The sequence below is a fragment of the Nicotiana tabacum genome, chromosome 20 (genome assembly GCF_000715075.1).
Source record: "Nicotiana tabacum cultivar K326 chromosome 20, ASM71507v2, whole genome shotgun sequence".
In the NCBI taxonomy this organism is placed as follows: Eukaryota; Viridiplantae; Streptophyta; class Magnoliopsida; order Solanales; family Solanaceae; genus Nicotiana; species Nicotiana tabacum.
The window spans coordinates 11,366,614-11,438,702 of record NC_134099.1 but is presented as its reverse complement, the minus strand read 5'-3'; the positions used below and the strand labels follow the sequence as shown (position 1 = coordinate 11,438,702).

The following is a 72,089-nucleotide window of genomic DNA, read 5'->3' as shown; positions in this document are numbered from 1 at the left end:
GGGAGTTGGGTACTTGGGTGACGATGAGCACAGCATTTCACCCCCAGACGGATGGACAGTCCGATCGCTATATTCAGATTCTTGAGGATATGCTCCATGCGTTTGTGATTGAGTTTGGAGGGTCTTGGGATCAGTTCTTTCCGCTGGCAGAGTTTGCCTACAACAACAGTTATCAGTCCAACATTCATATGGCGCCGTATGAGGCCTTATATGGTAGGAGATGCAGATCCCCGATAGGTTAGTTTGAGTCGGGTGAGGCCAGGCTATTGGGCACTGATTTGGTTCAGGATGCGGTAAAAAAGGTTAAGGTGATTCAGGACAGACTCTGTACAGCTCAGTCCAGACAGAAGAGTTACGCGGACCGGAAGGTTTGTGATATTTCCTATATGGTTGGTGAGTGGGTTCTGCTTTAGGTTTCGCCTATGAAAGGCATCATGAGGTTTGGGAAGAAAGGGAAGTTGAGTCAGAGATTTGTTGGCCCATTTGAGATCTTGAGTCGAGTTGGGGAGGTTGCTTATGAGCTTGCCTTACCTCCCAGTTTGGCCGAGGTTCATCCGGTATTTCATGTTTTGATGCTTCGGAAGTATCACGGTGATCCGTCACACGTGTTGGATTTCACTTCAGTCCAGTTGGACAAGGACTTATCTTATGTTGATGAGCAAGTGGCTATATTGGATAGGCAGATCAGAAAGTTGAGGTCAAAGAACATTGCTTCAGTAAAGGTTCAGTGGCGGGGTCAGCCGGCCGAGGAGGCGACTTGGGAGACCGAGCGGGATACGCAGTCGATACCCTCATCTTTTCACTACTTCAAGTATGTTCTCTATGCTCGTTCGAGGAAGAACGAATGTTTAAGTGTAGGAGGATGTAACAACCAGGCCGGTCATTTTTAGAATTTACACCCCGATCCCCCATTAATTGTTTCCCCTAAGTTCACTTCTGCTATTTTGGTTTGCCGGGATGTTCGGTATTGGGTTTCGGGGAGTTTTGGGACACTTAGTCCCTAAATAAGAGCTTAAGTGTTGGAAAGTGGTCCGTAGTCGGAATAGTATGAAAACAACCTCGAAATGGAAAATTTATGGTTCCGTTAGCACCGTTAGGTGATTTTTGGGTTGGGAGCATGTTCGGAATGTATTTTGGAAGTTCGTAGCTCATTTAGGCTTGAAATGCCGAAGTTTGAATTTTCGAAGTTTCTGGTCCGATAGTGAATTTTTGATCCGAGGGTTGGAATGGAATTCTGGAAGTTTCTATAGCACCGTCATGTCATTTGAGATGTGTGTGCAAAATTTCAGGTCAATCGGACGTGTTTTGGTTAGGTTTTTGATCGAAAGCAAGTTTGGTTGAAATTTGAAGTTCTTAGGTTCGAATCATCGATTAATTTAAGTTTTTGGCATTGTTTTAGGTGGTTTAAGGATTGCAACAAGTTTTAATAATGATATGGGATATGTCCATAGGTTTGGTTGAGGTCCCGAGGGCCTCAGTTGTGTTTCGGAAGCTCAACGGAGCATTTTAGAGTTTGCAAGATTGCAGAAAAATTCTCAACTGTTGCAGGTTGGATTGTCTTCTTCGCGTTCGCAGCACCTCGATCGTGTTCGCGCAGGTTTGTCTTACTCCTCCATTGCATTTGCGGCCCCTCTCACGCGTTCGCGTAGTGTAATCCTAGAGGGGGCCAGTTCCTCTATCGCGTTCGCATAATGCTTCCGCGTTCACGAAGCTTCACTTAATTCCTCTCTGCGTTCGCGTTCGCGTTCACTACGTCGCGTTCGCATAGCTCATGACCCCCAAACCTTCGTGTTCGCGGTCCTACCTTCGCGATTGCGAAGGGCATTTTTGGACACTTAATTTTTCCTTCTTTGCGAACGCGAGCTCCTCTCCACGTTCGCGATGCTTTATGGGTCTGAACAATACTTAACATTTCAAAATTCGAGGGTTTGCCATTTTCTTCAAAATACATGTTTGGGAGCTCGGATTTGGGAGTAATTTCGAAGGTTTTTCAAAGGCAACTATTGGGTAATGATTCTCTACTCCCTTAAGCTTAAGACCCACTAATCTAATCACAAATTCATCCTTAATTTCGGATTTTTTCATGAAAATTGGGGAAAATTTCTTAGACCAAACTATTGGGTTTTGAGTGGGCATTTGACCTCCGATTTGAGAGATTTTTATATTGTTAGTCTCATGAGAGTACGAGGGTTCTGAAAATATAAAAATTATTCGATTCTAAGACGTTGGCCTGAGGGGCGTTTTGGTCATTTTACCTATTTTCGCGCCCTAGCTTTGAATTTAATAGTGGAATTAATTGTTTGCAATATTATTTACGATATGTAATTGAATTAATAGATTTGGACCATTTGGAGTCGGATACCCGTGGCAAAGGCGTGGTTCCTAGTTGATTATTGAGCCGGTTCGAGGTAAGTAGCTTGTCTAACTTTGTGTGGGCGGCCTTCTCCCCTTAGGACTTGTTACTTGATGATTGAGTGCCTTGTACATGAGGTGACGAGCGCGTACTTGCACAAATTGTTGGACACCCGGTTTTTACTTAAATTATCATGTCGTTATTCCTTTCTTACTTGCTTTGTTACTTGTCATATAGCCTGTGATAGCCTAAAAAAGCATGTATAGCTGACTTAATTGGTTAAATTGCTTGATTTGCCTAGTTTCATTACGTGAAGCATGTTAGGCTAGACTCCCTGTTGCCTTGGTGCTTAATTTCGTTTCAGATTGTTCTTTGGATGTTGTTGCATATTTACATTGGGACTACGGATATGGGATTCCGGTAGCTCCCCCTTGTTTGTTTATTTTGGGACTACAGGTTAGATTCCTGGTAGATCTTGTCACACCTCCTTTTTGCGCGCCCCGCCCCGAAGGGTTAGATGCGCGGGTGGAGTTTTTTCCAATTTAAGTGACAATATTCGAAATGGGATTATTTATTTAATTCAGAGTCGCCACTTGGGAAAGGTTTGGCTTTTGGTGTCCCAAGTCACCGGTTTATCTTGAATCCCAAATCGAGGAAATTTTCAACTTTTCCAAATGAAGTCTGCGAACCAGAAATTCTAAGTAAGGAATTCTGTTGACCCGAGGGAAGGTGTTAGGCACCCTCGAATCCCGTGGTTCTAGCACGGTCGCTTAAATTGTTATAATGGCTAAATATCTGATTTAAATACATGTTGTGACTTATGTGCTTTTATTAAGTTTAAACCACTTTTATTATTATCACTTATTTTTTTTTATAGAATTGCAACGTCGTGAAAATGCATCTCGAACCACGTCACAATCAATGCACCCGTGATCGTCGACACATTTGGACTTCGTTGAGATTTGGATTTGGGTCACATCAATGTGCACCCGAATTTAAGAATGTGATTTAATTAAGCCGCGCCAACAGAGTCTAACGCGTTATTATCTTTGTAGAAGGCCATGAAATTTATTAAATGGCCTATCTTGAATTCTAAATAATTATCATTAGTTGTTGAGGGCCCCGCAATTGGTTTTTTTTTTATTTGGCGAGGCTCGTCTCATTATTTTTAGAAGGGTATCCTACAGTGACTACATTTCTATTATTTTTATTTCCAGAGATAGAAGAAAGGAAAGTGTGTGTGCTAATTGAAGTATATACTTCAGCTTAAACCAAGCTCCTGTCAGTTTTTGATTGATTCCTTTTAAAGTAAAAAAGACGTCATGCCTTTTACGAAAATGATTTGGTCGAATAAAAGATTACATATGAGATAGATGAAATGCAATACTTAATCCGAACATTTCTTAATTTGAACTTAACTGAACTTATTTGAACTAGGTTAAAGGATAACTGGCGAAGTAAAATGCTTTAATTTGACAAGGAATCATATACGAGTTAGCGAAATACAACGTTTAGTCTGAGCATTTCTTGTATTGAACTTAACTAAACTTATAAGGACTAGTCTTACTAAAAAAACTAAATGAAACAGAAAACAGTATTGTGTAAAGTCGAAATATGCATACTTATACGAACAGACAATTGTCGAGCTCAAATACAAAGGGGTGAAACTCAGTCGGCTATCAGTACACTCTTTTGATCTATTGAAACATAAACTAAATCAATTTCCACAAGGCCTGTTAATGTACTATGAACATCACAACGAATGCTTGAACATCTTCACCCTTTTTCATTTCATGCTTTCAAACTGTTTCAATTACATCAATATGGGACTTGAAATATGTACCTGGAAATGCTGAAAATGCAAAGGAGAAGAAGAGGAAGATGTGGAAATCAGCAGCCAAAAGAAACAGGACTAGCAAATAGCAGCAGGACAAGGCAGCAGCAAACAAAGCGAACAGCAGAAAAAGGCTCAAGTGCAGAAATGCAACTATGGCCAATAGAAAGAAATAGCCAAATGAGAGCAACACCCAGTGGAGTAGAATCAGAACTCCAAAGCAGACAAAACCAGTAGTAAATCAATGGAAAACACTTGACTAAATAGACACCACTGGAACTTCAAAGAATCAGAATCGATTTCAACAAGTTGAACAACTGAAAACCCAAATAACAAATAGGAAGAAACAATTTCTGATTGTTGGTTGTATAGTTTCTATCCCTTAACCTCTCTCTATCTGTGTTTGTGTTTTTTCCTTTTCAGCTCTTCCGGTTCCTCCTCCCTTTTCTTTCTGTATGTCTATCCCCCTTTTTATAAGCCTCTATCCTACTCTTTTTAACAGCCTCTTTTCAGAAATCACAGTACCCTTCCCATGTGCCTTCCATTTTCATTTCCAACTTTAGCTAATTAAGTATTAAACCCCATCAACATTCCCTGGCAGATTTCACTTTTAAAAGGTTTAAATACTTCTTTAAACTAAAGCCAAGTATGGGCAGTGGAATGTATCTGACAGCATATGCTGTCAAATTGTTTAAAACTTAACAAAAGCCTTTATGCAGGCCACAGGCTGTGCACAAAGCACATGAGGTGCACCAATGCACATGAGGTGCACCAGTGCAAATGCTGTGCAAGAGTGCACATGCCCTCCAATTCAGCATTTAAACCAAACATCCCTTTTACATTACTGATCCAAATCAACAGCTATAAGTAAACAAAATTGGTTCTTAATTGATTCAACAAATGTTCAACAGAAGCAAATCGATTTACTATGCTCAGACAGTTGAAACTAATTGACGACTCATGTCGACTCGACTATATTAGCATTAACATACACAATCGTAGCCAAAAATCAGACATTCAGAAGTATGGGACACATGACTCGACTTATACTGATTAAAACAGAATTGTACTTCGAGGAATGAGTTAGTTAGTACAAATTTGGAATACAACCAATACGCATGCCTTATCAGAATAGGAGGAGAGGGATTCAGACAAACACAGAGGTTCAAACAAAGTGGACAAACAAAAGTTGATAAAATTAAAACAAATATGAACAGTCTTTTAAAACAAATCACACGGACTAAAAACAAATAAAGTAAAAGAAAGCAGACTTACCTTAAAACTTGAAAAGTTTAACAGTTTGAACTCGGATTTGGACAAACTTTTCTTAAGGCTGAATGGACTTTAATCGAAGTGTTTCTCAGATGAGAAACACTTTGATTGAAGTCCATTAGACCTTAATCTCTTCGGTTGAACCGGTATGAACCAGTGACGAAGGACACAAAACCTTCAAACTTAGATCTGGGATTCAGGCTTCCCTGATCAGATTCAGACCAAACCAAGTATGGTTTGGTCACGAGGGGGGTCTAGGGAGTATCTGGTGTGAAGCTGTGGTTGAACCGTGTAGATCGAGTTTCGACTCGAATCTTCAAATGAAGATTCGAGAAGGTGGGGAGGGATTCGAACTACAGGGTTAATGGATTCATGTTCAGGGTGGCAAGGGGGTTCTAGGGTGTTAAGGGGAAGGTCACCGGCGTCCATGCCGCCGGCTTTCATGGTGGAGGATACAGGGGCGGCTCTAGGGTTTGATGGGGATGAGGTTGAAGACGGGAGCTGGGGTATCTGATGGGGGGGGTAGGGTAAGGTTATAGGCTTATATATGGAGTAGGCGGGCTGATCTCAACCATCGGATTAACTGGAATCAATGGCTTGGATCTAAAGGCCTCAGGGAAACGATGTCGTTTCAACTAGAGGGGGTTTGGGTTGGTCCGGGTGGAAACGGGTCGGGTTCTGTTCGTGGGTATAGGAAATGTGATCTTGGCCGCTGATCAATCTGAGATCAACGGCCCAGATCAAACTGTATCCATACGACGTCGTTTGGACTCGCTGGGCATCCTCTGGACTGGACCGGGCAGGCCTGGGTCTTGGGCTGTTTGTTTGGGCGAATTTTGTTAAAATTGGCCCAAGTCCGGGAGAATAAAGGGACCCTTTTTTCTCTTTTTTTTTTTATTTTTTTATTTTATTTATTTATTTCCTTTTTGTTTTAAAACAAAACTAAACCAAAAAATCAAATTAAAATTAAATACACACTCAATACAATTATTTGCACACTAAAATATTTCAAACAAGTAAAGTTAAACAAAATAAAATCACGGACGAAGATGCCTATTCATGATTTTCTATTTAACGACCGGATTACGGTTTGAATTATGCAGGACACATATATTTTTGAATTTTATTTTTTAATAAAGTAAATAAATAAAATGGGCCAAAGTCACAAATAAATCAACAAAGTGCCGCACAGAAATCCAAAATTGTACAGCAAGGCCAATTATTATTTTTTATTTCTTTTTGGAGCGATTGTCGTGCGAAACAAAAATCACGTGCTCACAGCTGCCCCTCTTTGTTCGGAAACACGAAGAGTTTTCGTGCAAAGATAAAGTGAGCGTGTATGAGCGATTTTTGCCTATGGACTACTCCGTATGAAGCATGTTTTTGAAAGATTTGACCGAATCTTGCTTTCAAAGATTTCCTACATATCCTGGGCTAAACAGGAATCAGGTCAATGTAGTTCGGGAAGTTTTGGTAGCTGGGGACTACCATGGGATTGCAATGCTTGCTGCTACTGCTGCTGCTGTTGTCACTGCTACGTTACTGACCGCCTTATTACAACCAAATGGAAATTGGAAACTGAGCTAACTACTTATGTGTATGTCAACTGCTAGTTACAAGATTCCTATCTATGATTCTTTTACGACTTGATCTTGGGTCTTAGCTGATTCTGTTTGGTAGACTCCGATCTGAATCTTGATGCTTGCGAGTTGTGGTGACCTGTTTAATCTCTGGGATACTGAGTGAGGCGCGACTGGCAGGGTTCAGGACCTTAATTAAATGCTGGAGTCAATCTGCCCTCCATTTAATCCGAATCTTGGGACACCTCTTTTTCTTCTTTGATTTTGAGTTGAGACTCATCTCGTGGGTCATTTCGATCCGTGTGGCTCGAGGTTAGACCTGCGGGAAAAAACAAACAAACGAACGAAATTTTCTGCCCCAGTTTCACTAGGAAAATTTCGTTAATTATTCACCAGGAAGTTCATAAAATTGATGAAAGAGGATATGCATGCTCAGTTCAGGGCTGGAGCCCTAACACCGGCTAGCTGGGGAGAGGTTCGGTTTGGGGTTTAAAACCCTAACGCCGAACAAAGGAAAATTCAGTTTAGGGTTTAAAACCCTAATGCTGATTGCATGGGAAAGCTCAATTTAGAGTTTAAAACTCTAATGCTGGCTGAAAGGAAAACGTTCAGTTTAGGGTTTAAAACCCTAATGCTGACTAAAAGGAAAATTCAGCTTAGGGTTTAAAACCCTAATGCTGATTGCATGGGAAAAGCTCAGTTTAGAGTTTAAAACTTTAATGCTGGCTGAAAGGAAAAAGTTCAGTTTAGGGTTTAAAACCCTAATGCTGACTAAAAGGAAAATTCAGCTTAGGGTTTAAAACCCTAATGCTGATTGCATGGGAAAAGCTCAGTTTAGAGTTTAAAACTCTAATGCTGGCTGAAAGGAAAAAGTTCAGTTTAGGGTTTAAAACCCTAATGCTGACTAAAAGGAAAATTCAGCTTAGGGTTTAAAACCCTAATGCTGATTGCATGGGAAAAGCTCAGTTTAGAGTTTAAAACTCTAATGCTGGCTGAAAGGAAAAAGTTCAGTTTAGGGTTTAAAACCCTAATGCTGACTAAAAGGAAAATTCAGTTTAGGGTTTTAAAACCCTAATGCTGATTGCATGGAAAAGCTCAGTTTAGAGTTTAAAACTCTAATGCTGGCTGAAAGGAAAAAGTTCAGTTTAGGGTTTAAAACCCTAATGCTGACTAAAAGGAAAATTCAGTTTAGGGTTTAAAACCCTAATGCTGATTGGCTGGGGATAAAGCTCGAGAATACTACACGATCTATTTTTGAGTTTTCTTGTTTTAATAGAAGATAAAAGGGGGTTTTGCGGGAAATTACCTTTTGAGTGAATTCCTTATTGCCAAAATATTTCTTGTATCCGCGTATCTTCTTCTTTGGGCGACACCTGCTTCTTGCACGGTTGTCTTAGATTAAAAACTTGTTTCAACTTCTCAGGCAAAGAACAATTGTTAGTTCGGAAATGACGGTCGGTTTGGTGACCTCGATTGTTCCCAATTGCTTTGTTGCGTCTCTATTTAGGTTGTGAAATTCCACCATTGATTTGATTCGAATGGCGAAACCTTTAGACTGCTCAAGCTTGTATTTCCGGATTCTGTGATGACTTGCTTCGTAAGGCTTTTTTTTTTTTTTTTTTTGTGTGTCCCGTTTCGCTTGGAGGTTCTCAACGGGGATTTTATTGGAGGTATTTTGTCGGAATTTGTACAACAAAGGAAGCTCTGTGGGGAATATTTACAAAGTGGATTCTTTGTGTGGATTTTTGTACAATGGGGCTGGGGATTTACCTCAAAAATGAGTTTCCCAGGGTTTGTTGGGGTAAGCTTGTTGGGGAATATTTACAAAAGGACTCGCTGGGGATGCGCCGATGAAATTCCAGCGGGGAGACTTTGTGGGAGATTGTACAAAAGAGAAACTCTGTGGGGTTTTGTACAGGGGGAAACTCTGTGGGGATTTGTCCGAAGGTAGACTTGCTGGGGAAGATTTCAAGATTTCTCTCTTTTTCCTTTACTTCGGAACACCATCAAACGTCATGATTCATCATGCTTGGGTAATCATATCAACGAGATGAGGCGCTTTCCTTCATGAGACGGGATTCCGTGCAAACAAACCTGCCACCTGTCCTTTCCGGTGTGTCCTGAACTCGGGGTTAAAATGCGAAAGGGATTCGAAAAGAAAAAAAGAAAGGAGAAAACAAATCAGAAAAGGAGCAACCTTTTCGGGATGAGAAAGACTTATCTGAGGAAGACAACGCTGGCTTTCAATGACATGACATGCTTTTTGGACTGGACGTCTGACCTTCTAAGAGCTTGCATTTTCCTGAACCAGAACAGATATGTGATTCCAAACTGGTGGCACTCTGCCGAAACTTTCTTGGGGTGGCGTCATTCTTTTTTGGCCAACAGCGCCCTTTGCGGGTTTTCGCTGGCTGACCTCTCTCATTTCTCTTCCTGTCATCGCTTGATAGCACTCTTTGCGAGTTTTTACTAAACAAGCTCTCTCATGTTGGTTTCTCTACTCCCGTCGCCTCGTGGTGCCCGAAGGTTTTCACCGCCGAGACTCTCTCATTTTATCTCTCTTAATTCAGAGTGTGATGGTCTTCGTTTGTGACACTTATTGATTCCCCACCATATTTGGTAATTGATTTGAAGGCTTGTGCTTGGTAAAGAGAGGTAGTGATACTAACTTCTCAACTGCTCGACGTGCCCCGGTTTTCAATTTCAGGGTGAATGGGATTTTATTGTTGGTGTGACTGAACCTCAGGGAGAGGCTGCCTACGTATCCTTTCGGAATCAAGTCAAACGTAGTTCAGGCCTCAATCAATGTTTTGTTTTGTTTTCTTTTTTTTTTTTTTTTTTTGTAAACGGCTCAGAAGTTGGTAGGGAGAATTGGGTAGTGTTTGGGGAGTAGTGGGGAATAAAACCTTCGCCATTTTCAATCGTGTCAGGACCACTTGGAGTATGATCACTGCATCTGCATTTACTGCTGTGTCGGGGTCATTTCCTTCGATATCACCCAAATACAATGCTCCTCTCGGCAATATCTTACTTACGATGTATGGGCCTCTCCAATTTGGGGCAAACTTTCCTTTTGCTTCTTCATGATGCGGCAAAATACGCCTTAGTACCAGCTGACCTACTTCGAAATTCCGGGGTCGAACTTTCTTGTTGTAAGCACGGGCCATCCTTCGTTGGTATAACTGTCCGTGACAAACTGCGGCCATCCGCTTTTCATCAATCAATGTCAATTGCTCCAGTCGAGCCTTGACCCACTCGCTGTCTTTTATTTCTGCTTCGACAATGATTCGAAGCGAAGGAATCTCTACCTCTGCCGGTATTACAGCCTCGGTCCCATAAACCAAAAGATAAGGAGTCGCTCCCACCGATGTGCGTACCGTAATGCGGTACCCTAACAGTGCAAGTGGTAACTGCTCATGCCACTGTCGGGAACTTTGGATAGTCTTCCTCAAAATCTTCTTGATGTTTTCGTTTGCTGCTTCTACGGCACCATTGGCCTTTGGCCGATAAGGCGTGGAATTCCTATGCGTTATCTTAAATTGTTCGCATACATCTCCCATCAAGTGACTGTTCAAGTTTGCTGCGTTATCTGTAATGATAGTCGCAGGAATACCGAAACGACAGATAAGATTTGAGTGTACAAAATCTACCACAGCTTTCTTAGTGACCGACTTGAGAGTGACGGCTTCTACCCATTTTGTGAAGTAATCGATGGCAACCAGTATAAACCTGTGTCCATTCGAAGCCTTTGGTTCAATTGGTCCAATGACGTCCATGCCCCAAGCGACAAATGGCCAAGGTGCGGACATGGGATGCAGTTCCGTGGGAGGTGCATGAATCAAATTACCGTGCACCTGACACTGATGACACTTCCGAACAAAGCTAAAGCAATCCTTTTCCATGGTCATCCAGTAATAACCTGCTCTAAGGATCTTCTTTGCTAAGACATACCCGTTCATGTGAGGTCCGCACACACCTGCGTGTACTTCGTGCATGATCTTTCTCGCTTCCTCGATATCGACACATCTTAGGAGATTGAGGTCCGGAGTCCTCTTATATAACAAATCACCGCTCAAAAAGAAACCACTTGCATGTCGCCTAATGGTCCTCTTTTGATCTCCAGTAACGTGCTCGGGGTATTCTTGTGTCTTCAGAAATTTCTTGATGTCATGGTACCAAGGCTGCGTATTTGATCCCGCCTCGATTACACTGCAGTAACCGTGTCTTTCCTTGATTTGGATTTCCAAAGGATCGACGTGGGCTTTGCCCGGGTAGGGTAGCATAGAAGCCAGAGTAGCAAGTGCATCTGCCAGTTCATTGTGACACCTTGGAATATACCTGAACTCTATTGAGGTAAAGCGCTTGCTGAGGTCCTCCACATGTTATCGGTACGGGATAAGTTTGACATCCCGAGTTTCCCATTCGCCTTGAACTTGTCGGATGATCAGGTCAGAATCTCCCATAATCAGTAAGTCTTCAACATCCTGATCGATTGCCATATGCATGCCCATAATGCAGGCTTCATACTCAGCTGTATTGTTTGTGCAAAAGAAACGCAGTCTAGCTGTGGCGGGATAATGCTGACCGGAAGGCGAGATCAAAATTGCTCCAATCCCTACACCCTTGGCATTCACGGCTCCGTCAAAGAACATCTTCCAAACATGAGCTTCCTCCGAGATCATTTCTACGGTGTTTACTTCTTCATCTGGGAAGTAGGTATCCAATGGCTGGTATTCCTCATCGACCGGATTTTCGGCCAAATGATCTGCTAACGCCTGGGCTTTCATTGCCGTGCGAGTGACATAAACTATGTCGAATTCCGTAAGCAAAATTTGCCATTTAACCAGTCTCCCAGCAGGCATTGGCTTCTGAAATATATACTTCAAAGGATCCAACCTGCTTATGAGGAATGTAGTGTGGGCTTGGAGATAATGTCTCAGCTTTTGTGCAACCCATGTGAGAGCGCAGCATGTCCTTTCCAGCAGAGTGTATTTGGCCTCGTAGCCGGTGAATTTCTTGCTCAAGTAGTAGATTGCTTGCTCCTTCTTTCCGGTTATGTCGTGTTGCCCGAGGACGCAGCCGAAAGAGTCCTCCAAGACTGTTAGATACAAGAAAAGTGGCCTTCCCGGTTCTGGAGGGACCAAGACCGGGGGATTTGAAAGGTACTCTTTAACTTTATCAAAGGCTTCTTGACATTCAGTTGTCCACTTAATCGCCGCATCTTTCCTTAACAGCTTAAATATGGGCTCACACGTGCTTGTCAGCTGGGCAATAAACCGACTGATGTAGTTCAACCTGCCCAAAAGACTCATCACGTCTTTCTTTGTTCTTGGAGGAGGCAAATCTCTGATGGATTTTATCTTAGTTGGATCTAGCTCGATACCTCTCCTGCTTACGATGAAACCCAAAAGTTTGCCCGACGGAACTCCGAAAGCGCATTTGGCTGGATTTAGCTTCAAGTCATACTTCCTTAGCCTCTCGAAGAATTTCCTCAAGTCTTGGATGTGGTTATCCTGCGTCCTGGACTTTACTATCACATCGTCCACGTACACCTCTATTTCCTGATGCATCATGTCATGGAAAATGGCGGTCATGGCCCTCATGTAAGTAGCCCCAGCATTCTTTAGACCAAATGGCATGACCCGATAACAGTAGGTGCCCCAAGGCGTGGTGAAAGCAGTTTTCTCGGCGTCCTCTTCATCCATCAGCACCTGATGATATCCAGCGTAACAATCTACGAAAAACTATATCTCGTGTTTGGCGCAATTATCAACGAGGATGTGGATGTTAGGCAGCGGGAAATTATCTTTAGGACTTGCTCTGTTCAGATCTCGGTAATCTACACATACCCGAGTTTTCCCGTCCTTTTTCGGTACTGGAACCACATTCGCCAACCATGTTGTATATTGGACTACCCGGATCACTCCCGTTTTCAGCTGCTTGGTGATCTCCTCTTTAATCTTGTCACTGACCTCAGTTTTGAACTTTCGTTGCTTTTGTTGAACTGGAGGACAATCAGGATGAATCGGCAATTTGTGAACCACTAGATCAACACCTAGTCCCGGCATGTCATCATATGACCAAGCGAACACGTCTTTGAATTCAAGAAGAAGTTGAATTATTGCCTCTCGCATTTTCTTGTCCGTGTTAATGCTTACCTTAGTCTCCCGGACTTCTTCCGGGGTTCCTAAGTTTACCGGTTCAGTGTCGTTCAGATTTGGCTTAGGTTTATTCTCAAAATATTCCAACTCTCGGTTTATCTCTCTAAAAGCCTCTTCCGCATCATATTCTGGTTCTGGGTTCATTAATTCGCAATTAAATAGCTCATTGTGGTCTGGGCGTGAAGTCCGCAAGCATGTCATATTCGAAGCCGCATTATTAGGACTGAAAAGGCAGATAAAAGGAAAACTAATAAAAAATCAAAGCAAAAGAAAGAATAGGAAAGCAATGATGATTTTTTTTTTGTATATTTTCTTTGGAAAGTTGGAAGACAACAATGTTTACAACTGGGAATTCAAAACAACAATTGAAAAGAAGAAAACGTTCAAGTTATGTCCCGGAGATGACTTGCGATACAGGAAAGGTGGCAGGGCAGATCTACCCGGACTTCCGTCTAGTCGGGAATGGCGTGGCCTCCCAGTTTTGAAGTTGGGCGTTCGGTCCCATGTACAGCATCTCAGCAGTGCTTGTGCCTTCACCTGGTTGAACCATGTGGACCTCGTAGAGCATTTCTCTCATCGCCCCACATATTTCCTCGATTTCCTCAGCTGTGAAGACCTCATCATCTTCTTCTTCAACGTACCTTGGCCTGACGAAAGTCGCATATAAATCTGGCAGTGGTTGAGGCAACTTCCAGCCCTCATTTCTCCTTTTCTTTGCCCATTTTTCGTCTGTTGGAGTAGGTTTGAAACCTAGTCCAAAAGGTTTCTTGATGACTGGCAAAGTAACAGGTTCTGTTATTCCCTGAAGGGTTCGTCCAAGTCCCTTCCCTGGCCTAAATCCGTGCCGGATCATCTCTTTGGCCACCATGACCGAGGCGTTAGACAAGAAAGGCTGGGGGCAAGGTACTCCCTCTTCGTGCTGCTCTGCCAGTACCACCTCGAAAGCTTGATAGACCGTATGTTCGCTCCCTTCTCTCGGTTCAAGATACGGGATGGATGGGTCCCGGTAAATGGCATGTTCGTCTTCCCCATGGACCACGATTTCTTGGTCTTCGTACTCGAATTTCACCATCTGGTGAAGAGTGGAAGGCACGGCCCCTGCCGCATGGATCCAAGGTCTGCCAAGGAGGAAATTGTAGGATGTGTCCATGTCGATCACCTGGAAAGTTACTCGAAATTCGACTGGTCCTATGACCAACAACAGGTCTATTTCTCCCATGGTATCTCTCTTGATGCCGTCGAAAGCTCTCACGCAGACATTGTTGGGTCGGATTCTTCCTGCCCCAATTTCCATTCTTTGTAGCGTGGAGAGCGGGCAAATGTCAACACCTGATCCCCCATCCAGCATTACCCGCTTGACATAGTAGTCCTCGCATTTCACTGTTAAGTGCAAGGCCTTGTTGTGTGCTGCTCCTTCCGGGGGTAAATCGTTCTTGTTGAAAGAGATTTGGTTGACGGCGAAGAATCTTTCTGTCATCCACTCTAGTTGCTCCACCGAGGTTTCGACCGGTACATATGCTTCATTCAGGGTTTTCAGCAGGATCTTTTGATGCTCGGTTGACCTCATTAATAATGACATCATGGATACTTGCTCAGGGTGCTTGCGCAGCTGATCTATCACTTCGTAATCCGGCATCTTCATCTGTTGGAAGAACACTTCCGCTTCTTCAACACTCACGGGCTCCTTTGGAGGGAAGCGCCTTTGTGTGGCGTTGTTCAGTTCTTGGGTATTTGAGTACCCTCCAACGAAAGTATTTTCTGGAAGTTCTTCCATGACCTCCTTACCTTTGTACGTTACCAAAGTCTTTTGATAATTCCACGGCACTGTGGACGGGTTGGTCATTGGCTTTTGTGGCACGCGTCCGATAACCACTGGCTCATTCAGCCGAGGTGGTTGAATCGTCCCCCGGACCACATAGGCCCCTTTTGGCACGTACATAGGTTTTGTCTTTTTGATCCCGAAGTTCTGCGTCTTCTTGGCTTGACCTCGCGGTATGTAAAGAACTCCACCCTTTGCTGGTACCACTTTCTTCTCCACCTTTTTTTCAGGCTTGCTTTCTGCAGCCTTGGCCTCCTCCCCCCTTTCTGATTTCTGGTCTATTTCAGGCCTCCTCCCCGTGTCGATAATGGCAATTATGGCTTTCAAGGCAGGGTCGAACTCTTTGTCTTCACAAATCATGCCGATCAGCGGCCCATTATTGTGAGCGGGCAATGGATTGTTAGTCACATTTGGGATCTCTTCGTCCCTTAGCACTATTTTCCCCTGCTCTATCAAATTTTCGACCACTCTTTTCAATGACCAGCAGTCGTTTGTATCATGTCCTTCGGCCCCTGAATGATAGGCGCATCTGACTCCGGCTTTGTAAGAAAGAGATGTCGGGTTTTGCCTCGTTTGGGGAATTGGTTGCAAGAAACCCAACTGGACTAGCTTAGGGAACAATGTAGAGTATTGTTCACCGATGGGCGTGAAAGTCCGCCGTCGAGGTGGCTCCTGGGGGAGGTAGTTATTCTGCGGGGGTTGTGGGTTATAGTGGTTGCGGTAAGGAGGCTGATTTCTGGGAGGTGGAGCTGGGCCTCGGTTGGCTTGTTGTGGTGGATGGTTATAAGGTTGGGCATTCATGACCATATAAGGTTGATGAGCATATGCCACATTTGAGTGGGGGTAGTAGTGTTGTGGGGCCCTTTTCGGAAAATGGGGCCTGGGATGACGATACTCCCTTGCTTCAGAGGCTGCCATAGCCGTTTCTTCCTTCTTCTTCCCCCTTGTCGTTCCTCCAGACCCGCTTTGGACGGCCTGGGAGGTTGCCCTTATGGCTGCTTGACTCAGAATCCGACCCGTTTTCAGCCCATTCTCTACCATCTCTCCTATCTTGATCGCTTCCGCGAATGGCTTACCCATGGCCGACATCATGTTTTGGAAATAGTCAGACTCTTGAGCCTGGAGAAAGGTAGTGACCATTTCCACTTCATCCATGGGAGGCTTCACTCTCGACGCCTGTTCACGCCACTTAATAGCATACTCTCTAAAGCTTTCCGAAGGCTTCTTCTTCAAATTCGACAGAGAGTTTCGGTCTGGCGCAATGTCGATGTTATATTGGAATTGCTTTACAAAATCTCTGACGAGATCATCCCATATATGCCATCGGGACATTTCCTGATCCATATACCATTCCGAAGCTATCCCTACTAAGCTTTCCCCAAAATATGCCATTAGCAGTTCTTCTTTTCCGCCGGCTCCCCGCAATTGGTTGCAGTATTTCTTAAGATGTGCAATGGGGTCACCGTGCCCATCGTATTTCTCGAATTTGGGGGTCTTGAAACCCGTTGGCAGGTGCACGTGAGGGAACATGCACAGGTCGGCGTAAGAGATGCTCTTTTGTCCGCTCAACCCTTGCATATTCTTCAAACTTTGTTCAAGGCTTCTCATTCTCTTAGCAATCTCATTTTGTTCTGCAACCCTGGGGTTCTGATCCTGTCCCGGTGCGAGTTCGCACTGAGGCGGTAGAGGATTATTGTTGGTAGCGAAACTGGTTGGTTCCATTGAGAACGATGGTGCTTGGAATGTAAAAGAGGATGAGTCAAAGCTTGGCTTGTATGTGGCAGGCTGTGCCGTAGCTGGGCAAGGCGATGCAGTAAAGATGTTCATGCTTGCATCAGTGGCCGACATTCGGGGATGAGGCTCAGAAGGTGATCCTGCGGAGAAGGCGGAGGTGGCTGGGTACCCAAATGGGGTAGCAGGGTGATTTATGGGGACATTAGAAGTCCCACTTGACCTGGAGAATAATTCAGGGAATCCGGGGACGACACTTGGCGGCTCTTTCCCATTGTTCCAGTCATCCAGCATTTCCAACATGCGGAGCCGTAGGATTCTATTTTCCTCCGCAGTTGCGGATTCAGGTGTGAGGACGGCTGAGATTGAGCTCTCCTCAGAGACGGGGACTGTTTGCAATGGAATTTCCGAAGACATTTCCCCACTTCCTTTTGACCTGGTGAAGTAAGTGTGAGTACTGCTTCTGGTCCTAACAACAGGTAGTTGAACACCTCTCCTTGACCTCGTGAAGTATGAGTGCGAGGCCAGACTTTCACCAAACCAACCGTCTTTTCAAAAACCTTGGAAAAATGCTCAATGACAAGCGCACGGTTAATTTGCAGCGAATAACAGATAGTTAATCTCACGTTGGGCATGATGCACCTATACAGTTAAGTGGATTACTATATGTCTGCTACGAGAGCATGCGTCATTCCGGTATTTTTCCTCTTATTTCCTTTTTTTTCTTTTCTTTTCTTTTTCTCTTTTGTTTTCCTTTTATTTTATTTATTTTTTTATTTTTTGTAGTAAAAGAAAATGCGACCGGATCCGATGAGGATTGCCTACGTATCACGATGCTTACGTGAATCAGATCATTACGTAGTTCGAAAAACACGAATGAGCGTAAAAGAAACAACCTCTTTATTGTTGAAACGTTCTATTACAAGCTACATTTGCAAAAGAAAGAGCAAACTTTGAAAATAAACCTAGACTCAAAATAGACTGAAAATCACCCTGATGGAAAAACAGGCAGAAGATGTTAAGATACAGATTTGACCTATGAATGCATTATGGTTTTAAAAATTGGTTTCCGCGGGGCATCGTTCGGCCTCGCCGCGGTCCTAGGCGTGAGATCCCTCTCAAGTTGCTCTAGCTCGTGCATAGTCTGCTTGATATAAACCATTACTGCCGAGAGGAAGGTAACACTGGACATGTTCTCACATCGTAGACATCGTCTGGTGATGGCGTGGGCAATGGCTTTGATCCTATCTCTGGTTTGCTTCTTCTCTACAAGCAGGTGCTTTATCTGATCGCTGCATATCTTGAAGACTTGAACATCTTGTACGTTGTTGATGCTTCAATCGCCGTACTTCCAACTTCATCTGGGCTATTGAGTCGTACCAGTATCTGCTCTCAATTTGGAAATCCTTGGCCTGACTAGCTGCTTTGATCTCAAGTGCTGCCATCTCTCTCTTTATTTTAGCAACAGTCTTCTCGTGGTCGCCTTCCAATTGATTCAGGTATCTGCGATGCTTATCTGCTCTTGTATCCCACTGTGCCTTGAACTCTGCTATGAAGTTTTCAGATTTCTCCAAGCCATCTCGCCATTCCCTGATTTCACCTTTTAGCCCTTTTATCAGCTGCTCGTCGGATCGACGCCTTGGTTGTCTATCTGCATCCAACCTTATTTGTTTGATCTGAGCTCTGAGCATCTCATTTTCTTGAGTTAACCTGTTCCGCTCTCCCAGATCGGTAGCAATTTGCACGCTGTGCTCGTATTTCATGCCTTCTACTTGTTGCTTTAATCTGCTGATTTCGGCACAATAACCTCTTTCCTTTGCTAACCAATCCCAATGCCTTTGCGATGACTCGGTGAAATCCCGGATGTGGGGTCTCTTAGCTGGCCTTTCATGCTCGAGTTCCCTTCTATACCATGTAAGGTAACCTGGCGCCATTTCTCCCTTGGCTCGATCCCGCACGCAAGTATCTGATTTCAAATATTGACCCTCATTCCAGATTTGGCGAATCTTCGCTTCTGGGAACTGTCCATTAGGACTTATCTCAACTGTTTGAGTGCTAAGATCTTCCTCATGAGGTACTGTCTGGCACCTTCCGAACTGTCTCAAAACTCGGCAGGGTGCGTAAGGTTGAATGCTCTTAAGCCCCATCAGTAAGAAATGAGTTTTAGCCGCCGACATATATAAGATCTCATCAACAGGTAACCATCCCAACGCCCATTGTATTTGGCTGGCAGTAAGAGCTTGCAAGAACGAGGTCCATGCCAGGACTCCTTTGGGCCAAATGATCTCTCTGGTTCTCGTGTAAGATTCTTCTATGCGGGTTTTTTCCGGGGAACCATGGCTCAATACCCCGGAATGATGGCAGAGGTGCTCGGTCATCCATATCTGTAGGAGCAAGTTACAACCTTCGAAGAAATTTCCCCAGCTTTACAAGCTGTGAGAGCTCGAAAGATGTCAGATACCACCATTGGCGCGAGAGTGCTGCCACTTTGCGTGAGTAAAGTGCTGACGACCCCAGATATCTTCAAATCAATGTTTCCATCTTTTCTCGGAAATACCAGAAGACCCAGAAACATTATCATGAACGCCACCCGTCTGTGCTCGTCCCACTTCTGACGAACTCCTTTGCTGCACAGTTTGTTGATTGGATTATTGAATCCCCCCTCGTGACCGTATCTATCATATATGAAGCATGGAGTACAGAATCCGGCTGCTAGATCCGGGTTGTGGACTGTTCTAGGTATTTTCAATGAATCCAGGAACCGATGTACCGTGACGACTCTTGGGGCGACCAAGTATTTTTCCCTCAATGGAAGTTCAGTATTCCCGATGTATCCGGCCATTTCTTCCAAAGTTGGGGTGAGCTCAAAATCAGAGAAATGGAAAACATTATGCGCCGGGTCCCAATAGGTAACCAAAGCTCTTATGATATCTCCCCGAGGCTGGATTTCCAACAGACCCACAAGACCTTTCAAATATTTCTTAACCTCATTTTGTCCTTCAACACCTAGATCATTCCACCATAGCCGTAACTTGACAGGGATTTTGGTCATTATTGAAAAATGTTCATTTTGCATCGTGCTCATCCTGCACATTTATTAAGGTGATTTTAACAAAATTGACTGACTCAAAAAATATATATTTTTTAGAGAGGATCAAGCTTTGACCACGGCCTTTAAACACTTCGGCGACAAAGATTTTAAGGCTGTGCGGGTCTAAAAAAAACAAGACCCAAAGGTGGCTGTTTATGCAAAGTCAGCCTTCCGGCGTCCCTTTCGGGAACATTCGGCTATTTATGATAAAACAATGTCACCTGACTTATTTACGACTCTATTAAAAATTTGACACATCTTTTATTTATTTATTTACCGATTTTTGGCTATTAAAAAAAATGGGGTTGAACCCGACGAGGGTTGCCTACGTATCTCACATCCGGTGAGAATTAAACCGGCGTAGTTCGGGATATCGTAAAATAGAAGAATCGAATAAACCTAGAAATCAAGAATACATTTTTATATATTTTTTTCTTTTTGAAAGAGATAAAGACTAAAGAAAATATTTATTATTATTTTTTTTTAGGAAATATTTGGACTATTAGTCTGAATTTACAAAAAAGGGGTACTACGAAAGAAACAACACATTTTTTTTGAATTATGAATTTTCCGATTTTTTTTTTACTTTTAAAATAAATACCTTTTTTTTTTATTTTGAAAGTGATAAAAGAAAATTTTTATATTTTTTTTTAATAACTCTCAATAAACAAGACAGTTTTTTTTAGAAAAATTCCGGCGAGGTTTTGACACTACTTGGACATTGGTTTTATTTTCCAAAAATAAGTAATTATCTCCCCTACGCTGCTATTTTCCCTTCTTTTTTTTTTAGGAACCGGTCGACATGCGGAATCGAAGCAAATAAATGCACAACACAGATAGGAATGCAGCATGATGGTCTTTTCCATTTCAGGTTGCCTGTCCTAGACGGACCCAACCCCTGTGTTGAGTCCCCTAAGTCAAATGCAATATGATGCAAATAAGCGTTCCTACTAGGGATCCGGCATGAAGTTTCGTTATACTAGGTTTAAACCTTGGTATTTGTTCTAGACTGTGTACCCGAGCGGACAACTCGAGTCGAGGAGGGGGCTACGTACCGGGGACCCGCGAGATCGTCCGGCTTTGTAACTTGTCCGACCTCTTTCTTATTTAAGGTATTGACACTAACAGAATAGGGAGTCTCGACCAGCGAGCTTCTCCCCGGAGGTAAGAAAAGAAGGGTTTCGGCACAGTTTATATACAGTTCAGATAATATCAAAAGGGGTAAAAGACAACATTTAGCACTTTTATGCAAAACATGTAATAAAGATCAGATAATAAAGCCAGATATAACAATTATTCTAAGCTCGAATTCTTGGACCCTGAACCAGTGGTTCTGGGTCATTTAATCCCCAGCGGAGTCGCCAGAGCTGTCACACCTCCTTTTTGCGCGCCCCGCCCCGAAGGGTTAGATGCGCGGGTGGAGTTTTTTCCAATTTAAGTGACAATATTCGAAATGGGATTATTTATTTAATTCAGAGTCGCCACTTGGGAAAGATTTGGCTTTTGGTGTCCCAAGTCACCGGTTTATCTTGAATCCCAAATCGAGGAAATTTTCGACTTTTCCAAATGAAGTCTGCGAACCAGAAATTCTAAGTAAGGAATTCTGTTGACTCGAGGGAAGGTGTTAGGCACCCTCGAATCCCGTGGTTCTAGCACGGTTGCTTAAATTGTTATAATGGCTAAATATCTGATTTAAATACATGTTGTGACTTATGTGCTTTTATTAAGTTTAAACCGTTTTTATTATTATCACTTATTTTTTTTTTATAGAATTGCAACGTCGGGAAAATGCATCTCGAACCACGTCACAATCAATGCACCCGTGATCATCGACACATTTGGACTTCGTTGAGATTTGGATTTGGGTCACATCAATGTGCACCCGAATTTAAGAATGTGATTTAATTAAGCCGCGCCAACAGAGTCTAACGCGTTATTATCTTTGTAGAAGGCCATGAAATTTATTAAATGGCCTATCTTGAATTCTAAATAATTATCATTAGTTGTTGAGGGCCCCGCAATTGGTTTTTTTTATTTGGCGAGGCTCGTCTCATTATTTTTAGAAGGGTATCCTACAGTGACTACATTTCTATTATTTTTATTTCCAGAGATAGAAGAAAGGAAAGTGTGTGTGCTAATTGAAGTATATACTTCAGCTTAAACCAAGCTCCTGTCAGTTTTTGATTGATTACTTTTAAAGTAAAAAAGACGTCATGCCTTTTACGAAAATGATTTGGTCGAATAAAAGATTACATATGAGATAGATGAAATGCAATACTTAATCCGAACATTTCTTAATTTGAACTTAACTGAACTTATTTGAACTAGGTTAAAGGATAACTGGCGAAGTAAAATGCTTTAATTTGACAAGGAATCATATACGAGTTAGCGAAATACAACGTTTAGTCTGAGCATTTCTTGTATTGAACTTAACTAAACTTATATGGACTAGTCTTACTAAAAAAAACTAAATGAAACAGAAAACAGTATTGTGTAAAGTCGAAATATGCATACTTATACTAACAGACAATTGTCGAGCTCAAATACAAAGGGGTGAAACTCAGTCGGCTATCAGTACACTCTTTTAAACTATTGAAACATAAACTAAATCAATTTCCACAAGGCCTGTTAATGTACTATGAACATCACAACGAATGCTTGAACATCTTCACCCTTTTTCATTTCATGCTTTCAAACTGTTTCAATTACATCAATATGGGACTTGAAATATGTACCTGGAAATGCTGAAAATGCAAAGGAGAAGAAGAGGAAGATGTGGAAATCAGCAGCCAAAAGAAACAGGACTAGCAAATAGCAGCAGGACAAGGCAGCAGCAAACAAAGCGAACAGCAGAAAAAGGCTCAAGTGCAGAAATGCAACTATGGCCAATAGAAAGAAATAGCCAAATGAGAGCAACACCCAGTGGAGTAGAATCAGAACTCCAAAGCAGACAAAACCAGTAGTAAATCAATGGAAAACACTTGACTAAATAGACACCACTGGAACTTCAAAGAATCAGAATCGATTTCAACAAGTTGAACAACTGAAAACCCAAATAACAAATAGGAAGAAACAATTTCTGATTGTTGGTTGTATAGTTTCTATCCCTTAACCTCTCTCTATCTGTGTTTGTGTTTTTTCCTTTTCAGCTCTTCCGGTTCCTCCTCCCTTTTCTTTCTGTATGTCTATCCCCCTTTTTATAAGCCTCTATCCTACTCTTTTTAACAGCCTCTTTTCAGAAATCACAGTACCCTTCCCATGTGCCTTCCATTTTCAATTCCAACTTTAGCTAATTAAGTATTAAACCCCATCAACATTCCCTGGCAGATTTCACTTTTAAAAGGTTTAAATACTTCTTTAAACTAAAGCCAAGTATGGGCAGTGGAATGTATCTGACAGCATATGCTGTCAAATTGTTTAAAACTTAACAAAAGCCTTTATGCAGGCCACAGGCTGTGCACAAAGCACATGAGGTGCACCAATGCACATGAGGTGCACCAGTGCAAATGCTGTGCAAGAGTGCACATGCCCTCCAATTCAGCATTTAAACCAAACATCCCTTTTACATTACTGATCCAAATCAACAGCTATAAGTAAACAAAATTGGTTCTTAATTGATTCAACAAATGTTCAACAGAAGCAAATCGATTTACTATGCTCAGACAGTTGAAACTAATTGACGACTCATGTCGACTCGACTATATTAGCATTAACATACACAATCGCAGCCAAAAATCAGACATTCAGAAGTATGGGACACATGACTCGACTTATACTGATTAAAACAGAATTGTACTTCGAGGAATCAGTTAGTTAGTACAAATTTGGAATACAACCAATACGCATGCCTTATCAGAATAGGAGGAGAGGGATTCAGACAAACACAGAGGTTCAAACAAAGTGGACAAACAAAAGTTGAGAAAATTAAAACAAATATGAACAGTCTTTTAAAACAAATCACACGGACTAAAAACAAATAAAGGAAAAGAAAGCAGACTTACCTTAAAACTTGAAAAGTTTAACAGTTTGAACTCGGATTTGGACAAACTTTTCTTAAGGCTGAATGGACTTTAATCGAAGTGTTTCTCAGATGAGAAACACTTTGATTGAAGTCCATTAGACCTTAATCTCTTCGGTTGAACCGGTATGAACCAGTGACGAAGGACACAAAACCTTCAAACTTAGATCTGGGGTTCAGGCTTCCCTGATCAGATTCGGACCAAACCAAGTATGGTTTGGTCACGAGGGGGGTCTGGGGAGTATCTGGTGTGAAGCTGGGGTTGAACCGTGTAGATCGAGTTTCGACTCGAATCTTCAAATGAAGATTCGAGAAGGTGGGGAGGGATTCGAACTACAGGGTTAATGGATTCATGTTCAGGGTGGCAAGGGGGTTCTAGGGTGTTAAGGGGAAGGTCACCGGCGTCCATGCCGCCGGCTTTCATGGTGGAGGATACAGGGGCGGCTCTAGGGTTTGATGGGGATGAGGTTGAAGACGGGAGCTGGGGTATCTGATGGGGGGGCAGGGTAAGGTTATAGGCTTATATATGGAGTAGGCGGACTGATCTCAACCATCGGATTAACTGGAATCAATGGCTTGGATCTAAAGGCCTCAGGGAAACGATGTCGTTTCAACTAGAGGGGGTTTGGGTTGGTCCGGGTGGAAACGGGTCGGGTTCTGTTCGTGGGTATAGGAAATGTGATCTTGGCCGCTGATCAATCTGAGATCAACGGCCCAGATCAAACTGTATACATACGACGTCGTTTGGACTCGCTGGGCATCCTCTGGACTGGACCGGGCAGGCCTGGGTCTTGGGCTGTTTGTTTGGGCGAATTTTGTTAAAATTGGCCCAAGTCCGGGAGAATAAAGGGACCCTTTTTTCTCTTTTTTTTTTTATTTTTTTATTTTATTTATTTATTTCCTTTTTGTTTTAAAACAAAACTAAACCAAAAAATCAAATTAAAATTAAATACACACTCAATACAATTATTTACACACTAAAATATTTCAAACAAGTAAAGTTAAACAAAATAAAATCACGGACGAAGATGCCTATTCATGATTTTCTATTTAACGACCGGATTACGGTTTGAATTATGCAGGACACATATATTTTTGAATTTTATTTTTTAATAAAGTAAATAAATAAAATGGGCCAAAATCACAAATAAATCAACAAAGTGCCGCACAGAAATCCAAAATTGTACAGCAAGGCCAATTATTATTTTTTATTTCTTTTTGGAGCGATTGTCGTGCGAAACAAAAATCACGTGCTCACAGATCTCCCTGCACATTTACTTTGGGATTACGAGTTAGATTCTCGGTAGATCTCCCTGCACATTTACTTTGGGACTACGGGTTAGATTCTCGGTAGATCCCCCAGCATATTGATAGTTGGACTACGGGACGGTATCCCGGGAGATCCTTCAGGCATACATATATGATGAACTACGGGACGGTATCCCAGGAGATCCACTGGACAGTTGAGAAAGGACTATATGAAGGTATATTGGGAGATCCTCATGACATCATTTGAGTTTTGAGTTGTACCTTTCCGTGTTTATTCTTATCTCGGTTATTTGTTGTTGACTTGTAGTTTCTGTCTTATTTCGCTGATTTATCCATTATTCTACATGTTTTCATACTGTACATTATTATTTATTATGTTTTATCTCAGTAGGGCCCTAACCTTCCTCGTCATTACCTGACCGAGGTTAGGCTTGACACTTACTGAGTACCGTTGTGGTGCACTCACGCCTCTTCTTCTCATATTTTTCATGTGCAGATCTAGGTACTTCCTTCCAGGCGTATCATCCTCGTGGTGGAGAGATCTAGTAGAGACTTGAGGTATATCTGCTACGTCCGCAGACCAGGAGTCTCTATTCTATTCCGGCTTTAGAAGATAGTTCCTTTCTTTCCTTTCATGTTGTTTAGACATTCTGGTATAGAGCAGAGGATTACATTCTATTAGCCTGTGTTGCCTGTGAGTTTCCGGGTTTTGGGATTTGTTTTAGACTCGTGATGTTGAGTTGTATTTGCCGAGCGACATTTAGTACAATTTTCTTTCTAGATATTAAATTTGGTTTTCTCTATTTTCCGCAGTTATTTTATTTACGCAAATGTTAGGCTTACCTAGTTGTGGGGACTAGATGCCGTCATGACATGTTCACGGTTGGTAAACTAGGGTCGTTATATCTGGTTCTTCAAAACACAAACCACTCTACTTGAACATACTCCGACGCACCTCGCCACTCACCCTGTGGCATTTTCGGCATAGCCCATAGCGCAATAATCCAAAATAACCCAACACTGAGAAAAACCAGTCTAAACACCAATATCATATCCGGAATCTAACATACCAAGCAGAGAGAGATCTACTCGGGCCTCCAAACCTCGGTAGTCCCTAAACAGTGTCGATACACACCATCCACAACCACAATATGGCCTGAACATAAGAACTCCCAGTCTCCAACTCCATATAGCACACGAATCATAGTACCTAATCCCAATTTCACCGTCCGAAAGCATACCACACCTTAATACCCAATAATTCCATGATAGATACTCTAAAATTTCCCTGTGCCACCAAGCCAACCCGAATATCACCAGTCGATCTAACAAGAAAGTGCCGCAATACCACCGAAGTGCCATCCATTTAATCACATTGCCCTTTTTCTGAAACATATACTCTTGTCAAATCACTTTCAAATAGCAGTACCATTTTTCTTGATTATCTGAGGCTACCCACTGCCTAAGTGTTTTATGAACTTCCTTTCTGAACTGAACTGTAACCTAACACACGCAAGTCTCGATCATCCACAACATACCGCATATAACATACCATCCTAGGGTCATGACAACCTTACCTCCCTTCCGAGCCACAGACATCTATGCACTCAACTAGTCAAGAGCTTTCCATTGGTTCCATCCAGAACAAAAACCACTATACATCCCATGCTCTGCATGACCATAGAAAATATACATCTCCAAACCACGGTAAAACCCAACAAGAACTCTTTCCAGTTCCATTTGCACCAACTAAACTGCCAGGACTGAATCCTTCTAACTAGACCAAGCTAAGCAAGCCGTCGAAACCCAAGAGCATTGCTGCAAAATACTTGTACGAACTCATTACCTCAAACACATACAAAGAATTAATCATATCCTTACCATGCCGATCTAGTCTACTATCAAGCTACTCCATCTATCTAAATTTCCTTCTGGTTCATTTTCAATTGATATTCCCTCTTGCTGTAGCACCGCAATTCCTCGACCCAGGCTTACCATACGAGACCCAAGCATAAAACCACATTGTCTAAGACCCATAAGTCGCTGAATACTCTCTCAATTATTCCCAAAAATACCACATTCCAGAATACTTTATTCTGAAGAACTTCCTGCGAATCTAAATCTGTTACCTTTACTTTCCTGAAACTAATATTTAGAATCTCATAATTAACATAGAAATACCACAAATCTGGACCTCTTCCAATGAAAACACAGTTTCTAACCACCCATATAATTATGAAATACCCGATTATTCCCTATAGAATCTTTAACACATTAGAGCCATCCTCGCAAGTCATTTTCTCTTATTCATTGCAATTTACCTGACCCAACGAACAGAACCACCCTTGCCTCATTGGCACTCTGATACCGCAGAATGAAATCCTCATCCAAATACAACCAAGCAACTTCCTACTCTATGCACCGAACATTCTTTGCCAACAACAGCTCTAGATATTCCGTGATTCTCATACCCTATAAAGCATAATATAACCCTTGTCAAAATTTTCCTTTACTCTAACCATAGCTAATTCACTTGCACGCCCCAACTGGAGCCAATATAGCACCCAACTATGCAATTTAACTGCTCGCGGTAGACTCCCCCACTTGGCTAGAAGGCATAGATCAATATACACTCAATAACTCATAACACTTTACTTTATTGATGCCACAATACCATAGTGAGATTAAACACAAATCATTTATAAGTTTGTGAAACTCAGATCGTCTAGTACTGTAAACCTTCTGCAAATCTCGCATTCATTCTTGTAACGGCTAAGCCCACTCTCTTACACGACCCGAAATTCCAAATTAAAACACATACTTTTCACTTACACTTGAGGTCTTCCAACATACACATAAGGATAACACCACTTCAGAATACTCCGCAGGAGATAACCCACCTGCTTCGCCTCAATATAATATTCCTGTATACTTTCCACCGTCATACACATTACACAGTCACTTAGTCTTACTGAGTCTGAACTCATTCCTCAACATGCAATTTACTTCACTCCCCACTAGGAGACTTGAAAAGATTCCTCACAGGCCCATAACTCGGAGCTACACTTCCACTCACAATGGAAATCATACACTTAGTAGTCCACCTATCTTCCAGCAGATCTTCCTCGACACTTCCAAGTCATATAGAATCATCACGCAGTGCTAACATACTCATCACAAAGCTATCCAGCCGTCATTCCTACCATTAGGGACAATACTGAACATATAAGTTCAAAACACTTGCTCACACAATCAGCACCTCGATGCTCAAGCCATAGGCAAAGATCCGGCCTCAAGTCCTTTAGACTGGCCCAACATCAACTCACAGAGATCGCGTCTCACCCCTCGATCGGGGAATCATAAGCCATCAAGGCACATCTGATACTGAGCGCTCATGCGCGCATGCGACCGCGTGGAAGGAATTTCAAGAGTTACCTTTCAAGGTGAATCAAGGACGCATGATAAGAATTCAAGAATGCGCAATTTTCTGAAAGGTTCTGCAACCTCTTGAGGATAAATACAGACGTCTCTGTACCGATCCGCGAGATTCTACTAAACTTGCTCATGACTCGTGAGACTATGTTACCTAGGCTCTAATACCAACTTGTCATGACCCAAACACTGATCCGGTCGTGATGGCGCCTCTCGTGAAGACAAGGCCAGTCAACCAACCCTTTTTACCATTTCAGATTAATTAAAAGTAATACTCAAATTTAATATGATTAAATAACCACAATTTAAACAGAAGAGTTCTCATTTAAGTGCGGAAAAACCCCAAAATACAGCCTAATCTGGGTGTCACAAGTCACGAGAATCTAGAAGAGTCTAAATATGACTACAATGCCAGTAATATACAGAATAGAATTTAGAATCAAAAGGAAGAAATCCGGTGCCGCGCAACGCTGGCGGTCACCTTGCTCAGCTACGATCACAAAATCTCCAATCAGCTCAAAATCTGCTATCGGGTGATCAAATACCTGCATTTGCACACGAGGTGCAGGGAGTAAAGTGAGTACTCCAACTCAGTGAGTAATAAAAGTAAATAACAACTGAGCAGTAAGAAATCATGTATAACAGATCATCATGTTGTATAGAAGCAGAGAAAACCCCTTTTGAGTGAAACAGTGAAACTGTGAAATCTTTAGAAAATTTCTTAACTCAGTTTAAGACTCTTTTGAAAATACCTTTTTCAACAGTTACGCAAATGAATGCAAAATAAATAGTGCAAATAAGCACCGAATTCCGGCCCTCGGGCCCAACACTCAGTGATCAGATAATACCAGAATAGCAGGTAAAGATTTCAAGAAATAGCACAAACAACAGATATTGGCAGACAAATGAGATAAAGCAAACACATAAAACAGTACTAATATCGCTGCGGCGTGCAGCCCGATACATTTAACGTCGACGGCGCTCACTAGGTGTCACGGCCCAAAAATCCCTCCAAAGGAGCCGTGATGGCACCTAGTCTCTAAACTAGGTAAGCCTAACAATAACTGGAATAACATCGATATTTATCAACTTCAAATAAAATTTTCTCTAAACCATTTACAATTCTCAAAACTGGTAGTACAAGTCACAAGACTTTCTATACCACATATATACAGCTCAAGCCAAAACTAATATAACACATGACCCCACAATTTGATCGTTGATAGTGGACTCCCCCTCACTTGGTGCGAAATCATAAGACACATTTTCGATGATCCACAGTACTAATCTTCATCGCTCGTATGACACCGTATATAAGACGCCTCAAGCCATTTATTTGGCGCATGTCATTCCAGTGTCTTGGCTGCTAGTATGCACTCTTCGCTAATTAGAAAACCCACATAGCGTCTAATACCACCAACTATCTTTAGATTTACATCCACTTTTAATGATCAAATTGCGGGGTCATGTGTTATATTAGTTTTGGCTTGAGCTGTATATATGTGGTATAGAAAGATTTGTGACTTGTACTACCGGTTTTGGAAATTGTAAATGGTTTAGAGAAAATTTTATTTGAAGTTGATAAATATCAATGTTATTCCAGTTAATGTTAGGCTTACCTAGTTTAGATACTAGGTGCCATCACGACTCCTTTGGAGGGATTTTTGGGTCGTGACAAGTTGGTATCAGAGCAGTAAAGGGACCTAACTAGTTATAACCAAACTTATGAAATTTCTACTTAACACAATTGATACAATTACTCAGTCATAACAATTACTTTCTCAACTTCAAAGATCTTCAACCAAGTTATCATAAGCATCAAATAAGAATACAACAACTTAGCTATAAAGCAAATGATGAGGAACCCTTACGAATATCACCATGATCTTGGAATTTTGAATTGGTTGCAAAGCGAGGTAAGTGTTTGGTTATGATAAAGCAATGCTGGTAATGCGGAGATTAGTGTTTCTGATATATACATTGTGGTATTTTGCTGAGTTCGGGATATGTTATTATGAATTGTTGGGTGTTACTCTGACAGATGGATAGTCCCAATTACAGGGGAGACTCTGTCGAAATTTCTGAAAAATGTGGGAGTTAGAAAAATTTGGGATATTGAGATGTGCGAAGAAAAAGAAAAGTTACATTATGTGTTTGAGAGCTATGATACCAACTTGTCACGACCCAAAAATCCCTCCAAAGAAGTCGTGATGGCACCTAGTCTCTAAACTAGGTAAGTCTAACATTAACTGAAATAACATTGATACTTATTAACTCAGAAAGAAATTTCTCAAAAATATTTGTCATTCCCAAAACCGGTAGTACAAGTCATAAGCTTATCTAATAGTAGTTATACAAAATAAATACATCACTGTTCCGAATAAAAGGAACATATGGAAAATAAGTACAATTGAAGGTGACTACGAGGACCCCGAACGCTGCTGAAGGTTTACCTTGAGTCTCCACCGCAACGAATAACTATCGATCAAATACCTGGATCTGTACACAAAAATGTATAGAAGTGTAGTATCAGCACAACCGACCTCATATGCTGGTAAGTGTCTAGCCTACCACGGCGAAGTAGTGACGAGGCTAGGACCAGACACTCACATAAACCTGTGCAGTTTAGAGCATACAAAATAATAGGAAGCAAATAACAGTAATGGCAACAATGATCAACCAATGATATAAATAGCAGGCAACAAGAACACCATAATTGCTTCTCAACAAATAATAAATACAAGTGCAATCAATTAATCGAGTCCTTCAAATATAAATCTTTCGCCTATAAATCCTTCAAGTAATAATCTCTAAGATAATATGTTTTTCAATAAATATATTTCGAATATATTTCCTTCAAATAAGTATCTTCCAAGTAAGCATCTTTTGAATATAATTTATGTCAAATAAAATCACACATATATGAACCCTCATATCGGTAGGGAATAAAATTCGCAATTTAAATTAATTTTTCCTGAAATCACATCACAACTATTTTTAGTGACTAACACATAGTGATAGACATAGCTATCTCCATATAATCTCCCGGGAGGAGTATTCACATAAGTAAATTTAAGATTACAAAGCTCACTCATGATTGGAACATATTAGGAAGACTTGCCTCGACACTCAGAACCGAATCAAGTTACGGAAATTGTTACTTTTTTTTTAGAAATCATTTGATAAAGAAAATACCCCTTTCAATTGAAGTACAATATCAAATGAATTATTACCTTTAATACGGAAACTCAATAAATAAAAATATAGAAGAAATTCCTTTTCAAGTAAAGTACAACCTCAAACGGTTTAAGGAAAATTTAGCTGAAAAATCAATTGAGTTAAAAATATAACAATTGTTGAAATCTAAAGTATTGAATATATATAAAACAGTAAGGTGAGGTATTCTCAACACTATGAATTCCTACACAAAGGATCACAGTCGTAAAGCAAATCTATTCCATCAGAGTACACATGTCTCGTACTCCATTCCAATTACTACTCTACTTACACTGCCGGATAGGGATGGAGGACAAGCGGGCAGATGGAGCCTAAGATGTGGAGACCCGACCACTTATATATTATGAAATGGGATCGTGTGGCACGCTGACCACTTATATATTATAAAATGGGATCATGTGGCGCGCCGACCACTTATATATTATAAAATGGGATCGTGTGGCACGCCGACCACTTATATATTATGAAATGGGATCGTGTGGCACGTCGACCACGTATTTGTGTTGTTATCAATTCAAGTGTTTTAATGGTTTAGATTTGCTTTACGACTGTGATCCTTTGTGTAGGAATTCATAGTGTTGAGAATACCTCGCCTTACTGTTTTATATATATTCAATACTTTAGATTTCAACAATTGTTATATTTTTAACTCAATTGATTTTTTAGCTAAATTTTCCTTAAACCGTTTGAGGTTGTACTTTACTTGAAAAGGAATTTCTTCTATATTTTTATTTATTGAGTTTCCGTATTAAAGGTAATAATTCATTTGATATTGTACTTCAATTGAAAGGGGTATTTTCTTTATCAAATGATTTCTAAAAAAAGTAACAATTTCCGTAACTTGATTCGGTTCTGAGTGTCGAGGCAAGTCTTCCTAATATGCTCCAATCATGAGTGAGCTTCGTAATCTTAAATTTACTTATGTGAATACTCCTCTCGGGAGATTATATGGAGATAGTTATGTCTATCACTATGTGTTAGTCACTAAAAATAGTTGTGATGTGATCTCAGGAAAAATTGATTTAAATTGCGAATTTTATTCCCTACCGGTATGAGGGTTCATATATGTGTGATTTTATTTGACATAAATTATATTCGAAAGATGCTTACTTGGAAGATACTTATTTGAAGGAAATATATTCGAAATATATTTATTGAAAAGTATATTATCTTAGAGATTATTACTTGAAGGATTTATAGGCGAAAGATTTATATTTGAAGGACTCGATTAATTGATTGCACTTGTATTTATTATTTGTTGAGAAGCAATTATGGTGTTCTTGTTGCCTGCTATTTATATCATTGGTTGATCATTGTTGCCATTACTGTTATTTGCTTCCTATTATTTTGTACGCTATAAACTGCACAGGTTTATGTGAGTTTCTGGTCCTAGCCTCGTCACTACTTCGCCGGGGTAGGCTAGACACTTACCAGCACATGGGGTCGGTTGTGCTGATAATACACTTCTATACATTTTTGTGTACAGATCCAGGTATTTGATCGATAGTAGTTATTCATTGCGGTGGAGACTCAAGGTAAACCTGCAGCAGCGTTCGGGGTCCTCGTAGTCACCTTCAATTGTACTTATTTCCATATGTTCCTTTTATTCGGAACAGTGATGTATTTAATTTGTATAACTACTCTTAGATAAGCTTACGACTTGTACTACCGGTTTTGGGAATGGCAAATTTTTTTGAGAAATTTCTTTCTGAGTTAATAAGTATCAATGTTATTTCAGTTAATGTTAGGCTTACCTAGTTTGGAGACTAGGTGCCAACACGACTTCTTTGGAGGGATTTTTGGGTCGTGACACTAGGGGTGTGTACAGACACCGAAAGGGCTCCTACAGCCCAAGGGCAATATCAAGCCATCCTGTTGCATCAACCAGGCTCTCGGCCTTAATATAGATATAATACTGCTACGGCGCGCAATATTAAAATAATAATTCTAAGTTCAAAACATCGATAAAATATTGTTTAAGTGTTCAAATCTTAGAAAAGATGGCTGCGTTTGCAAAACAGTATCAAAAATCAGGACTGAGATCAAATAACATGTTAGATAATGTGAAAACAGTGATAACAATCCCTGAAGGATTCAAATAATTGGCACGAAGCCCAAATATAACAATTAAATCTAAGTAAGGATGATCTCAAATGAGTTCTAATCGATTACACGGTGAAAACATCACTCGGGACGGACCAAGTTACAATCCGCAATAGTAAACGACCCCGCACTCGTCATAGAGCGTGTGTGTCGCCACAATATAGCGTTACGATGTGAAATTCTAGAGTTTCAAACCCTCAAGATATTATTTAATATCATTACTCACATCGAATCGGCGAAATCTCTAGCTCGCAATGCCTTTGCCCTTCAAATCGGCCTCCACGCGCGTCGAATCTAACCAAAACCACAACGGATACATCATAATCTGCCAAAGGAACAATACCCAATCGAAAATAATCGAAAAATATCAAAAATCCCAAAATTGGTAAAACCCAGGACCCGAGCCCACTTCTCGAAACTCAGAAACTTTCACACCAACGGGTTACTTATCTCGTCACGATTCTATACATATCAAAATCACAAGAATCGGAGTCTATTTGATCCCTCAAATCCCTAGTTTAAGCTCTCTTAGGTTCAAGCCCTAAACCACAATTTTTGACTTTTAATTTCTTAAGTTTTCAGCTCTATTCCATGTATTTACACCATAGAATCATGTTTTTAAGTCCAAGAGTTCATACCTGATCAAAGCCCTTGAAACCCTCTTCAAAATCGCCCAAAAACCCTCCAAGTCCGAAGTGAAATATGTTACTCTTTCAAAATTTCGCGAAGATGAATTAAATATCTCTGCCCAGCAAAAATCGCTTCTGCGGTCCAAATGTCACTTCTGCGACTTCTGCTTCTGCGGAAATTCCCAAAATCCAAAGACCCGCTTCTGCGACTTAAATCCCGCAACTGCGACTTCGCAGATGCGGCTTCCCAACCGCTTCTGCGGAAACGGCGCCCAGACCAAAACTTGCTTCTGCGATCCTCCCTTCGCTTCTGCGTGATCGCACTTGCGGTCCCAGAACAGCAGGTGCAAAAATACCAGATACCAGCAGACCTTTATCATGCAAACATTACAAAACTACCAGTTTAACCATCTGAACTCACCCCGAGGCCCCCGGGACCTCAACCAAAAATACCAATGCATCCAACAACGTTATTCAAAATTGTTACAGTCACAAAAAGACATCCAACAATACTAAAATCATTAATTCTCATCGAATTCAAGCCTAAGTTCTTCTAAAACTTCCGAAACACGCATTCGATCAAAAATCCGACCAAATCACCTCCGAATGATACGAAATTTTGCGCACACATCTCAAATTACATAACAAAGCTACAACAACTCTCGGAATTCCATTCAAACCCTCGGATCAAAATCTCACCTATCAACCGGAAATCGCCAAAATACTAGTTTCGCCAATTCAAGCCAAATTCCACACCGGACCTCCAAAACCAATTCTGATTGCGCTCCTAAGTCATAAATCATCCGACGAAGCTAACCAAATCATAAAAACTCCGATCTGAGCTCGTATACACACAAATCAACTCTTGGTCAAACACTTCAAATTCAAAGCTTCCAACTGAGACTATTCTTTCAAATTCATTCCGATTTTTCCTGAAAACCAAAACCAACGATCCACATCAGTCATAATGCATAACACGGGGCAAGTCATGCCCGAGGACTGGCGATCAAAGTGCAAAAGCTCAAAACGACCGGTCGGGTCGTTACAAAAAACTAGGTGTTTTTACTAGAAAATTCCCATAAATGACGCCAAATTATTTAACTCAAAAAATTTTAACCCTTATTGAGCAAATCAACCAAAGATGAAGGGGTAATTCATAGTCAATCTTAATTAATACCGAATTGAAAGACAAAGTAGTTGCAATTACATATTAGACAAACAAAATATCAAAAGATCTTATTTATGATAGAGTTCTGCCTTCCCTCTCCTTGGAGGGGGAAGGAGAATTACAATTGTTTTGCCCTCCTTTTAGATACAAAGATGGAGCTCCCCATTTTTCTTCGATAGGCGAAGAACTATATTTCTTCTTTTCTTAGAAAGTGGATTTCTGTTCATTCTCTCGACCTGTCAGAGTGCTGGAGAGGAAGAGCCCCTTACGGGTTCTCTTGTGATGGTATATATAGTCGAAAACCTTCTTGCCTTGGCCACGACTTGGCATGACTGGGTTGGAGAAGCTTCCTAGTCGTGGATAGGCCTTGCTCTCGTCGCTATGTCGAATGTCTTAATGATGGGATAAAGTCGACTTCATCGACTTCTTTTGTAAGATGATGAAGACGGGGTCGTGACCACCCCGGTCGAGGTGGTCAGATTTTTGACCAATAAAAGATCATTTTAGATAAATTATGCCATTTAGGTAGAATTTGTGAACAATTTAATAGATAGGCCGAATATAGATAACACAAAGTGACGCCAATATGATAAAGTTTTGCTGAATGATTGAACAAGTTGTCGTTCTAATCAAGTAGAGTTTGCGAGTTATCCAAGAAGAAAGCAAGGGCGGTTACTGAGAAAAGTTATGCTAATATGGTACGTAGAGTTTGGTGAACAAATGAACAATCATAAAGTCATGCAAATCGAATAAAATTTGTAAATAATTTAACAATATAGATCGAATTAATATAGCATAAAAACCAATCTGGTAGAAAGACCGTCGCTCATATTATGCGTAAGGGTGTGTGAGTTCGAAGATCATTTCTTAACACATTAAGAAACAGGACTATTATTTAAGGACCAGCCCTTATAGAGTCGTTCTTGTAAATCACCGCTAAAGAATTAACCCAAATAACCACCTATCCATTCGTTTAAACTAGAAATAGTTTATGAAGGTATAATTTATGCATAATTTAAATATTATTTATGTATAATTGTGTTTAACCAATGTATAACAGAATATATGACTAGAAAAAGTAAATAATGAATATGATCGGCTATTTATGTAAGGATCCTAATATGAGCTCGTTGTATACTTGTATTGCATCATTTTGAGTTGGAGGGTTCAAAGCCTAATACGGTAGCATTTTTATTTTCTTTTCCCTTCCCCGATGTAATAATTTTTTTAAAAAATGTTGAATTTGCCCTTACCAATAATTTGGTGGGCAACAAGAGATTATGTGAATTTGCCACTAGAATTCGGTGAAAGTGAAACCCAATATATAGCTAATCGTGTTATATATGCACAAAAGAAATCAATTCTTGACTATTAACCAAGATGAAAAAGGTTATCTAACCTTGAAGAATTGTACTGCATCAATATTAGTAAGTCATGGAATCATGTCTATTTTTGTTATACTTTTGACTTATTCATGTAATCTTACCAATAAAATATTATCTTATATTTGTCCTTTGATACTAATAACGCCAATCTGAAGTAAATAAGTTTTTTTTTTTTTGCGGGGTTATAAAAAATATTTTGTAAATTTGAACTTTACATATAAAACCCACTCGATTAAATAATAGTAACCAAGTTGTATCTTACGGTATTACAAGTTTTTAAAATAGATCTGAATTAGACCATAATCTTTTGAAGATGTGAATTGAGTGATAACTCAATGTTAAAACTTCAACCTTGCATTCTAGCTAGAGACGCCAAATGTGCCACTCCGATGAAATATAATAACAATATTCATAAAACACAACGAAACAATATATTCATAAAACACACTTAAGATCTAAAATAGCAAATAAATAAGATTCCCGGTAATGCAAATTTTTATTGCCATTTATTTCTTCAAGTAAACATCATCGAATTGAACACAATATTCATCCACCAATAAAACAACGAGATTTTGTCTTGAGTTAATTACTACAAATGCATTTCTGGTTAACACATTTTGGAGACCCAACGTTACATTTCATAAAACGTTCACAATCTAATGTACCAAAACATATGATCGTTCCTGGCGGCGGATCTGAAAATTAGAAAACTCGTTAGCACCTTGCCAAGACATATATAAAAATTTAGTTATAATAATATGGGGCAAGTAAAAAGTTGCGTGTCGCCTAAAGACTAGTTATGAGAAAGATAAAGAGAGTGAGAGAAAGGATGCATGTGAGAGAAGGAAGGAGAGACCTTTACATATGCAGTTCCCACCGATACAACTTACCCAGTTAGGATAACAAGACAGAAAACGACAATCTGTTATAGACTGACATGATGTACATGTCACCCCATCTGAAAATTACAAAATTGTTAGTCATTATACAGATTACGAATATGTGACAAGTAAAATATGTTTCATGCAAAAATTAAACAACCATATATTTATCACATGTAATGTAAGTTTATAAGTGATTGAAAATGATTGAGATAAAGATAAACTTGCCTCTTGAAACAATCAATAAGGTGACTACCACAAAAAGAGTCAGCAAAGTCTTGGCCATCTTATGTAGAAGAATGTTCTTTTTTTTAATTTACTTTACAGTGCTTCTGATCACCATATTATATAGTAGTAATATTTGGTTCATTAAGAACCTGCTAAATACTTTTTGAAGATAAAGTTACCATAATGCTATTTCCAATTAGGAAATGTTTTTAATTTCAATTCTTAAAATTTGGTTAGCTGGTCAAAGAAATTATTTGGTTTATGGAAGGTTAGTTAAAGAACATACAACATTACCATATATCAAAGATTTTATGCATCTTCTCGTGACTCTCCTAAGATTAAATTATTTAATTTGATTTGAAAAGTATATGTATTGACTAATAAGTACTTTTGCTTAGTAGCATGGTTAATTAACTAATAAGTACGTTTATTTAACTTCTAAGATTTAAATTGTTTAATTTGATTTGAAAAGTATGTTCCCTCACCTTAGGCCCTCTCCAAACCCTACAATATCCAAAGAGCAAGAATGTTAGCATTTTCATTTTACGACACAATTCAATAAACAAGGCATTAGGGCGGACTCACGTGCAGAGGTAAGGGATCACTGGCACTCTATAGGCTCGGGAAAAACCATATATATATATTACTATATATAAATCTAGGGCCCTTATAATAATTCCACCCCACCCACCCACCCAATGAGAAAAACGACCCATGGTTGCACTAGCTCAATGGGCTGTTTAAGTTCCTTTTCCTCACTGCTAGATTAAGGTCGAGACCCAACACCAGCATTACTTCACTTTTTCTTTCTTTTTTCCTTTTTTAATTGAACGACAATTTAGTACTCCATATTTAGTAGTCAACTTGGTTTATTTCTTTTTAAATTCAAATATTAATTTAGCACTAGTACATAAAAGTCACTTGGTTTAATTTTTTCTTTTAAAAGCTCTCCATCTAACTCTCCAAAACTCAACTTCTCTTCATGATCTTCTACCCAAAATAGCAAAAACTCTATTGGAGATACAACTTTCTAGACTTAGAAAAGTTAATAAAGAGACATAAAAATAGTGATTAAAGACAATAGGAAGGGGAATAAAATATTTTATTAACTAGTTCCATTAGTCAATAATCTTTATCTCTAACCAAATTTTTATTATTATTTCATTTAGAAAAAACAAAGACAACTAAAACCCTTCTCCCTTCAACGTTTACTTCGGTAAAGTAGCAGGTATCCATTGACTCTGCGATGTCGATTGAGACTTTTTTGACTATTTACAGACTTTTATTAGTCTTGATTTTGTTTAAGTTTTTTATATTTTTGAACATACTTTCTACCATGGACTCGTAATCACTAAATTTTTAAAGGGTTGCACACCAAACTTTATTGCAACTAATATTAAAGATGATGGTGATCCCGCAGTGTTTAAATCTTGGGTCCGCCTCTGATTTCACTCTATCCTCAACCACGTTAGACGATATCACTATTTATATATTTAGGAAAGCCAATACTCCAACACCTTAATTGAATATGCAAAGTAGCTATAAGAAACTAATAGTATGGAGGAAGCGGACACATAAAGCGCAAACCAAAAAATAATATAATTAAGCATTCAATTTTGATTGGTTGGTTCACTTACTAACGAAAATTCTTTCTAAAGTGATAATAAACAACATCATTGTTGGCGAGTATTTGTTGATATAACGTAGAGTCGTCAATATAGGCTTGGCCTGCTGGGCCCGTCCAACCTATCCGTGAATTGATAGGGTTAGCCAAGATTTCTGGAGCCCATATAACAGCGATGCTTTTTATCCCAACCCATGTGAGCCCATTGTACGCAAGGCTTGAATGATGTTGGGTGCCTACTACACGCCCATTGTCCGCATCTGCCCGTCTTGTCGCAGTGCCTACTACACGTCCATCATAGAGGCTGCATCGGGCGAATCTGCGGCCTTGGTCACTCCGGCCCAGGCCACCTCTCAGGAATAGGCCCGTTCTAGTGCCATCCGCCCTAAGAATGAATCACCATCAACTGGGGAGGAGGAAGGACCGTCGAAGAGACGACGGGTGGAGTTCGAGATGGTGCCTCTGACAGTGATTAACCTAGATTCTCCCCCGGCGGGCCCAGAGGAAGGTGTTGTTGCAGCGTCCACTACAAAGGTGGAACGAGTTGTCGAAGTTGGCGCTGGTAGTCAGAGCCCGAAAAATTTGGTTGTTACAGCAACTCAGCCTGGAATTCCCGTTGCTGGTGACGCAACACGCCCTGCCGGAGCAGAGAGCCAAACCCCTAGTGTCGCCGTTGTGACCTCGAGCGTGCCTTTTTCATCTGCGGCGGGTCGCGTCCCCTCCGGTGTTAGAAAGGGGAAATAGTGTAATGGTCGACGAGTATGAGTCCGACTCTGACTTGAATCCCGATGATATCTGGATGTTCGAGGAAGGCCTTGCTCACTCGGTAGTCCACGTGGGGGGTCGGCTCATGTTCTCGAGATTCCCTCCGACGTGAACCTTTTGGCGTAGGGGGATAACTTGGTGTTGCATTTTAGCTTGTTGTGTTCGGAGGCTGAGAATGAGTCCATGCGGAATATCCGTGATGCCGAATTGAGGGACGAAGTGGCTGTTATGGGCTTGTGGGTATGTTATCACTTACACCTATTTCAGCCTTTCTCTTTGTGCGAACGAGTATTAGTTTAATTGCTTTCTTATTTTTAAGACGTATCTGGTGGAGGTGGAAAGCATCTGTAGGGCCAACACCCGGTTGAGGATTTTCTTGCAGATGTTGGGGAAGTACCGTCGCTATCGCAACAGGTGTTGTGAGTTGCACGAACGGCTGAGGACGGACCCCCGTAACCGGCTCTGGGTGAGGGATTAGAGAGAAGGGATCAAGAGCTGCTGCAGACGATCCGTAGCAAGAGCGAGCTCTAAGAGCAACTCCACCTCAAGGACGAGGAGCTTGAATTGGGTAAAGGGGTCGCTGCTGCATGCGAGTACCTGCAGGGCAAGTTGAGATCGATGCAGTTGGAGATGGATTAAAGTTGTGTTTGAGTTGAGGAGATGAGCGCCGAGTGGAGGGGGATATTAACTGTAATGGAGAGTAAGGTTGCCAGTTTAGAGCGCATTTAGAGAGCTTGGTCTGAGGCTTTGGCAAAAGAGGCGTCTCTAGAGGATACCATTCGCGTGCTCCAGTCCCAGCAAGAATCAGAGAGGGCGACTGCGACCCTTATGGAGGAAAGGCTCGAGGAGAGGATTGGCACGATTGATCGGGAGGCTTCAGTTCTCAGATCGAGTCGCGGCCTTGGAGGCGGAGAATCAGTGGCTGAGGGCCCAGGCTGGATCGTCCTATGCTGTCGTTCCCCGTCAAACTCATCAGCTTTGGGTCTACGCCGAAGCCCAGCGGGACATATTCAAGAACTTGTGGGAAGCCGCAACGTTACTGAGGCTGCCTATGAGGAAGCGCGAGCGAAGGCTCTCGAGGCTCGTGCCAACTATGGATATGATGTTGCGACACCCAAAGCTGATGGGGGTGCAGATGGTGATGACGATGGACTTTATGGAGAGGATGATGATGACGGTGGTGATGACGCCGAGTGAAAAAAGAGCTACTTTGTTTTTCTTTTCATTTCGTTCGTCGGTTGGTGTTGGTTTGTTTCTTGTTTACTTTTTTTACATTAATTGACTGGCCCGTCACACCTCCTTTTTCACTACACCCTGCAAGAGCATAAAGGAGTTTTTCGAATTAAAGGACAATCAGAACGGAATAATTAATAAGAATTCAGAGTCGCCACTTGGGAGTTTAATGGTGTCCCAAGTCACCGGTTGAATCCCGAACCGAGGAAATTTATGACTCTGCTAACAGTCTGCGAACCAGAAATTCGAGTAAGGAATTCTGTTAACCCGGAGAAGGTGTTAGGCATTCCCGGGTTCCGTGGTTCTAGCACGGTTGCTTAACTATTGTATTTGATTTTATCTGATTTCAAAAACATGTTTTAGCTTATGTGCCTTTATAATTTCGAACCGCTTTTATTATTATTTTTTAACGAGAATTGCAACGTCATGAAAACGTGTCTTGAGCCATGTCACATCAATGCACCCGTAGTTGTTGACACATTTCGACTTCGTTGAGATTTGGATTTGGGTCACATAAATGTGCACCCCAGTTTAGGAATGTAATTTTATTAAAAGCGCGTCCAAAGTGTCTAACGCGTTATTATCTTTAGGGAAGGCCGTGAAATTCGCTAAACGCTCATCCCGAATTCTAAGTATTTCATTATAACCATTTATTGAGGGCCCCGCAATTTGTATTTTATTTGGCGAGGCCCGTCTCAACATTTTTATTTAAAGGCCAATCCTGAAGTGACTACGATTTTTCTATTTATTTTGTCTCTAAAAAAAACAACAGGAAAAAGTCCTAAATAATTTGTTATTAGATCGAGGTAAAATAGGCATTAGCCCAAATCTTGGGCCTTCGTAACAGTTGATTTGAGGCCCAGACGGAAATGTACGTTGAAAGGCATACACGTGCCATTCTTCACAAAGGGCTTGGGTTCGAACCCTTGCGCCTGCAATTGAGTGTCAGGCCTTATTTGGGCCAAAGTTCACGGCCCAAGTACATTTGGAGGCTGCAGACATCAAAGCCAAATGTGGGATTCCACTTTCACTAATCTACCCAAGGCAACACAACTTTAGAAATCGTTCTTACAGGAATCAAGTCAAAGTGCTAATAATTGAGAGACAATCAGTAACATTTATACAGTGGGCCCTTAATTTGTGATGAACTAAGCTTAAAGACCCTTTGCTATTCAAATAAACCAAAAAATGATTACCAAATCTTAATGAAGTATTCCGTTACTGACTTAATGATATATTAAACTAAGCCAAACTTCAAATTAAAGACAGACCTGCTGATTACTTAACCATATTGAACTAACATACTGATTCTCGTTTGAACTATTCGAACCTATTGAACTTATTAACCAAATTGAAATTAAACCATCATTCTCAAGCACATTGAACTTGTTATCATTAGATGGCTGAGAACAAAACAGTCTATACAATCTAGAATAAATCTAATCTCAGTAACAACGAAATCTGATTGAGTATAACACTACACTAGCCCATAATACTACCGAATGAATTCTACGAATTAGTAGTTCCAACAGTCCCAATCATACAGTCAAATTCATGTGTATAAACATCAAAGTTCAAATTACACTAAACAAGTAAACTAAACAGCACAGATCGACAGGCATAACTTTCAGGAGCAAATGAGAGATCCATTTTATTGCATGTCCACGTCAAATCAGCACCAACACAATCAGGATAGGAATGAGTACCTGGTTTTTTGAATAACAACAGAGGAAGAGAAGGTCAGCAGCAAGTAATGAGAGCTCACAACAGCCAGAACCAGTCCAATTGTTCAGGGAGTTTTTAAAACCAAACAAAATCCAAGCAACCAACCACAAATTGTCACACCTCCTTTTTACACACCTACCCCGGAGGATAATGTATAAGGGAGTTTTTTCATTTAAAGTGACATTATTCGGAGCGGAATTATTTATTTATTTAGAGTCGCCACTTGGGAAAGGTTTGACTTTTGGTGTCCCAAGTCACCGGTTTATCTTGAATCCCGAACCGAGGAAAATTGTCGACTTCCAATTGGAGTCTGCGAACCAGAAATTCTAAGCAAGGAATTTTGTTGACCCGAGGGAAGGTGTTAGGCACCCCCGGATCCCGTAGTTCTAGCACGGTCGCTTAAATTGTTGTAAATGGTTAAGAGTTCGATTTTAATACATGTCAACTTTATGTGCTTTTATTAACTTTAAACCGCTTTTATCACTATTTTTTAAAAGAATTGCAACGTCGTGAAAACGCGTCTCGAACCACATCACATCAATGCACCCGTGGTTATTGACACATTTCGACATCCGTTGAGATTTGGATTTGGGTCACATAAATGTGCACCCGAGTTTAGGAATGTAATTTGATTAAAATCGCGCTTAAAGAGTCTAACACGTTATTGTCTTTGGGGAAGGCCGTGAAATTCACTAAACGGCCTATCCCGAATTCTACTTATCTATTATAACCAATTACCGAGGGCCCCGCAATTTCTTTATTTTATTAGGCGAGGCTCGTCTCATGGCTTATTTAAAGGTACACTCTAAAGTAAACTATGATTTTTCTAAATTATTTGTCTCTAATAAAATAAAAATCCTAATTAATCATTATTATTTAGGAGTTACTTCATTTCCAAATAAGGATTAAAATTAAGTCTATGACTTCATTGAAGCTTCAGCATTTGGGCTTTAATACCGGCCCTATGCCATTTTGCTTGTGATTGCGTAGAGAGAAAATAAACCCAGACATGGGCCATGTTCAACGGAAACAGGCCCAAACTTATTGTATTGGTGGCCTGCCCAGTTCAGCTTATTACATGAGCAGCTACTTTGTTTTTGTTTGTTTCATTTCAATTAACCAATTGAATCTACCTCATGCATTTTTAATAGTGACAATGTGAAGTAGAATCCATTGACAGAAACCAGATATACTAAAAGAGTTCTAACTAAACCTGTTTATAGCTAATTTCATGAAGATCATAAGGCGACACTGAATCCAAACCGGCTAAGAGATTCACATGCTCATTTGTGACTTGTTTTTAGCTAATACTCAAATTAGCACATAAGTATTTATTCATATTTACAGTAGAGCATACTTCTAAATTGATTGCAAACTCAACCTCATTCTGATTCCATATGCTTACCCAGTATTACCATGAAAACCAAACATTAGACCACGCTGTGTCCACGAATAACAAACATCAATTAACAGCCCTAAGAGATCTGATTTGAGTACAAATTTCAACAGTCCATGGCAGGAGAAGTAATCTTAATCAGACAGTCCTAATTGATATACACATTATAAAATTTCACATGAACACAAATATGAAACTGTATGCAAACTGAAACAAATAGACAACTGGCACTTCAATTTCTTTTCAATTGGCTATATTAAGCTTGAGATCACAAACGTCATTCATAGTCGAGCCAAGTACCTGGGAATTAGAATGCAACAAGAAGAGGAGAAGTTAGCAGCAGCAGCAACGATTGAGAATTTCCAGCAACAACACAACAATTTTAACCCAGAAAGCAGAGCAGTAGTCCAAATATCAAATAGGACAGAGGGATTGACCAAAACAGCACCACAGCAAACCAGTAAACTCAAAAGGCATCCAGAAATACTCAGCAAACACCAAACTCAAACAAAACCCAGTTTACTTAAACCAAAACTGCTCAATACCAAACCAGCATGATCCAGAAACTCCAATAATCAAAAGAGAAGAAAATCGAACAAAACTAAATCAAAAACCAATGTAATAGTGCATTTCTTTTTGCAATTTTCTCATATTTTCTGTTTTTGTTTTTGTTTCTTTTTTGAGATTTTGGAAATTTGAAATCTAAAAGAGAGTTTGAACTATTAGAAATCAGATCTAGGTTGAAATTTGAATTCTGCTTAGACTTGTTGAGAGGGCCCTTTTGGGGGGAAATTTTTGAGCTTCCAAACTTTTGGGAATTTTCAGGGGTGTGTAAACTTGTAAATGAAGGCATTGGGGCTGCCTTTTATAGGCAATAAAAGGGCAGAATGTTCTGGAAACTCTCAAACATTTTCCCCCCTTTTTATTTTCAGAATTGGTGATTAATCCCTGAATTTGTGGCTTGTTGCCCAAGTTACTGCTCTGAAAATGCAGAAACTTACACTAAGGCCCCTTTCTACAAGGCCCTAGGGTGTTCTTCTACCTATGGAATACCTATACTACCCTTATTTGGGTTCTAAAATTACTAATTCTTAACAAACCAGCCCTTTCCCATGCCCAAACTACCCTTGACCACTCTCTGAAATTACTAAACAACCCAAACCCCTTTTGCCTTAGTTAAAAATCAACCAAGGTTAATTGAAGGCTAAATTATTCAGCTATATCCAAACCTTAAGCCTAATTGAATTGCAAATGAGCACTAAATTGAATGAACAAGTAAAACTAAACTAAATAAACTAACAGAAGTATTAATTCATTCAAACAAAATCAAACAACACCCAAAACAGATTTGAAACACCAAATAGACTAACTGAGAAATAAAAGCTAATAGGAAATTCAACCAATGTTTAACCAATCAAAATCAAAACTAAACCTAAACAAAATCAAATCAAGACTAGAATAAAATCTATCAAAACAAAAATATTGAACTTACTGAAATTCAGAAACAATTTACAATCAAAACTAAATCGAAAACCTTAATCATCACAATTACTAAAGAAAACAGAACAAGAACAAATCAAAATTAGACTAACATGGAACAATTACTGAAATTCAAATCAAAATTGGAACAAAACAAATGATTATATAAGAAAAGGAAGAAAGAAATCGAGAAACTTACTAATTTCGGCCATAATGCATTAAATTGAAACTGACCTTAGACGACTTGGCTTGAAGTTGCTTGACCAATATTAGTGTTTAACCGTGTGTTTTCCACGAGAAAATACACGGCTAAACCTTATAATGGTCAAGCCATCGACAGAAACCCCGATTCACGAAACTAGAGTTTTGGGGCGGCCTTTAATCCAATATTCGCGAACTTCCCAGATGATTCGAGGGTCAAGGGCTACGGATTCGTAAAGAGGAGAGTGAGGAGAACAAACAGTGTTAATTTGGTTGAGATTGGATTATTTTGCGTTTTTGGCCGGACTTTCGATATGAAATTCGAGAGTTTTGGTTAGGATTTGGAAAAAACTAAGGCCAGATATGGGGAGAGGGGGCGGAGGAGCACCTGTGATGTAATTTTGGGTGGATTTGGGGCATCGCCGCCGGCGGAGACGATTTCCGGCCGGCGGAGGACGGCGAGGCTGCAGAGGTACGAGGAAGAAGCAAAATGTCTCTACAATTAAAATATATTTCAGACATTTTTATTTAATTACCACAATTGAATCACAATCGTTGGATTGGAGAAGATGAAGGGCTCGATTGAAAGGCGTCAAAACGACGTCGTTTTGAAGGTCTGGGAGGTGTGTTATTTGGACCGGGTAAGGGCTGACAAGTTGGGCCATTTTGGACAATTTTTTTTTTATTTTGGTTTGGGCTGCACGAAATTGGCCCAAATATTTGTCACCCTTGCTTTTATTTCATTTTATTTTTTCTCCTTTTCTTTTCCTTTGTATTTTAGTGTTTGTGCTTGCTTATTATTATTATTATTATTATTATTATTATTATTTCTGATTTTATCGAATATAAGATCAAGAACTAAAACACCCAAATTAAATCGAAAATTATACTAATTAATATTCCAAAATTAACTAACTCCTAACTTAAAGAAAACTTAAGGTGAATTTTAAAAAATTAAAAGTAGAAATGCAAGGAACTATTTTTGGTATTTTCTTTGTTTTTTTGTAATATTGAAATGCACACTAATTTTGTATTATTTATGAATTATGGCACCTAAAAATGCACACAAAAAATATGAACAAGATACGAAATCATGCAATTATTTCCTGAAAAATTCAAATAATAAAGAAAAATTCTAATTCTAAGGTATTTATAGTAGTAATTTAAGCGTGACAAAAATCACGTGCTCACAGCTGCCCCTCTTTGCTCGAAGACACGAAGGGTTTTCGGGCAAAGATAGATAAGCAACCATGAGATTTTTGCATGCTTAGTATTCCATGAGAAGTATTTTGAAAACCGTCTGACCGAACCTTGCTTCAAAGGTTGCCTACATATCCTTGGCTATAAAGGAATCATGTCAGTGTAGTTCTGGAGTGTCGGTAGCTGGGACTACCAAGAGCTGTGATTTCATTGTTGTTTCTGCTGCTACTGCTTGCTGAACTCCTTATTACACCAAAAAAGGAAAATCAAAGCTAAGCTAGCTATGCCTATCAACTATGAGTTACAAGATTCCTATCTATAATTCAATTGAAACTTGATCTTGAGTTTTAGCTGATTTTGTTGTAGACTTCGATCTGAATCTTGATGCTCGCAAGTTGTAGGTGCTTGTTTATTTCTGCAGCATTGAGTCAAAATAGGATCATCGGAGCTTGTGACTTCAATCAGATTTTGAGCAATCCGCACCTTTATTTGCATCAGTATTTGAGCTCATTTCTTTTTGTTCTTCTTCTTCTTTTCTTTATTTTGGATTGAGACTCATTCCGTGGATTATCTCGAGTCATGTACCTCGGGGTCAAACCTGCTTAAGGTATCAAAACAAACAAGGTCAAACCTTTCTATCTTTGATGGCAAACGCCCTTGGCCTTAAGGGTGTTATTCCAAACTTATCGAAATAACATCCCGTTTGAGTTCGAACGAGGTCGAACCTATCTTTCTTTGCTGGCGAAGGCCCTTGGCCATAAGGGTGTTATTTCGAACTTCTCAAAATTACAGCCCGTCTGAGTTCGAACGAGGTCAAACCTTTCTATCTTTGATGGCGAAGGCCCTTGTCCATAAGGGTGTTATTACGAACTTATCAAAATAACAGTCCGTCTTAGTTCGAACGAGGTCGAACCATTCTATCTTTGATGGTGAAGGCCCTTGGCCTTAAGGGTCTTATTCCGAACTTATCGAAATAACAGCCTATCTAAGTTCGAACGAGATCAAACCTATCTTTCATTGATTGCGAAGGCCCTTGGCCATAAGGGTGTTATTTTGAACTTATCGAAATAACAGCCCGTCTGAGTTCGAACGAGGTCAAACCTTTCTATCTTTGATGGCGAAGGCCCTTTGGCCATAAGGGTATTATTTCGAACTTATCGAAATAATAGCCTATCTGAGTTTGAACGAGGTCGAACCTTTCTATTTTTGATGGCAAAGTCCCTTGGCCTTAAGGGTGTTATTTCGATCATTTCGAAATAACAGCCCGTCTGAGTTCAAATGAGGTCGAACCTTTCTATCTTTGATAGCGAAGGACCTTGGCCTTAAGGGTGTTATTTCGAACTTATCGAAATAACATCTCGCCTGAGTTCTAACGAGGTCTAACCTTTCTATCTTTGATGGAGAAGGCTCTTGGCCTTAAGGGTTTTATTTTGACCTTATTGAAATAACAGCCCATCTGAGTTCGAACGAGGTCGAACCTCTCTTTCTTTGATGGCGAAGACCCTTGGCCTTAAGGTTGTTATTTCGAACTTATCAAAATAACATCCCGTTTGAGTTCGAACAAGGTCGAACATTTCTATCTTTGATGGCGAAGGCCCGTGTCCTTAAGAGTGTTATTACGAACCTATCGAAATAACAGCCCATCTAAGTTTGAACGAGGTCGAACCAATCTTTCTTTGATGGCGAAGGCCCTTGGCCTTATGGGTCTTATTTCAAATTTATCGAAATAACAGCTCGTCTGAGTTTGAACGAGGTCGAACCTTTCTATATTTGATGGCGAAGGCCTTTGGCCTTAAGGGTGTTATTTTGAACTTATCGAAATAACATCCCGTCTGAGTTCGAACGAGGTCAAACCTTTCTATATTTGATGGCGAAGGCACTTGGCCTTAAGGGTTTTATTTCGAACTTATTGAAATAACAACCCGCCTGAGTTCGAACGAGGTCGAACCTATCTTTCTTTGATGGGGAAGGCCTTTGGCCTTAAGGGTGTTATTTCGAACGTATAAAAATAACAGCCCGTCTGAGTTCGAATGAGTTCAAACCTTTCTATATTTGATGGCGAACGCCCTTGGCCTTAAGGGTGTTATTTCGAACTTATTGAAATAACAGCCCGTTTGAGTTCGAACGAGGTCGAACCTATATTTCTTTGATGGAGAAGGCCCTTGGCCATAAGGGTGTTATTTCGAACTTCTCGAAATTACAACCCGTCTGACTTTGAACGAGGTCAAACCTTTTTATCTTTGATGGTGAAGGCCCTTGGCCATAAGGGTGTTATTACGAACTTATCGAAATAACAGCCCGTCTTAGTTCGAACGAGGTCGAACCATTCTATCTTTGATGGCAAAGCCCCTAGGCCTTAAGGGTGTTATTTCGAACTTATCAAAATAACAGCCCATCTAAGTTCGAACAAGGTCGAACCTATCTTTCGTTGATTGCGAAGGCCCTTGGCCATAAGGGTGTTATTTCGAACTTATCGAAATAACAGCCCGTCTGAGTTCGAACGAGGTCGAACCTTTCTATCTTTGATGGCGAAGGCCCTTTGGCCATAAGGGTATTATTTCAAACTTATCGAAATAACAGCCTGGCTGAGTTCGAACGAAGTTGAACCTTTTTATCTTTGATGACGAAGCCCCTTGGCCTTAAGGGTGTTATTTCGAACTTATCGAAATAACAGCCCGTCTGAGTTCAAACGAGGTCGAACCTTTCTATCTTTGATGGCGAAGGACCTTGGCCTTAAGGGTGTTATTTCGAACTTATCGAAATAACATCCCGTCTGAGTTCGAACGAGGTCGAAACTTTCTATCTTTGATAGCGTAGGCCCTTGGCCTTAAGGGTTTCTTTTTGAACTTATTTAAATAGCAGCCCGTCTGAGTTCGAACGAGGTCGAACCTCTCTTTCTTTGATGGCAAAGGCCCTTGTCCTTTAGGGTGTTATTTCGAACTTATCAAAATAACAACCCGTTTGGGTTCGAACGAGGTCGAACCTTTCTATCTTTGATGGCGAAGTCCCGTGGCCTTAAGGGTGTTATTCTAGACTTATCGAAATAACAGCCCGTTTGAGTTTGAACGAGGTCGAACCTATCTTTCTATGATGGCGAAGGCCTTTGGTCATAAGGGTGTTATTTAGAACTTATCGAAATAACAACCCATCTGAGTTCGAACGAGGTCAAACCTTTATATCTTTGATGGTGAAGGCCTTTGGCCATAGGGGTGTTATTTCGAACTTATCGAAATAATAGCCCGTTTGAGTTCGAACGAGGTCGAACCTATCTTTGATGGCGAAGGCCCTTGGCCTTATGAGAGTTATTTCGAACTTATCGAAATAACAGGCCGTTCGAATTTGAACGAGATTGAATCTATCTTTCTTTGATGGCAAAGGCCCTTGGTGGAAGTCCTAGTTTTGTTGGCGTTGCTCGCATCGATGGTTCAATGCCACGGGCACGAGGTGCCAATATTTCGCACAGGCTCGCGTTGTACGCGTGTTGCAGTTTCTCGCTTGACTTTGGCCGTTTAATTTGAAGAGGCCGCCAACCGGGAGGGTTTCGACTATGCTGAGATGATTTTCGGTTTGTCAGTCTAGATACCCCTGCGTTGATTCCCGATTTAGCGAAGTGCGAGGGATGAGGATGAGATTTTCCTTGCCTCTGCCTGGCGGTTTTAAGAGAAGGGGAGGATAGATTGTAGCACCTTTTCCTTGTTCAGGGTGTTCGGAACCGGTAGGACAGGGAATTCTAGACCTTGCTAACCCGTTCGGTTCTTCTTTCCTCAATGCGTTGCCCTCAAATCTGGTCTGAGTTGGATTCTCTTCTCGTGTTTCTTTATCTTCGATCCGAGAAACTCTAGGTGTTTTCACTAGGAAATTCCCACAGACGGTGCCAAATTATTTGACTCAAAAGATTTTTATCCCTTATTGAGCAAATCAACCAAAGATGAAGGGGTAAATCATAGTCAATCTTAATTAATACCGGATCGAAAGACAAAGTAGTTGCAATTGCATATTAGACAAACAAAATATCAAAAGATCTTATTTATGATAGAGTTCTTCCTTCCCTGTCCTTGGAGGGGGAAGGAGAATTACAATTGTTTTGCCCTCCTTTTAGATACAAAGATGGAGCTCCCCCTTTTTCTTCGATAGGCGAAGAACTCTATTTCTTCTTTTCTTAGAAAGTGGAGTTCTGTTCATTCTCTCGACCTGTCAGAGTGCTAGAGAGGAAGAGCCCCCTTCCGGGTTCTCTTGTGATGGTATATATAGTCGAAAACCTTCTTGCCTTGGCCACGACTTGGCATGACTGGGTTGAAGAAGCTTCCTGGTCGTGGATAGGCCTTGCTCTCGTCGCTATGTCGAATGTATTAATGATGGTATAAAGTCGACTTCATCGACTTCTTTTGTAAGATAATAAAGATGGGGTCGTGACCACCCCGGTCGAGGTGGTCAGATTTTTGACCAATACAAGATCATTTCAGATAAATTATGCCATTTAGGTAAAATTTGTGAACAATTTAACAGATACGCCGAATATAGATAACACAAAGTCACGCCAATACGATAAAGTTTTGATGAATGATTGAACAAGCTGTCGTTCTAATCAAGTAGAGTTTGTGAGTTATCCAAGAAGAAAGCCAGTAATATGGTACGTAGAGTTTGGTGAACAAATGAACAATCACAAAGTCATGCAAATCGAATAAAATTTGTAAACAATTTAACAATATAGGTCGAATTAATATAGCATAAAAACCAATCTGGTAGAAAGACTGTCGCTCATATTATGCGTAAGTGTATGTGAGTTCGAAGATCATTTCTTAACACATTAAGAAACGAGACTATTATTTAAGGACCAGACCTTATAGAGTCGTTCTTGTAAATCACCGCTAAAGAATTAACCCAAATAACCACCTATCCATTCGTTTAAACTAGAAATAGTTGATGAAAGTATAATTTATGCATAATTTAAATATTATTTATGTATAATTGTGTTTAACCAATGTATAATCTAATATATGACTAGAAAAAGTAAATAATGAATATGATCGGCTATTTGTGTAAGATCCTAATATGAGCTCGTTGTATACTTGTATTGCATCATTTTGAGTTGGAGGGTTCAAAGCCTAATACGGTAGCATTTTTATTAACTTTTCCCTTCCCCGATGTAATAATTTTTTTAAAAAATGTTGAATTTGCCCCTACCAATAATTTGGTGGGCAAGAAGAGTTTATGTGAATTTGCCACTAGAATTCGGTGAAAAAGAAACCCAATATATAGCTAATCGTGTTATATATGCACAAAAGAAATCAATTCTTGACTATTAACCAAGATGAAAAAGGTTATCTAACCTTCAAGAATTGTACGGCACTAATATTAGTAAGCCATGGAATCATGTCTATTTTTGTTATACTTTTGACTTATTCATGTAATCTCTTACCAATAAAATATTATCTTATATTGTCCTTTGATACTAATAACGCCAATCTGAAGTAAATAAGTTTTTTTTTTGCGGGGTTATAAAAAATATTTTGTAAATTTGAACATTACATATAAAACCCACTCGATTAAATAATAGTAACCAAGTTGTATCTTACGGTATTACAAATTTTTAAAATAGATCTGAATTAGACCATAATCTTTTGAAGATGTGAATTAAGTGATAATTCAATGTTAAAACTTCAACCTTGCATTCTAGCTAGAGACGCCAAATGTGCCACTCCGATGAAATATAATAACAATATTCATAAAACACAACGAAACAATATATTCATAAAACACACTTAAGATCTAAAATAGCAAATAAATAAGATTCCCGGTAATGCAAATTTTTATTGCCATTTATTTCTTCAAGTAAACATCATCGAATTGAACACAATATTCATCCACCAATAAAACAACGAGATTTTGTCTTGAGTTAATTACTACAAATGCATTTCTGGTTAACACATTTTGGAGACCCAACGTTACATTTCATAAAACGTTCACAATCTAATGTACCAAAACATATGATCGTTCCTGGCGGCGGATCTGAAAATTAGAAAATTCGTTAGCACCTTGCCAAGACATATATAAAATTTAGTTATAATAATATGGGACAAGTAAAAAGTTGTGTGTCGCCTAAAGACTAGTTATGAGAAAGATAAATAGAGTGAGAGAAATGATGCATGTGAGAGAAGGAAGGAGAGACCTTTACATATGCAGTTCCCACCGATACAACTTACCCAGTTAGGATAACAAGACAGAAAACGACAATCTGTTATAGTCTGACATGATGTACATGTCACCCCATCTGAAAATCACAAAATTGTTAGTCATTATACAGATTACGAATATGTGACAAGTAAAATATGATTCATGCAAAAATTAAACAACCATATATTTATCACATGTAATGTAAGTTTATAAGTGATTGAAAATGATTGAGACAAAGATAAACTTACCTCTTGAAACAATCAATAAGGTGACTACCACAAAAAGAGTCTGCAAAGTCTTGGCCATCTTATGTAGAAGAATGTTCTTTTTTTTTTAATTTACTTTACAGTGCTTCTGATCACCATATTATATAGTAGTAATATTTGGTTCATTAAGAACCTGCTAATTACTTTTTGAAGATAAAGTTACCATAATGCCAATTAGGAAATGTTTTTAATTTCAATTCTTAAAATTTGGTTAGCTGATCAAAGAAATTATTTGGTTTATGGAAGGTTAGTTAAGGAACATACAACATTACCATATATCAAAGATTTTATGCATCTTCTCATGACTCTCCTAAGATTAAATTATTTAATTTGATTTGAAAAGTATATATATTGACTAATAAGTACTTTTGCTTAGTAGCATGGTTAATTAACTAATAAGTACGTTTATTTAACTTCTAAAATTTAAATTGTTTAATTTGATTTGAAAAGTATGTTCCCTCACCTTAGGCCCTCTCCAAATCCTACAATATCCAAAGAGCAAGAATGTTAGCATTTTCATTTTACGACACAATTCAATAAACAAGGCATTGGGGCGGACTCACGTGCAGAGGTGAGGGATCACTGGCACTCTATAGGCTCGGGAAAAACCATATATATATATGCCTAGTAGTGTGTCGGGTGCCACCATGACCGGGTTGGGGTCGTGACACCCCCCACCCCACCCACCCACCCAATGAGAAAAACGACCCATGGTTGCACTAGCTCAATGGGCTGTTTAAGTTCCTTTTCTTCACTGCTAGATCAAGGTCGAGACCCAACACCAACATTACTTCACTTTTTCTTTCTTCTTTCCTTTTTTAATTGAACGACAATTTAGTACTCCATATTTAGTAGTCAACTTGGTTTATTTCTTTTTAAATTCAAATATTAATTTAGTACTAGTACATAAAAGTCACTCGGTTTAATTTTTTCTTTTAAAAGCTCTCCATCTAACTCTCCAAAACTCAACTTCTCTTCATGATCTTCTACCCAAAATAGCAAAACCTCTATTGGAGATACAACTTTCTAGACGTAGAAAAGTTAATAAAGAGACATAAAAATAATGAAAAAGACAATAGGAAGGGGAATAAAATATTTCATTAACTAGTTCCATTAGTCAATAATCTTTTTCTCTAACCAAATTTTTATTATTATTTCTTTTAGAAAAAACAAAGACAACTAAAACCCTTCTCCCTTCAACTTTTACTTCGGCAAAGTAGCAGGTATCCATTGACTCTGCGATGTCGATTGAGACTTTTTTGACTATTTACAGACTTTTATTAGTCTTGATTTTGTTTAAGTTTTTTAAATTTTTGAACATACTTTCTACCATGGACTCGTAATCACTAAATTTTTAAAGGGTTGCACGCCAAATGTTATTGCAACTAATATTAAAGATGATGGTGCTCCCGCAGTGTTTAAATCCTGGGTCCGCCTCTGATTTCACTCTATCCTCTACCACGTTAGACGATATCACTATTTATATATTTAGGAAAGCCAATACTCCAACACCTTAATTCAATATGCAAAGTAGCTATAAGAAACTAATAGTATGAAGGAAGCGGACACATAAAGCGCAAACCAAAAAATAATATAATTAAGCATTCAATTTTGATTGGTTGGTTCACTTACTAACGAAAATTCTTTCTAAAGTGATAATAAACAACATCATTGTTGGCGAGTATTTGTTGATATAACGTAGAGTCGTCAATATAGGCTTGGCCTGCTGGGCCCGTCCAACCTATCCCGTGAATTGATAGGGTTAGCCAAGAATTTTTGAGCCCATATAACAGCGATGCTTTTTATCCTAACCCATGTGAGCCCATTGTCCGCAAGGCTTGAATGATGTTGGGTGCCTACTACACGCCCATTGTCCGCATCTGCCCGTCTTGTCGCGGTGCCTACTACACGTCCATCGTCGAGGGCTGCATCGGTCGAATCTGTGGCCTTGGTCACTCCGGCCCGGGCCACCTCTCAGGAATAGGCCCCATCTAGTGCCATCTGCCCTAAGAATGAATCACCATCAACTGGGGAGGAAATACCGTCGAAGAGACGGCGGGTGGAGTTCGAGATGGTGCCTCCGACAGTGATTAACCTGGATTCTCCCCCGGTGGGCCTAGAGGAAGGTGTTGTTGTAGCGTCCACTACAGTGGTGGAGCGAGTTGTCAAAGTTGGTGCTGGCAGTCAGAGCTCAAAAAATTTGGTTGTTACAACAACGCAACCTGGAATTCCCGTTGCTGGTGATGCAACACGCCCTGCCGGAGTAGAGAGCCAGACCCCTAGTGCCGCCGTTGTGACCTCGAGCGTGCCTTCTTCATCTGCGGCGGGTCGCATCCCACCTCAATGTTAGAAAGGGGAAAGAGTGTAATGGTCGACGAGTATGAGTCCGAGTCTGACTTGAATCCCGATGATATCCGGATGTTCGAGGAAGGCCTTACTCACTCGGTAGTCCACGTGGGGGGGTCGACTCATGTTCTCGAGATTCCCTCCGATGTGAACCTTTTGGCGTAGGGGCATAACTTGGTGTTGCATTTTAGCTTGTTGTGTTTGGAGGCTGATAATGAGTCCATGCGGAATATCCATGATGCCGAATTGAGGGACGAAGTGGCTGTTATGGGCTTGTGGGTATGTTATCACTTACTCCTATTTCAGCCTTTCTCTTGGTGTGAACGAGTATTAGTTTAATTGCTTTCTTATTTTTAAGACGTATCTGGTGGAGGTTGAAAGCATCCGTAGGTCCAACACCCAGTTGAGGATTTTCTTACAGATGTTGAGGAAGTACCGTCGCTATCGCAACAGGTGTCGTGAGTTGCATGAACAGCTGAGGACAGACCCCCGTAACCGGTTCTGGGTGAGGAATTAGAGAGAAGGGATCAAGAGCTGTTGTAGACGATCCGTAGCAAGAGCGAGCTCTAAGAGAAACTCCACCTCAAGGACGAGGAGCTTGAATTGGGTAAAGGGGTCGTTGCTGCATGTGAGTACCTGCAGGGCAAGTTAAGATTGATGCAGTTGGAGATGTATTAGATTCGTGTTCGAGTTGAGGAGATGAGCGCCGAGTGGAGGAGGAAATTGACTGTAATGGAGAGCAAGGTTGCCAGTTTAGAGCGCATTGAGAGAGCCTGGTCTAAGGCTTTGGCAAGAGATGCGGCTCTAGAGGATACCATTCGCGTGCTCTAGTCCCCGCAAGAATCAGAGAAGGCGATTGCAACCCTTATTGAGGAAAGGCTCGAGGAAAGGATTGGCACGATTGATCAGGAGGCTTCGTTCTGGCAGATTGAGTCGCGGCCTTGGAAGCGGAGAATCAGCGGCTAAGGGCCCAGGTTGGATCGTCATCTGTTGCCGTTCCCCGCTAAACTCATCAGCTTTGGGTCTACACCGATGCCCAGCGTGACATATTCAAGAACTTCTGGGAAGCCGCAACGTCACTGAGGCTGCCTATGAGGAAGCGCGATCGAAGGCTCTCAAGGCTCGTGCCAACTGTGGATATGATGTTGCGACGCCCAAAGCTGATGGGGGTGCGGATGGTGATGACAATGGACTTTATGGAGAGGATGATGATGACGGCGGTGATGACGCCGAGTGAAAAAAGAGCTACTTTGTTTTTCTTTTCATTTCGTTCGCCAGTTGGCGTTTGCTTGTTTCTTGTTTCCTTTTTTTACAATAATTGACTGGCCTGGGCCGGATGTAAGCGGAGACTGCCCGGACCTATGACTTCATAAATAAATAATTTTCTTTTTAACTATTTGTCTTGTGTTTCAACTTTCTTTTTGGCTATCTGTGATCTCGTCACAAGATGGAGGCTCGTTAGGCGAGTCTCGATTTTCTCCCCCCCCCTTTTTTGGCAAAGGCCCTTGGACTTAAAGGTGTTATTTCAAACCTATCGAAATAACAGCCCGTCTGAGTTTGAACGAGGTCGAACCTATCTTCCTTTGATGGCGAAGGCCCTTGGCCTTAACGGTGTTTCCGAACATACCGAAATAACAACCCGTCTGAGTTCAAAAGAGGTCGAACCTTTATATCTTTGATGGCGAAGGCCCTTGGCCTTAAGGGTGTTATTTCGAACTTATCGAAATAACAACCCGTTTGAGTTTGAATGAGGTCAAACCTTTCTATCTTTGATAGCGAAGGCCCTTGGCCTAAAGTGCATTTTTTCGAACTTATTGAAATAACAGCCCGTTTGAGTTCGAACGAGGTCGAACCTTTCTATCTTTGATGGTGAAGGCCCTTGGCCTTAGGGGTGTTATTCTGAACTAATCGAAATAACAACCAGTCTGAGTTCGAACGAGGTTGAATCTTTCTATCTTTTATGGCAAAGGCCCTTGGCCTTAAGGGTGTTATTTCCAACTTATCGAAATTACAGCCCGTCTGAGTTCGAACGAGGTCGAACCTTTCTATATTTGATGGTGAATGCCCTTGTCCTTAAGGATGTTATTTCGAACTTATCAAAATAACAGCCTATTTGAGTACAAACTAGGTCGAACCTTTCTATCTTTGATGGCAAAGTCCCTTAGCCTTAAGAGTGTTATTACGAACCTATCGAAATAACAGCCTGTCTAAGTTTGAACGAGGTCGAACCTATCTTTCTTTGATGGCGAAGGACCTTGGCCTTATGGGTGTTATTTCGAATTTATTGGAATAACAGCCCGTCTGAGTTTGAACGAGATTGAACCTTTCTATCTTTGATGGCGAAGGCCCCTAGCCTTAAGGGTCTTATTTCGAACTTACCAAAATAACATCCCGTCTGAGTTTGAACGAGGTCGAACCTTTCTATATTTGATGGCGAAGGCCCTTGTCCTTAAGGGTTTTATTTCGTACTTATTGAAATAACAGCCGGTCTGAGTTCGAACGAGGTTGAACCTATCTTTCTTTGATGGGGAAGGCCTTTGGCCTTAAGGATGTTATTTCAAACGTATCAAAATAACAGCCCGTCTGAGTTCGAACGAGGTCAAACTTTTCTATCTTTGATGGCGAAAGCCCTTGGCCTTAAGGGTGTTATTCCAAACTTATCGAAATAACAGCCCATTTGAGTTCGAACGAGGTCGAACCTATCTTTCTTTGATGGCGAAGGCCCTTGGCCAAAAGGGTGTTATTTCGAACTTATCAAACTATCAGCCCGTCTGAGTTCGAATGAGGACAAACCTTTCTATCTTTGATGGTGAAGGCCCTTGGCCATAAGGATGTTATTACGAACTTATCGAAATAACAGCCCGTCTTAGTTCGAACGAGGTCGAACCATTCTATCTTTGATGGCGAAGGCCCTTGGCCTTAAGGTTCTTATTTAGATCTTATCGAAATAGCAACCCGTCTAAGTTTGAACGAGGTCAAACCTATCTTTCGTTGATTGCGAAGGCCCTTGGCCATAAGGGTGTTATTTTGAACTTATCGAAATAACAGCCCGTCTGAGTTCGAACGAGGTCGAAGCTTTCTATCTTTGATGGTGAAGGCCCTTTGGCCATAAGGGTATTATTTCGAACTTACCGAAATAACAACCTGTCTGAGTTCGAACGAGGTTGAACCTTTTTATCTTTGATGGAGAAGCCCCTTGGCCTTAAGGGTGTTATTTCGAACTTATCTAAATAACAGCCCGTCTGAGTTCAAACGAGGTCGAACCTTTCTATCTTTGATAGTGAAGGACCTTGGCCTTAAGGGTGTTATTTCGAACTTATCGAAATAACATCCCGTTTGAGTTCGAACGAGGTCGAACCTTTCTTTCTTTGATGGTGAAGGCCCTTGGCCTTAAGGGTTTTATTTCGAATTTATCGAAATAACAGCATGTCTGAGTTCGAACGAGGTCGAACCTTTCTATCTTTGATGGCGAAGCCCCTTGGCCTTAAGGGTGTTATTTCGAACTTATCGAAATAACAACCCGTCTGAGTTCAAACGAGGTCGAACCTTTCTATCTTTGATAGCGAAGGACCTTGGCCTTAAGGGTGTTATTTCGAACTTATCGAAATAACATCCCGTCTGAGTTTGAACGAGGTCGAACCTTTCTATCTTTGATGGCGAAGGCCCTTGGCCTTAAGGGTTTTATTTTGAACTTATTGAAATATGATCGGCTATTTATGTAAGGATCCTAATATGAGCTCGTTGTATACGTGTATTGCATCATTTTGAGTTGGAGGGTTCAAAGCCTAATACCGTAGCATTTTTATTTCCTTTTCCCTTCCCCGATGTAATAATTTTTTTAAAAAATGTTGAATTTTCCCCTACCAATAATTTGGTGGGCAAAAAGAGTTTATGTGAATTTGCCACTAGAATTCGGTGAAAGTGAAACCCAATATATAACTAATCGTGTTATATATGCACAAAAGAAATCAATTCTTGACTATTAACCAAGATGAAAAAGGTTATCTAACCTTCAAGAATTAGACCATAATCTTTTGAAGATGTGAATTGAGTGATAATTCAATGTTAAAACTTCAACCTTGCATTCTAGCTAGAGACGCTAAATGTGCCACTCCGATGAAATATAATAACAATATTCATAAAACTCAACGAAACAATATATTCATAAAACACACTTAAGATCTAAAATAACAAATAAATAAGATTCCCGGTAATGCAAATTTTTATTGCCATTTATTTCTTCAAGTAAATATCATCGAATTGAACACAATATTCATCCACCAATAAAACAACGAGATTTTGTTTTGAGTTAATTACTACAAATGCATTTCTGGTTAACACATTTTGGAGACCCAACGTTACATTTCATAAAACGTTCACAATCTAATGTACCAAAACATATGATTGTTCCTGGCGGCGGATCTGAAAATTAGAAAACTCGTTAGCACCTTGCCAAGACATATATAAAAATTTAGTTATAATAATATGGGATAAGTAAAAAGTTGTGTGTCGCCTAAAGACTAGTTATGCGAAAGATAAAGAGAGTGAGAGAAAGGATGCATGTGAGAGAAGGAAGGAGAGACCTTTACATATGCAGTTCCCACCGATACAACTTACCCAGTTAGGATAACAAGACAGAAAACGACAATCTGTTATAGTCTGACATGATGTACATGTCACCCCATCTGAAAATTACAAAATTGTTAGTCATTATACAGATTATGAATATGTGACAAGTAAAATATACTTCATGCAAAAATTAAACAACCATATATTTATCACATGTGATGTAAGTTTATAGTGATTGAAAATGATTGAGACAAAGATAAACTTACCTCTTGAAACAATCAATAAGGTGACTACCACAAAAAGAGTAAGCAAAGTCTTGGCCATCTTATATAGAAGAATGTTCTTTTTTTTTTAATTTACTTTACGGTGCTTCTAATCACCATATTATATAGTAGTAATATTTGGTTCATTAAGAACCTGCTAATTACTTTTTGAAGATAAAGTTACCATAATGCTATTTCCTATTAGGAAATGTTTTTAATTTCAATTCTTAAAATTTGGTTAGTTGGTCAAAGAAATTATTTGGTTTATGGAAGGTTAGTTAAAGAACATACAACATTACCATATATCAAAAAATTTATGCATCTTCTCATGACTCTTCTTAGCTTAAATTATTTAATTTGATTTGAAAAGTATTTATATTGACTAATAAGTACTTTTGCTTAGTACCATGGTTAATTAACTAATAAGTACTTTTATTTAAACTTAATTTGATTTGAAAAGTATGTTCCCTAACCTTAGTCCCTCTTCAAACCTTACAATCTCCAAAGAGCAAGAATGTTAGCATTTTCATTTTACGACACAATTTAATAAACAAGGCATTGGGGCGGAATCACGTTGAGAGGAGAGGGGTCACTGGCACCCTATAGGCTCGGAAAAAACCATGTATATATTACTATATATACATCTAGGGCCCTCATACTAATTTTATTGTCCCCTCCTGTGACGACCCGACCCGTTGTCTCATGTGTTTTGGTCCCGTTTTCCTCGTCTATTGATTCTTCATGTTTCATTATATGTGTTTGATGAGTTTGAGTTGATTCGGAATGGATTTGGTAGGAAATGGGGCAATTAGTCTCTTTAAGTGAAGGTTGGTTTGGAAAGGTCAACCAAAAGTTGACTTGTGAGTTAGAGGGCTCGGATGTGATTTCCTACAATTCGGTTAGCTTTGGGGATAATTTGAGGCTTAGGAGCGCAATCGGAAGTAATTTTGGAGGTTCCCTTGTAGAATTAGGCTTGAATTTGCGAAGTTAGCATTTTGGCGATATCCGGTTGATAGGTGAGATTTGGACTCGAGGGTCGGAATGGAATTCCGAGAGTTGCAGTAGCTTAGTTAGGTGATTTGGGATCTGTGTGCAAATTCAGTTGAAGTTTGATGATTTTGGTGTTAACTATAGTGTTTTGAAGGTTCGAGCGAGTTTGAATAAGGTATTGGGTCCCATCTGTTTTTTTGGTTGAGGTCCCGGGGGTCTCGGGATGCTTTCGAATGGCCAACGGGGTGAAATTTAGATTTGGGAATTGCTGAACTTTTCTGGCATCTGGTATTTTGGCACCTGCGATTTTGGGACCGCAGGTGCGGTCTCGTAGAAGCGGTCGATGGGAGCGCAGAAGCGGAAGTGTTGATCAGGGCAGGTTCCGCAGAAGCGGAAGCCTGGCCGCTGAAGCGGTTCCGCAGGAGCGGATATTTTACCGCTGAAGCAGACTTGGATCTTTTAAGTTAAACCGCAGAAGCTGTGGATTGGGTGCAAAAGCAGTGACTGCAGAAGCGAAACCTGGGTTGTGTTAAGTGAACAGTGTTTTCACGATTTTGAAAGAGAACAAACATTTTGGACTTCGGACTAAGGAGGTTTTGGGCGACTTTTGAAGAGGGTTTCGATGGTTTTCATCAGGTATGAATTTTTGGACTTAGATTATGATATTATGGTGTAAAGACATGGATTAACACTGAAAATCCAAGGAATTAAAGGTAAAAATGGAGGTTAGGGCTTGAAACTTAAGAGAGTTTAAACTAGTGATTTGAGGGGTCAAATGGACTTCGATTCTTGTGAATTTGATATGTATAGACTCGTGGCAAAATAAGGATCGTATTGATCTAAAATTTTCTGGATTTCGAGAAGTGGGCCCGGGGCTCGGGTTTTGCAAATTTTGTGATTTTCGATATTTTTGGAGTCTTTTCGATAGGGTTATATTCCCTTAGCCTATTGTAAAGTAGTCGTTGTGGTTTTGGCCAGATTCGACGCGCGAGGAGGTCGATTCGAGAGGAAAGGGCATTGCGAGCTAGTCTTTGGCCGGCTAGACGTGAGTAATAGATGTAAATGTTGTTCTGAGGGTTTGAAACCCCGGACTTTCACATCGTAACGCTATATTGAGGCGTGACACGCATTCTATGACGAGTGCGGGGTCGTTGGCTATTGGGGATCGTGACTTGGTCCATCCCGAGTGATATTTCTAACATATTGGTGATTGAGACACATACCTTATTGATGTTAATTGGGCTTGATGCCATGTTTGGGGCCTGATGCCGACCTGTAGAATCCTTCGGGGATTGATATTACTGTTTTAGCATGTTTTGCATATCATTTGGTCTCAGTCCAATGTTTTAAATACTGTTTTGCAAACTCAGCCATACTTCTAAGTTTTGAAAACTCAATTGATATTTTAAATGATATTTCGGGCTGGGAACTACTGTTTTACAAATGCCCAAGGGGCTTATATTGATTTATGGACTGAGCATGGATCGGGTTGCGCGCTGCAGCAGTGATTTTGAAAATAGTGGTAACAATGACACTATATGATGTGACTTGAAAACAGTGGTAACAATGATACTGTATGATGTGACTTGAAGCAGTGGTAACAATGACACTATATGATGTGACTTGAAGCAGCGGTAACAATGACACTGTATAATGTAAAATGGTCAGGTAACAATGACTGACCAGGTATTTATTGATGCCACGAGATGGCTTGTTTATGCGCTTAGGCTGTAGGAGCCCCTCCGGAGTCTGTACACACCCCTGTAAGCGTCGTCGGCGATAAATATATATGGATGGCTCGGGCTGCACGCTGCAGTGGGTACTGGAATGTACTATCATGTGCTTTGCATTGCATTGATGCATTTGTCTCATTAAGTGTGGTTCTATTGTTAATGTTCCTTATTAATGTATCATTGGGTTTTAGCCTACTTTGTGTATTTCTGTGATTTCTTACTTTCAGTCTGTATTTATATTTATTACTCACTGGGTCGGAGTACTCACTTTAATCCCTGCACCTTACGTGTAGATCCAGGTTCTTCCCAGGTTGAGTAGATCCAGTCTGGTTGAGCAGAGATATTTCAGGGATTTTCGAGGTAGATGCACGGCGTTCGCAGCCTTGGATTCTTACCTTCTATCTTTAGTTGTTTCCGCATTTCTACTTTTAGACAAACTCTGTAGTAAAATGGAACTATGTATTTAGAGGCTTAGATTCGTGACACCGGGTCCTAGCTGGACTATGTTCCGTATTATTGGTTACTTTTCGCACCATTTATCAGTATTTCCAGACTTTTAATATAAGTTGTTAGTATTTTTTTTCCCTGTGTTATTCATATACAATCATCTTAAGTATTGGGAATTGTCGTAACAAGGTCGGGCCTGCCTAGTAGTGTGTCGGGTGCCACCATGACCGGGTTGGGGTCGTGACACCCCCCACCCCACCCACCCACCCAATGAGAAAAACGACCCATGGTTGCACTAGCTCAATGGGCTGTTTAAGTTCCTTTTCTTCACTGCTAGACCAAGGTCGATACCCAATACCAGCATTACTTCACTTTTTCTTTCTTCTTTCCTTTTTTAACTGAACGACAATTTAGTACTCAATATTTAGTAGTCAACTTGGTTTATTTTTTTTAATTCAACTATTAATTTAGTACTAGTACATAAAAGTCACTTGGTTTATTTTTTTCTTTTAAAAGCTCTCTATCTAATTCTCCAAAACTCAACTTCTCTTCATTATCTTCTACACAAAATAACAAAAACTCTATTGGAGATACAACTTTCTAGACTTAAAAAAGTTAATAGAGAGACATAATAATAATGATTAAAGACAATAGGAAGGGGAATAAAATATTTCATTAACTAGTTCCATTAGTCAATAATATTTATCTCTAACCAATTTTTTATTATTATTTCATTTAGGAAAAACAAAGACAACTAAAACCCTTCTCCCTTCAACGTTTACTTCGGCAAAGTAGCAAGTATCCACTGACTCTACGATGTCGATTGAGACTTTTTTGACTACTCAGACTTTTATTAGTCTTGATTTTGTTTAAGTTTTTTATATTTTTGAACATACTTTCTACCATGGACTCGTAATCACTAAATTTTCAAAGGGTTGCACGCCAAACTTTATTGCAACTAATACTAAAGATGATGGTGCTCCCGCAGTGTTCAAATCCTGGGTCCGCCTCTGATTTCACTCTATCCTCAACCACGTTAGACGATATCACTATTTATATATTTAGGAAAGCCAATACGCCAACACCTTAATTCAGTATGCAAAGTAGCTATAAGAAACTAATAGTATGAAGGAAGGGACACATAAAGCATAAACCAGAAAATAATATAATTAAACATTCAATTTTGATTGGTTGGTTCACTTACTAACGAAAATTCTTTCTAAAGTGATAATAAACAATATCACTTGGCGAGTATTTGTTGATATAACGTAGAGCCGTCAATATAGGCTTGGCCTGCTGGGCCCGCCCAACCTATACCGTGAAATGATCGGGTTAGCCAAGCATTTTGGAGCCCATATAACACCGATGCTTTTTATCCCAACCCATGTGAGCCCATTGTCCACAAGGCATGAATGATGCTGGGTGCCTACTACACGCCCATTGTCTGCATCTGCCGGTCTTGTCGCGGTGCCTCCTACACGTCCATCGTCAATGGCTGCATCGGTCGAATCTATGGCCTTCGTCACTCTAGCCCGAACCGCCTCTTTGGATTAGGCCTCATCTAGTTCCATCCGCCCTAAGAACTAATCACCATCGACTGGGAGGAAGAAGGACCGTCGAAGAGACGGAGGGTGGAGTTCGAGATGGCTCCTCCGATAGTGATTAACCTCAATTCTCCCCCGACGGGCCCAGAGGAAGGTGTTGTTGCGGCGTCCACCATAGAGGTGGAGCGAGTTGTCGAAGTTGGCGCTGGCATTCAGTGCCCGAAAAATTTGGTTGTTACAGCGACTCAGCCCGGAATTCCCATTGTTGGTGACGCAACATGCCCTGCCGGAGCAGAGAGCCAGACCCCTAGTGTTGCCATTGTGACCTCGAGCGTGCCTTCTTCATCTGCGGCGGGTCGCATCCCACCTCAATGTTAGAAAGGGGAAAGAGTGTAATGGTCGACGAGTATGAATCCGAGTCTGACTTGAATCCCGATGATGTCCAGATGTTCGAGGAAGGCCTTACTCACTCGGTAGTCCATGTGGGGAGTCGGCTCATGTTCTCAAGATTCCCTCCAATGTGAACCTTTTTGTGTAGGGGGATAACTTGATGCTGCATTTTAGCTTGCTGTGTTCGGAGGCTGAGAATGAGTCCATACAAAATATCCCTGATGCCGAATTGAGGGACGATGTGCTGTTATGGGCTTGCGGGTATGTTATCACTGACTCTTATTTCTGCCTTTCTCTTGGTGCGAACGAGTACTAGTTTAGTTTCTTTCTTATTTTTAAGACGTATCTGGTGGAGCTGGAAAGTATCCGTAGGGCCAACACCCGGTCGAGGATTTTCTTGCAAATGTTGGGGAAGTACCGTCGCTATCGCAATGGGTGTCGTGAGTTGCATGAACGGCTGAGGATGGACCCCCGTAACTGGCTCTGGGCGAGGATTTAGAGAGAAGGTATCAAGAGTTGTTGCAGACAATCCGTATCAAGAGAGAGCTCTAAGAGCAACTCTGCCTCAAGGACGAGGATCTTGAATTGGGTATAGGGGTCGCTACTGAATACGAGTACTTGCAGGGCAAGTTGAGATCGATGCAGTTGGAGATAGATTATTGCCGGGTTCGACTTGAGGAGATGAGCGCCGAGTGGAGGGGGAAATTGACTGCAATGGAGAGCAAGGTTGCCGTTTTAGAGCGCTTTGAGAGAGCCTGGTCTGAGGCTTTGGCAAGAGCGGTGGCTCTAGTGGATACCATTCACGTGCTCCAGTCCCAGCAAGAATCAGAGAGGGCGACTACGACCCTTATGGAGGCGAGGCTCGAGGAATGGATTGGCACGATTGATCAGGAGGCTTTGGTTCTAGCAGATCAAGTCGCGGCCTTGGAGGGGGAGAATCAGCGGCTGAGGGCCCAGGTTGGACCGTCCCTGCTGTCGTTCCCCGCCAAACTCATCAGCTTTGGGTCTACGCCGAAGCCCAGCAGGACATATTCAAGAACTTGTTGTCACGACCCAAAATCCACTAAGGGTCGTGGTGGCACCGAACATTGTTGTCAGGCAAGCCAACGGAAATACTTAATTAAATTATTGTTTTAATAATTTCGAAAAATACTTCTTTATTATGATTAACGCAATAATCGGTATATTCCTCCGAATAAATAATGAAATATTTGAACAACTTTTAAAATTTCTGAATAAACCCAAATACATCCCAGAACCCGGTGTCACAAGTATATGAGCAATTTCTAAAAAATACCAACTAAAGTACAACAACTTTCCGGAATACAATTGGACAGAAAATAGATAGTGTCCTGAGAGAGACAATACTAGCTGCGGGTCGCCTCGAGGAATACCGCTCACCTAGTCTCCGTGTCAACCATGCTGCTATGCCACTAAGCCACTAGCCTCACAATAAACTTGCACAACAAAAATGCACGGCAGGTATAGTATGAGTACAAAAATAGCATGTACTCAGCAAGTATCCCATCTAATCTCAAAGAAGTAGAGATGAGAGGTCGACTTTAACACTTGCTAGTGGTCAAATAATAATATCATAAAATGTGAGGAAAATCATGGATTTATATGGCAGGTCTAACTCATAAAGCGGTAAACAGGTAAACACCTTTAACAAGTAATAAAGGAATTTCAATATTTCTTTTCAGTTGTCTTTAACAATTATATCAGGCCAAAAAGGCAATATTATCAATTAATATTTCAGGCAAGCAATATAAGTATACGCATATCATGCCGAGGTCAATGGCCCGCTCTAACAGAAATGTAAACTATGCACTGCCGAGGGTCGAACGGCCCGAACCATAGATGCATCTATTTAATCTACCGAGGCGTTTGGCCCATTTCAAAAATAAACACACACAGACAGACAGTCCATCAAGAAGTCAACATGGAGCAATTATCCAAATAAAGGCCAATTCTCTTTAATAATTTAAGTAAATGGAGTTTAAATCTTTTAGAAATTCATTTACTAATTCGAGGTAATTTAAGCAATACAAGCTGTCAATAAGATGGCAAATATTCCAAGTATAGCATGCTCTTGGGTCCTAGACTACCCGAACAATAGCATATAGTAGCTACGCATGGACTCTCGTCACCTCGTGCGTACGTAGCCCCCACAAATAGGAGCACATAACCAATTAACTCACCTATGGGGACAATTCCCTCTTACAAGGTTAGAAAGGAGACTTACCTCGCCCCGAAGATACATATCCGGCATTCTACATTCTTCCGAAGACTTGAACCAATGCACAATTCTCCAAAACTAGCCAATGATTATACAAATCCATTAATATATGCTCTACTATACTTTACAACCCAATTATAACAATTCCTAACCCCAAACGAAAAGTTGACAAAAACGCCCTCGGGCCCACGTGCCCGAATTCCGAAATTTCTCGAAGACAAAAATTACCCATGAACTCACAAACTCGAATATATGATTTTCTCTTAATTCCATACCCCAAATCGTGGTCAAATTCTAAGAATATTAATTTGCTAGGTCTTCCTCTAACCCTCAAATTTCTACTCATTTACATGCTAAAATCTATACATAAACCTTGTATTTAACTCAAAGCTAGCATAAATTACTTACCTCATGATGAGTGATGAAAATGGCACCTCAAAGCTGCTCCCAATCGGCTCCAATGGAAGAAAATAGGGTTGAAATGAATCCAACCCCGATTTTAAAAGACCTCACTGCCTCCGCAGTTTCCGCACTTGCGACTCCTCTACCACTTTTGCGGTTCCGCAGGTGCTGTCCTAATGCCGCTTCTGCGGTCCACCCTAGGCCGCCCTTTTTCCGCTTCTGCGTCCTCAACTCCGCATCTGCGGCTCCATGACCGTATCTGCGGTCCCAGCTAACCTCTTCCAATACCACATCTGTGGTTTTCCTGGCCTCTTCTGCCGCTCCGCACCTACGACCAAATCTTCGCAGGTGCGGTAATAGCAGATATTAGCTGCTTCAGCTCATCTTCAACTCCAAATTCGATCTGTTAGCCACCCGAAATCCACCCGAGGCCCCCGGGACCCAGACCAATCATACCAACCAGTCCCATAACACATTACGAACTTGCTCGAGGCCTCAAATCACATCAAACAACCCTAAAATTATAAATCAACCTCCAATTCAAGCTTTATGAACTTTAGACTTTCAACTTCAACTTTCGATGATGAAACCTATCAAATCACGTTCGATTGATCTCAAATTTTGCACACAAGTCATATTCAACATTACGGACCTACTCCAACTTCCGGAATCGAATTCCGACCCCGATATCAAAAAGTCCACTTCCGGTCGAACTTCTCAAAAACCTTCAAATTTCTATCTTTAGCCAAATGACTTCAAAATGACCTACGGACCTTCGAATTCACTTCCAATCGTGCTCTCAACTCCAGAATCACCATACGGAGCTACGTCCAGACTCAGAATCCCAAACGAACATCAATAACACTGAAATTCACTTCAAGCCAAATTGATGAAATTTCTTCTAAAATGATAGCTTCCACAATAGGCACCAAAACGCTCCCGGGTCATCCAAAACCCGATCCGGGCATACGTCCAAGTCCGAAATCATCATAGGAACCTGCTGGGACCTTCAGATCCCGATTCTGAGGTCGTTTACTCAAAATTCCAATCTTAGTTGATTCCTTTAACTTTAGGACTTTAAAATAAGAATTCTCTTCCCAAATCAACTCTGAACTTCTCAAAATTCAATTCCGACCATGCATACAAGTCAAAATACCTTAGATGAAGCTGCTCATGGCCTCAGACTACTGAATGACGTGCTAGAGCTCAAAACAACTGGTTGGGTCGTTACATTCTCTCGAACGTGCTGAGAACTACCCTGAAGTAGTCTAAAATCACTGTTTAACCTTTCATGCACCTTCCCGTGCTACCACAACTCTGTTGAGCACATCAGCTCGATCAATTCTGAAGATATTCCCTTTTATTCAAGGAAATAAGCCTTAGAGCCCAATTCCAACATCCGGATTTCTATGCCCGACCTGGTTCCAATTGTACGATTACCATATCAATCACTACACGTTGTACTCAAACATGACTACATAACTTAGCTGAATTCACACTTGCCTCACTTTACTCATGGGACCACAATAACATTCTCTGATCGAATAAATCGAAATTCCACGAATCTGATGCTCCCAATACACCTAATGACCTACATTTGTCCTGCTCTAACTCTTACAATACCTCCACGATGGACGAGATGTGCAAAAAATCATAACCAACTGCTGAATCAATAAATCATTGGTTCTATATGTAACGACCCGGCCGGTCGTTTTGAGCTCTGACGTGTTATTCAGCAGTCTGAGGGCATGAGCAGCTTCATTTTGGGTATATTGACTTGTGCGAGTGGTCGAAATTGAATTTTGGGAAGTTCGGAGTTGATTTGGGAAGAGAATTCTCATTTTGAAAGCTTAAAGTTGAAGAAATGAACTAGGATTGGAATTTTGAGCAAATGACCTCAGAATCGGGATCCAAAGGTTCCAACAGGTTCGTATGATAATTTCGGACTTGGGAGTATGCCCGGTTTGGGTTTTGGATGACTCGGGAATGTTTTGGCGCCTATTGTGGAAGTTAGCATTTTGGAAGAAATTCCTTAAGTTTGGCTTGAAGTTCAATTCAGCGTTATCGATGTCCGTTTGGAATTCTGAGACAGGGAGTAGCTCCGTATGGTGATTCTGGAGTAGGGAGCGCAATCGGAAGTGAATTCGGAGGTCCGTGGGTCATTTTGGAGTCGTTTGGCTAAAGATAGAAATTTGAAGGTTTTTGAGAAGTTTGACCGGAGGTGGACTTTTTGATATCGGGGTCAGAATCTGATTCCGGAAGTTGGAATAGGTCCGTAATGTCAAATATGACTTGTGTGCAAAATTTGAAGTCAATTGGACGTGATTTGATAGGTTTCGGCATCAGAAATGGGAGTTGAAAATCTCAAGGTTCATCAAGCTTGGATTGGGTGTAATTCATGATATTTGCGTTGTTTGACGTGATTTGAGGCCTCGAGCAAGTCCGTAATATGTTTTGGGACTAATTGGTATGATTGGTTGGGGTCCCGGGGGCCTCGGGTGGATTCCGGGTGGTTAACGGATCAAAAATTGGATTTTGGAAAAGCTAAGCAGCTGGTATCTGGTATTTCCGCTTCTGCGGAAATGGGACCGCAGAAGCGGCCCCACAGAAGCGATGAAGGGAACCGCAAAAATGGTTTTGATCTGAGGCTCGAGGACCGCAGATGCGGTCTAGATTTCGCAGAAGCGGGACCGCATCTGCGGAAGGCTTGAACGCAGAAGCGAAATGGGGAGGTTCATTGGAAGCCGCAGAAGCGGCTATTGGTCTGCAAAAGTGGGACCGCGGAAGCGGGATTTTCTCCGCAGAAGCAGAAAGAGCTGAGGCAGTGAGATCTTTTTAAATTGTTGGTTGAGTTCATTTCTCTCATTTTTAATGGCTTGGGGCAATTTTGGGGAGCTTCAAAGAAAGATTTT

The 72,089-nt window shown here is 40.6% G+C and overlaps 3 long non-coding RNA genes across 3 annotated transcripts; all 3 read right to left on the bottom strand.

The window, feature by feature from the left end:
• Positions 1 to 44,981: 44,981 nt before the first annotated feature.
• On the bottom strand, positions 44,982 to 47,136 carry LOC107771241 (uncharacterized). Its single transcript, XR_001644782.2, has 2 exons — positions 46,648 to 47,136; positions 44,982 to 45,234 (listed from the first exon to the last, which is right to left on the bottom strand). It is a non-coding gene; the product is annotated as an uncharacterized LOC107771241 (long non-coding RNA).
• A 6,479-nt stretch (positions 47,137 to 53,615) lies between these two features.
• LOC142174659 (uncharacterized) lies at positions 53,616 to 54,317 on the bottom strand. Its single transcript, XR_012703597.1, has 3 exons — positions 54,237 to 54,317; positions 53,984 to 54,085; positions 53,616 to 53,823 (listed from the first exon to the last, which is right to left on the bottom strand). It is a non-coding gene; the product is annotated as an uncharacterized LOC142174659 (long non-coding RNA).
• A 6,524-nt stretch (positions 54,318 to 60,841) lies between these two features.
• LOC142174663 (uncharacterized) lies at positions 60,842 to 61,513 on the bottom strand. The gene is made up of 3 exons (XR_012703605.1): positions 61,436 to 61,513; positions 61,184 to 61,285; positions 60,842 to 61,022 (listed from the first exon to the last, which is right to left on the bottom strand). It is a non-coding gene; the product is annotated as an uncharacterized LOC142174663 (long non-coding RNA).
• Positions 61,514 to 72,089: the final 10,576 nt, after the last annotated feature.